Here is a 70,363-nt window from a genome sequence, read left to right as displayed (position 1 = left end):
TCTTCCAAGCGTCGATACCGCCTTAAATGGGCTGATAAGTCTGCCGGTCCTGCCCAGCGTCGATTCCGCCTTAAATGGCGCAGGGGCCCTCAGTGGTTGGACTCTGCCGAGTGCTGCTGCCGAGCGAAGTGTTGTAGATCAGACCGCTGTCGCTCGAAGGCTGAACTCAAACGCTGCTGCAACACGAATCATCACTGCGCAGGAAGTCGTTGTGCTACAGAAGCTCCGCCCAGCGGCTCGAAGGAGGCGTGAGGGACAGAGCGCGGCGCTAAACTGGGGTAAGTGACGTACGTTGAACAGATTCTACGTACAAATCGACATTTTACTCCAAACGAATCCATGAAGTTCTGTGTCTCTGTCTCCCGCTGCAAAGTATTAACCCTCGAGGCACCTTTAAAATTACCATACACTTTTTACCTTCGGGACCCCAAACGGGCCCTCTCATAAAAGTGAAATAAAAATGTGATATATCAATATTTTTTTTCACTTTCACCACATCAGATCTCTTCAACAGCTTCAGACCTATCCATATATATAAAGGTTTTTATTATTTTTGTATGTTTTTTAGGTTTTTATGCCCTTTTTGTCATGAGAACCCCCAAATTTTCAACAGGCAAAAACGCAAAACATGCAGTATTTACCAAAAATAAGATACAAAGTGAAATATTCCAAATGAGGGTATTAGAGCCTTGACTAAGTGAATATTTGATAACAACTTTGATTTTGATGCATTATTATTTTTGGAGCAATATGAGTTTATTCAAAAAACTTACACCTTTTAACTTCGGGACCCCAAACGGGCCCTCTCATAAAAGTGAAATAAAAATGTGATATATCAATATTTTTTTCACTTTCACCACATCAGATCTCTTCAACAGCTTCAGACCTATCCATATATATAAAGGTTTTTATTATTTTTGTATGTTTTTGAGGTTTTTATGCCCTTTTTGTCATGAGAACCCCCAATTTTTCAACAGGCAAAAACGCAAAACATGCAGTATTTACCAAAAATAAGATACAAAGTGAAATATTCCAAATGAGGGTATTAGAGCCTTGACTAAGTGAATATTTGATAACAACTTTGATTTTGATGCATTATTATTTTTGGAGCAATATGAGTTTATTCAAAAAACTTACACCTTTTAACTTCGGGACCCCAAACGGGCCCTCTCATAAAAGTGAAATAAAAATGTGATATATCAATATTTTTTTTCACTTTCACCACATCAGATCTCTTCAACAGCTTCAGACCTATCCATATATGTAAAGGTTTTTATTATTTTTATATGTTTTTTAGGTTTTTATGCCCTTTTTGTCATGAGAACCCCCGATTTTTCAACAGGCAAAAACACAAAACATGCAGTATTTACCAAAAATAAGATGCAAAGTGAAATATTCGGGATGAGGGTATTAGAGCCTTGACTAAGTGAATATTTGATAACAACTTTGATTTTGATGCATTATTATTTTTGCAGCAATAAGAGTTTATGTACAAAATTTAGACCTTTTATCTCCGGGTCCAAAATGGGCACTCTCATAAAACTGAAATAAAAGTGTTATTTAGAAATATTTTTTTTTCAGTTTTACCACATTAGATCTCTTCAACAGCTTCAGACTTATCCATATATATAAGGTTTTTATTATTTTTATATGTTTTTTTAGTGTTTTATCCCCTTTTTGTCATAAGCACAGGAGAGAAAAACTCCTATGCAATATTTACCAATTTGTTATTTTCTGTCAAAAGATGTTTTGTTTTGTCATGTGTGTCTGTGTGTTTGCAATGCATGTTGATGCATAAACCACAGATCCCTGTGAGGTGAATTTAGCATGCATGCACTCCACGTTTGGTGCACTGGTTCCACACCCTTCTGCACTGTGGGCACAACACCCACTGCTTCTGCTTTCTGGAGGTCCCTGGCTGTAGCTTCTCCTCCTTCTCTTCTTTCTCCACATGACCATGGTCCTGGCCCTGGGCTTGTCGGACCAGTCTGTCTGCAGACAGTCCTCTGTGCAAATGCCTCCTCTTTGCCATGGCTGGGGCAATGAGAGCTCTGTCAACCGACTCTAAGAAGAGATGCCAGCTGCAGCACTTCGTGCTGTTCCAGCGTGGGTCCACAGAAGTGAGCAGGACATAGGCATTGTAACATGACATGTCCATCATGTCATATTCCTAGATATACTTGAAACCTGCATGCATATGAGGTCTGCATGCAGGCAGACAACATCTTCAGCCCATAATATCTTCAGACAACCTCTTCAACCCATAATTTCCAGGTTTGGAGGGCACATACTCTCAAATGCAGTCTCAGGGCCGCTGATCCTGACAAATGCAAAGTATAAGTCCATCCTGGGGTCAAGATGGGAGGGTGAAAGAATGTCAGGGGCTCTTCATGTGTGGCAGACCAAAGGATTTCCCCATTTTCTGATCTCTATTGAGATATTACCACTTTCTCTTCCTCCTCCTCCGAGTTGCAGGTCCCCTAGTTGCCTAGCAGGAGTTCCACCTGACTCTCGGTTGACTTTTCACTGCTGGTAACTTGCTCCTCACTCTCCTCAGAGGACTGCAAGTCTGCAGCAGGGGCCTCGCCTAGTTTCATTCTTCCCCTGATGGCTGTCTTCAGGACATATGACCAGCCAGACAAGGCTGCAAACTATTCTCCCTGCATGTTTATGCAGGTGCATGTCTGTGTTTACTACACATCCAAAAGGAGAGACGAGGCTCTCTCTTGATAAGCCCAATTGGCCTTTGATGACACACACACACACACACACTCACACACACACACACACACACAAACACACACACACACACACAAAATGTATTCTCAATCACTTTCACTCTGTTTTATAAACTTAGCCAATTGGGCCTTTGATGACTGAAATTTCACATGCGGACACACTAACTCTCTCTCACACACACACTCACACACACTCACACACATAAAAAATACATTTTCACTCACATTCACACTACTCTTTTACATCAGTCCTACACACCAAGACCATTTTTGTGGTGCTCAGATTTCTTATTGCCATGCATTTTGGTAACGTAAGAGAACCAGTCCTCGATCGAAACCTTATGTGATAAAACCCTGCTGACCCTGGTGGTTTTGGGGGGGTCATGAACCGTAAAACCTTTTTTCCCTGTATTTTGAAGGTAGAGGCTTAGATTTATTTGGTATTAATGGGAAAAGAATGATAATAGGTCAGGATTACAGTATATCAAAAATATGTCATTATAATGGAAGTCAATGGGACCAAAACGGGTCCCGAGGGTAAAGAGTGTATGCATTTTGCATATCTCCTATTCTATACACCTTGTAATAGAGGGGAATTGGAATTTTAAAATTTAGAATAAAAGAAAAATCCTGGGGAAATTTTATACAGATAGCCTTTGAATTGACTGAGATATTGAAAAATGAAAAACCAAAATCAGCAGAATGTACACGTTTGGTACCCCAAGGTGCCTCGAGGGTTAAAGAAACACAGGTAAAACATTTGTTCTGATTGTGATCGTGATCTAAACGAGAGTTACAGCTCAGTTAACACGTCTATGAATTATGAATTATTAATTTAAAATATGTTTTAAGGCCCAAAACAACACGACAAGTGATGAAAAAACATTCAGTGAGTTTTACAGGAATACATAGTTCAACCATAGCAGATTAATATTTTACTGTGACAAATTTAAATTACTCACTACTACTGTGTTTGAACTATAATACATACATGAAATGATTCAGTAACTTAGAGACAACAACATAGAGCAACGGAGGTTGTAGTAATGACAAGAGTTTAAATCTCTTCCAGGCAGGTTTGGCTGGTCATCTTTTAAAAACAGCATTTATACAAATTTGATTATCTAAATTACTTAAGTGTGACAATAATGCTGCGCTAACTTCTTGTTTAAATTACCTTCACTTATGTTTGGCTTTTTTTTCCAGAATTTAGTTAATCGCATTAAAATATATTTTGTAAGTTCAGTGGCTTTGATGGCTCCTAATGATTACTGTGTTTTTGTCTGTCACGTGTTGTCTGTTATTCTCAGTCTGTCTTTTCGTTGTATCTAATCTTAATGTGTGTATGTTTTTCAGAGCCCTTTCATTTCGCTGCAACAGAAGGAAAGGTTCGGCATCTTCACATTTGAATTTTCATGTGTCTCAACTTTACTGTTTGTGTTCACATTATAAAAAATACTCAATAAAGTGCAGTTAAAAAAGCTCAAATCCAGACTTTTCCTTCAGTGTGTTGGTGTTTGACACTGTTTGTAACAATAATATACAATAATCCAAGTTAAAATAAGTAAATAAATCCTGTGAATACTAGCACTAAACAATAAATACAGTGTAACACTACTATCTCTCTAACCATTATGACTATTCCTGTTATTAGGAATATTAGTAATAGTATTTATAGTACAGAATCTATCTATATATATATTCATAAGTGTTTGCTGTAAACTGAATATTTAAGATCCAAAGATGATCAGAACTTTTATTTGATGCTGTGCATGTAAAACAACACAGAACACAAATGTTTAGAGTGTGTACCGACTTCACTCCACTGCGTACTCTATTAAGAAAGTGTTTTCTTTGTGTATCACATCAGCAGAGTTACTGATGAATGTTATAAATGTATACGTGTATTAATTTGAACATTATTGAACTTATATATTTATTTTACATGTTCCTCATCAATACGGTTTCTGGAGAGATCCAAGATGTCCCGGTAGTTTTCTTCATGTGCAGATTAGAGGATCGGACCATCTCATAAACTGGACATAAACATGACCCTTCAGTTAGAAAGAAAATGTTGGGCACTACTAAACCTTTGTGCTGTAAATTGTAAACAAACTGCAAGTTGAACATTTTGACCAAAACAAATATCCAGTAATTCATTTACTATTAGCTACTATGGAGATTTGTGAGTCAAAAGTCCTGAGGCAATTTTTATTCGCTCTCCAGCTGAGAGGAACTACAACTTATTTAGGCTGTATCATAGAATAAATTTGGCATCTTCAAAAGTTATTTATTAAAAGTCATTATTATTATTAGTATTATAATAAACAATGTGTTCTTAATTCAACAAAGTACACCATCGCAACCACCACGTCTCTCATAAAGCGTTTAATTGGCTGTGAAGTAATTAGAAATATCCAAATGTATACAAATATACAAATATATAGACATATATTACTTGTTAAATTAACAAAGTTAGAAGTCATGTGGAGAGAGGACTGTTTATGCATGAAAAATGTACCTAAATGAACCCAGAAATAAGTGAAGATACTTCACCAAAATCAACAAGTCAACAACAGCCTAACAACGGCCAAAGTCAATACTAGTGATTTCCTAAATGATGTTTATCTGGTGCCACTGTTTGTCAATGTAAATGTCTAGATTAAAATTCTGCCAGTGATTCATCGTCCACCTCTGCCTCAGTCTGAACACTCATCTTTTTACAACAGTAATATCTAAATGTTGAGTGCTTGCAGCAAACCAGCGTGTGTCATGTTGCTTCAGTCAACTTGTAAAATGTGTTCTTAGTCAAACAGCCTCAGTCCAGAGTCAGTTCACTGTTTACTGTGTATAAATGACTGTTTATTCAGAGGACATGTTACTTTCTTCAAGAACTTTGGAGGTAAAGTAAAGCATCATAGCGACCTGCCTGCAGAGTGGACTGCAGACCTGCTGCTGACATGGTTTCCCCCAAATTCACCCTGCTGACCCGTGAGTAATCTAATCTGTTGATTAACAACACAAACTGTCTGTTCATACAAATAATAAGTTTCCAGAATTACATGATAAAACCAGGTAAAAACTTTACATTCAGAACTATGAAAAAGAACTTATAACATTAAAATATTTTGAGGAATATAGTTAATGTGTGACCGAACATAAGGACAAAATGTGAACTTCTAGATCATTTCTCCTAACATGGACAGTTTGACCATCTCACAATTAAAGGTAAAAATATACTTTTGTAATTTTTTAATGGTGCAACTAGTGGTTATTTTCATTACTGTTTACTTCACTATAATAATTTTCTTCTTTATTTCATTTTATGGTTATAAAATCTGCAATGATTAGTCAATTGATTAATTAATAGATGAACAGAAAATTACTAGATTATTTTAGTCATTGTCAAAGCAAATACCAAATATTTTCTATTTCCTAAAAATTAAGATTTTTTTTGTCATACATGATAATTAACTGAATATCTTGATGTCGAATATTTACCTGTGTGAAATTTAACTAGTTTCTTATATTTTCAATATTTTATAGAAAAAGCTAATAAACAATTAACCAATAAAATTGCAGATTAATCCACAATAAATAATTGTTACTCACAGTCTTGATGACTTACGGTACAACTTTTACCGAAAGACCTTCTGAACAAAAACATTAAAGGTTTAATAAAAACACACAGGCTTCTGCACCTGCTGTCGTCTTTAAGGGCTGTAACTGTTATCACCCTCCAGATGTCGCTGTACCATCTCTCCTCTGGAAAATGCTTAGATTAGAGAAGCTTCAACCAGTTGTGTTTTGTTTAAATTAATTAATTTTTTTAAATGTTTAACTAATCAATGAATGGATCAATTGTGATGGACTAATATTTGTCAATTCATGGTTAATTAAGAGAAAAAACTATCTCCTTTAAGCTGATTTTGTTATTGTCCATTATTAAAATGTATCTGTGTGTGTTTCAGTTCTAGTCATTGGATTCATTACTTCTGGTAAGAACAATATGTATGCACGGCTCATTGATATGGGCAATCTTCAATCTGTATTTCAAAAGATAATTTGTTACTACTAAAACCCACTGGACACAAAATCTAATCCTTTTACACACCTCAACCTCACAATGGTTAAATACACACCAGAGTTTGACTGATGCTGCAATTCCTCAATTTGACTGTTACTTTATGCTGTTTAGTTGCACCTCACTCTTCATCGTCATCAGAAGAATCAGAAGAAAGAGGTGGACATGGAAAACACAAACCCACAGGAAAAGACTGGGATCACAACAAGGAGAGTGAGGAGAAAGACAGCAAAGAGAGGTAAGAGGATGTTTAGAGCTGTGCAGTCTCCTTTTTTATCAGGTTATTTTTATTTTCAACATTTCTTTCTCTGCATCGCTTCTTCATATATTTCTGTCACAGATTTTAGGAAAGCTCTGTGCAGGCAAAGACATCTATAAATGTGTGATCTGTGGTTTTATCATCATCATTACCTAGCACTACATCTTGATGCAGTCAAAACATTACAATATTATACTTACCGTATTTTCCACACTATAAGGCGCACCGCATTATAAGGCGCATAGAATAGACGCTACAGTAGAGGCTGGGGTTACATTATGCAACATTAGATGGAGCTGCGCTAAAGGGAATGTCAACATTACAGTCAGAGTGTCAGGAGTTAGTAGGACCAATAATAAGGCCGAAGCAATCTATTCAGTTCAGTGCGTTTATTGAAGCACACAAACAAAACTACAGAGCAAGCATCAGCTGAGCAGTCTTTTCTTTAGAAAAACACAAAAGGAATCAATATTAATACCTGGTGAAATCAAAGTCCTTGAAACATAGATAATCCAAACCCGTAACTCCAATAGGAAATCCAAAATAATCCAACGAAAACAACCGGCATTCAACAAAACACAAACCATACTCCGAAGCAATAATCCATGTAGCAGAATCCTCTGCCATCGACTACTTTATGTCCTCCACACTAGTTTGTCATGAGAAGCAAAAGTAGTGTCTTTGTCTTGCCTCTAATTCAACAAACGATCTAGCAACAGGTCTGTGGAACACTGCAGGTAAAAAGCCCTCTGGTGCACAACAGGTGCAATCAATCGGCTTAACGAATGTGAAGCTGCTGCATGAACACCATTCCGCCCAGAAACGGGACCTTCAAAATAAGAGGTCAGCCTGAAAGGTAGTCGGCGGATCCTCACACAGAGAGGTCGGTCAAACTTTATTAATAGATTGCCATCATGCCTTTCAGTTCAAGTGATAAATAATAGATAAACTGGACTCCATATTAACTTAAAAGACTTTAACTGTTATACTGGACTGCTGCCTACACAGCATGTAATCACCCATATGAGGATGGGTTCCCTGTTGAGTCTGGTTCCTCTCAAGGTTTCTTCCTGTTGCCTTCTCAGGGAGTTTTTCCTTGCCACTGTCGCCCTCGGCTTGCTCATCAGGGACAATCACATTATTATGATTCATACACATACACTGTTCATGTACTGTTCTTTGGTTGTGTAAAGCTGCTTTGTGACAATGTCAATTGTAAAAAGCGCTCTACAAATAAAATTGAATTGAATTGAATTGAATAAATGAATAACAATAAGTTGTGACAAAGGCAGCTAAAAAGTATTATAGTATTGTTCTTAAAAATTTGTCAGAGTGAGAGTTGTGTATTTTAGTTGATCTTTGTTAAGATAATTAGTTGCAGAGTGAGCGCTCTTTCCACTCTCTGTTCAATAGTACAGCTTCGACGGATTTTCTCTGTCAGTAAATTAAACTAGTTTAGTTTCCACAGTAAAACGAACTGGTTCATGTTTATGCTGAGTGTGCTTTATACGTTTGTGTCTTGGAAAGCATTTGTCTTTGTAAGTATTAACATGTTTACTGTCATTAGAAGTATTTTAGTTGTTACATGTGTCAAATTACATGTGCGTGTTGTAATTAGCTTCATTCAAGTCAAGCTAGCGTGTGCGAGTGTAACATACCAAATGTGTAACGATGTGTATTATTTGTTAATTTAGTTTCTTTCAGTTATATAAACAAAAGATAGGAGTTTGTCCTCCAACTGTAGCCATCTCGTTTTGTTCCCTCGGAAACTCTGTTTAGTCTTCTTAGCCATCTTGTTGCTGCCTCCACTTCCGCACCATTGATTCGTTAATATTAAACGTCTATTCCCGTGTTCTACTGCGTGACTGACTCAATATTGATCCTTATATAAGGCGCACCGGATTATAAGGCGCACTGTCGGCTTTTGAGAAAATTGAAGGCTTTTAGGTGGCCTTATAGTGCGGAAAATACGGTACATTACTGATCTCTTTTGTTAATATATATTTCAACAAAAGCCCCTTTGGAAGAAATTATACCTAATCTGATGGAAACAAACATTCAGAAGAGAGTATTAATGAAAACTGGAACAATATTTTACAGTTTACAATATTTATAAATTATTTCACGGATCAACCAAACTACTGTGTAAGTGGAAAAAAGAACATTGTCATCCATCAAATACTTCTCAGAACACATTTAATAATGAAAGACGCCTACTACTTTCATCAAAACACAAGAAACAGAATGTTAATAGCCATTCTACAGTGACATGTAAGTGACATGTGGCATTATTTGTGCAATTAATACAAATTGAAGGATCAAATAAAGAACCTGTTCTCTCTGTCTCTGTTTTCAGTGTTAAAAAAGTACAGAGTCCTACTATGTGCTTCAAAGTCCCTCCCTCTCAGCCTGTACTACCTGTAAAATCTAAATCACATGGACAAACTGAAGCACCAGTTAAATCCATAAACAGACCTATAAGTACAAGTAAGAGTGAACCTAAACATCCTGGTAAAACTGAACATCATGGTAAAACTGAACATCCTGGTAAACAAGAATATCCTGGCAAACACAGCAATCATGGCAAACACAAACATCACAGAGGACACAACCATCAAGGAGGACACAACCATCAAGGCAAACACATCCATCACAGAGGACACGACCATCAAGGAGGAAAACACAAACATTCCAATGAACCCAAACACAGAGAACATCCAAAAAAACATAAATATCCCAATGAATCTGAAGATCTTAAACAACAAGGCCATGTCAGAAAATCTGAACATCCAGGAAAAAGTGAACATCTTGGCAAACCTACTGGAAAATTTGACAATACCAAGAAACATCCTGGAAAACATGAGCACTTCGAAAAAGAACAATATCCTGGCAAACTTCAATATCCAGACAACCCTGATCATCATGACAATCATGGACTTTACGGTGTACCGGAACTTCCTAACAAACCCAAACAGTATGATGAACCTGAACATCCAGGAAAACTTGAAAATACAGAAAAACACCCTGAAAAACACGAGCACTTTGGAAAAGATAAATATCCTGACAAACTCCAATATCCAGACAGCCCTGAACATCGACATTACAGTGTACCTGAACATCCCAACAAACTTGAACATCCTGACAATCCCGAACACCCTGATAAACCTGAATATCCCAGCAGACCTAAACAATTCAGAAAGCATCGTCATCCCCTTAAACGCTCTGATGGATCTACATTGGCTACCACCTACTCGGAGATAGACAAAGATAGAAGTAAATGTCGAGACACAACTAAATGTTTCTCAAAAAAACAAGATAAGGAGACCATACAAGTGGGTAAAGACTGTGGCAAATCTAAATGTCCTTGCAAAGGTAAACAGTACTGTAAAGGAAAACATTGCTACAAAGGAAAACCTTGTGCTACAAAATCTCCAGGTCATTATTCATCTGTCATCAGTGAAGGACAGAGTGAGGTGCTAAATTGTAAGTTACCAGTTCCTTCAAACACTCTACATCACGTTTCAATGTATGCATGAATATATCTTATTACTTAACACATATGCTTTTTGTTTGATTTACTGCAGCTAAGGGATCAGCAACTGAGGTGCCATTAGTCAAACCTAAATGTCCTTGCAACGGTAAACATCACTGCAAAGGAAAGTGTTCAGCTACAAAAGCTCCACCTCATTACTCCACAGTGATCTGTGAGGGACAGAGCGAAGCACTGCGCTGTCGTAAGTTATTGCACACACTGTACATCATGTACCAAAATGCACAAGAATGTGTGTCATTATTTATCGATGTGTACATACTGTATATCTATATGTTGTGCTCTGTGGTATAACCTTTGGCAGCTAATGGGAAAACAATTAAGGTGCAAGGAGCCACTTATGGTCGCCAAAGTAAAACTGTTTGTTGGACAAGCAATATGGAAGATGAAAATGAAAGCCTGACCTGTGCAAACGATGTCACCAGCATAATAGCCCAAATGTAAGACCATAAATAAATTGTCAGGTAAACAAATAAGAGGAAAACTGCAGCAGACAAATATCCCAGATTGATTAAAGTTGTATTCTTTTCTTCTAGATGTGACTACAAGTCAGAATGTACAGTTCAGTCATCCAACACATTGGCTGGAGACCTGTGTTTAGGCACTCATAAATACCTGTCTGCAAGCTACCAGTGTGTCTAAGAGGTATGAAACAAATGCATACATATAGTAGACACATAGTAAAACCAATAATGGTAATTCTATTATTTATAATGCTATATATTGTTATTTTAGTTTGTTTTATTTTATTTGTTATTACTTCAAAAAGTGTCATGCCTTGAATCTGAATCTTAACACACTTTACACTATTGCTTTGCATCGTGTTGGTAACGTTTGCAGTGCATCACTCATGTTTGATCTCCTGCATATTGTTTTAATTTTGTAGTTACAGTAACTCTTTTTAATTTTTTTTTACTTTCAGAGTTGCTATTTTGGCTTTTTAAGATTCACATATTGTCACATATTATGTTCAGTTTGATCTTATTTTTCACAGTGTACCAAAAAAGTTACTCCTATGTGGATTAGTAAAGTAATCAGGTCTACTTTACCCTAATTCATTGTAGTCTAATCTAATTTAATTTAATTTTAATCTAATCTTCACTGTTCTGTGTGTTTACAGAAACCATTTGTGTTGCTGCAAGAGGAGGAAATGTTTCTACAAATCTCATTCACGTGTGTCCCAACTTCACACCAATGATTAATGAAAATTGTTTTGAAAATTTACTTTGGAAAAAGAGCAGTTTAAAAATCTATGTTGCAGAATAAAATCACAGACATTTTGAGTGTGGTGTTGTAGGTGGTGGGTTAGTGCTGGTGTGGTGTAGTTTTCTAAAAATGCAACAGTCAACAGAAAGAGAGGAGCTGGTTGAGACAAAATTAAAACTAAATAACTATGGTACACTGGCTCTCGCATAACAACAAAACAAACCACCCAATCAATTTTATTAAATCTCACTAGGAATATCAAGTAATAATTCGACATGGAGTTCCAGACATTCATTTCTATTTTTATAGTTTTACATTTTGAAATTGGTGTAACAACAGACAAAAAACAATGCAATTAGAACAGATCCACAAGGATCTCAGAGCTTTTAATGATTATTATTTCTGTCATTATTGGGACTATTGCTATTGTAATTATAAATCTTTTTAGAAGTACTAGTACTGAACTGTTTTTCTTTCATGCTGATGTGTAGAATAGCTGTGTATTGGGTTCTTTAGTTCTATTGTCATCGACTCTACCTGTAATAAGAAAAATAAACCATCCCACTGCATCTGTGCTGTGTCTATGTAAAATAAAATAAACTCTACAGAGACGCAAATCTAGTGCTATGTTAGCAGGTAGCTGATGATAATGATGCCAGTTGAGCAACAGGAGGTAGCAAAGATTAGCAAGAGTGAAGTGAGGAGGACATTGAAGGGGATGAAGAGCGGAAAGGCAGCTGGTCCTGATGACATACCTGTGCAGGTATGGAAGTGTCTAGGAGAGGAGGCAGTAGAGTTTCTGATATGTTTAAAAAGATCTTGAAGAGTGAGTGGATGCCCAAAGAATGGAGGAGATGTGTACTGATGCCAATTTTTAAGAAGAAGGGAGATGTGCAGAGCTGTGGCAACTACAGAGAAATGAAGCTGATGAGCTAAACAATGACGTTGTGGGAAAGAGTAGTGGAGGCTAGGCTGAGGTCTAGGCTAGGTTCAGAGCAACGGAGAGTGTGGAAAAGAGAGGACGAGGCGTGTGCAAGGAGGATGAAAAGTGAAAGAGAAGAGTGGCAGGAGTATAATATATATGTATATATATATAATATATTGTAATATATTGTGTGATAAAAGAGGATCAGTGAGAATGAAAGGAGACCATGCTGAGAGCAGTGACACTGAAGAAAAGACAGGAGGCAGAGAGGTCAGAGGTCAGATTAAAGTGGTTTGTACACGTTCAGAAGGGAGACTGGGAACCTATCGGTAAACGGATGCACGGATAAACGGATAAATGCAGGTACACATAGTTAGCCGAGTCTATTTTTTAAACGTGTTGGTTTTTATGATTAAGATTTACACGCTGTGCTTTAACTGATCTCAGCACATTGAATTCTACACAATAAACAACGCTGTACAAATGTTTACAGGTATGGCTCAGGGCCTCGGGTGAAAAACAAAACTAAATGGTATCTTCTATGCTAAAAAACAAACAAAAATCATTTGTTCCTGGTTATGTTTTATTCAACAAACAACAATGTTCAAATATTTAATGTTTGCCCTTTGTAGCTCCCAGATATCGCCTCTGGGATCAGTTTGTTTATTTGTAATTTTCCTAAAACAAGTGCTGCACCAATAACTCTCTAAATAGGTTACTTATTTGACTAATTGCACAAAAAACAGAAAACTGAATATGCAACTAAAATATTAAGTTCAAAAATATAGTTGTGGAAAACTACCACTATGTAGATAAATGTAATGTGTAAAAGCCACTAACATTGCAGCTGGTGAAGGTGGATCTGAGTTCACTTCATGTTCCTACCTACAGCTGATTAATCCACAAAAATACATCTTTAGTTTGTTTTGAATTAAAAATCTAAATCTGCAAACTTGCATCTTGGAACAAATACTGACAAGTATTATACTTAGTTACTTTCAACCACTGATGATGACATGTATAATTTATAAATTAATTTTAGGATTCAGTTAAGTCTATAAACCAATAATATTTATTCAAACTCATTCATGTGCTCAGTGCTGCACACTGATAAACTAAAGGTCCTGTTACTGTCAGTTTTTATTATGAATGCCATAAAGCATATTTATATCTTAATTTCAGCTTCTCTGCAGCTAGTAGATAAATACTGTCCAGTCCTCGTGGCCCCTGCAGTCGTAGGATTTAGTCAAACAGCTCAGTTCCTGTCATGTTGTGTCATGTTTGATTCAATAATCACGTTACACACTGAAGACAAACAATCAGTCGAGGCAGCTGAAGGAAACACAGCACCTCAAGACGCGAGATGAACAACATCTAAAACCAGGAATTAAACTACAGACTGGAGATGGTTCTTCTGAAGCTGACCCTGCTGGCCTGTAAGTACTTAGATTAAAATTTCCCTGGACACGTTCAAGTCATTTTCCAAAATCCAGTTTCTCCGGCTTATATTGAACAGATTCTCTGAACCTTGTTCTCTCACTGTTTAAAATCCAGATGACAGAATATTTGAGTTTATATAAATTCAGTTAATATTGTCCAGTCAGAGTAATGCATTTACAGTAGAGAGTTGTCCAATTTTCTATCTACTTTAAGTTTACAGGACTAGGCACAAAAAAGTGAAATAGCTCATCTGTATTTTTAGTAACGTATCCGTTATCTACTCTATAAACAAAACTGAAACCTTTTTTTTGAGTAATGTTGCAATAAAGAGGTTTTATTTGCATTTGGACTTATATATATTTATATTAATATAGAAAGCGCAATAATTCTTTACAATGTTTTGGAGGGTGGGTAGACAGAAACGTATTGGAAGTTTCATAGAAATCATTTATTGTGAAGTATTCCTTAGTATTTTTCACTCCTTGGTTGACTTTCAGTACAATTCCTATTCTGAGATGTAATAGGAAATATTTTGTTAGAATTACTGATATGTGAACACTCCATCCTTTCAGTTCTGGCTGTTGGACTCATCCTACCTTCAGTAAGTGGTGGGTACTGAGATTGTTATGTGTTAAATAACTACCTGTTCTTATCTGGAAAATAAATGCTGATGAAGAAATCTCTTATTCATGTACATTGAAGATAAAGTCAGTTCTGAATCATCATCTTCATCGGTTGAGGAGGAGAGAAGATGGTAAGAAAATGTTCTTTTCACGGCTAATGTTGGAATTCTTTTGGGCAGATAACACCTAGCTGTACCTGTAAATCTCCTAGTCCTAGTTTTTGTTTCTTATTCTAATCTTCGTTGTTCTTATTGAGTTTGTTGTTTAGATGTTATATGATATTTGAGTATGTGTGGATTTTTCCTGGTTGTGGTTCTTTTCTTCCCTTTTGAACTCAAACAACACTTTCCTTAAATTTTTATAACATTCTTCCACAGTTCTGGAAAAACTCCATGCAATGGAAAAGAAGTGGGAATCGAAGACAGTAGTGAAGAGACTGTGGACAAAGAGAGGTCAGTAACGTCACCTGGGCCTGATTTTATACTTTTTTTTTTTTACAAAATTAACCCAGAAATCCAAAGATGTCTTTACCAAAGCATAATCTGGACATACGGGAAAAATAAAGCTACTGGGTGCAATGTGCCTGCTATGTTCTCTGATGAACAATTTAATTAACTGTTCGTTGGTACATTTAACAGCACTATTGAACAAGACGTTGTTAAAATAAAAAGGCGTACTGCGCTCATTATTAAACTGAAGATTATTTAAATATCCTTCACATCAACTGTGCTCTGTTTTACTCTGGACTGGTTTTTAACATTCTTTAGGTCATGATTTTAACTACCTTGTTTTCTTATGATAATGTTTGAAGGTGATGTGATGTCACAGTGAATTTCTTAAGCTTTTAGCTTTTACAAACATATTAAATCACACAGTTTTTGTGTTTTAGCTGAAATTCCTTCTTTACACAGATTTAACATTACTATCTTATCTCAACTTCTATAACTGTGCTACTGAGCAGCTCTGGCTCCAATGCTGCCAGTTGTTTTTTAATGGAAAGTACAAAAATGTTAAAGCAGTTAAAATTCCATTTAATTTGACTCAAACATCTTAATAACCTTTGATTAGGTACAATTGTGTTCAAGATTCTAATCACATCAATATGCACCAAATTTACTTCTATTTAGATTGTTAGATATTTCGTTTTTTAATTAGATTGTACATAGGGAGATATCATGAATAATGAAGAATTACTCAGATCACGTTTGACTTCAACAAAAGACAAAGACATAGGTTTAAGGTTTAATGACAACTAAATAAACATGGGTCGGTATGGCCCAATTACAGCTCATTCACAATTCTCTCTGGCAGCTGATTGGTCAACTGAACATGCAGCTTCCCTTGACTACTCCATACACCTGGTTGTGTTTAGTCTAATCTAGTGACACAGATGGAACTAGAACTAGAACATGGTGCTATCCAGCTGGAAGGAATCAAGTAGCCTCAAAAGACAGGAGTGTCTCTATGTCTCTATGTTAGATATAAAGAAAAGTGCTTTTGGCATCAAAAATGTTACTGTTAAATGTTTACTTAATGTAAATGTACATTTAAAGAATACAGCAATCAAATCTGAATGAACAAACCATTCCCTCAGGTGGAATGGGCATGATGCCTATGTTGATGTTCGGTGTAAGAAAGGTTCTGAGATGTTCAATTAACAGAGAGACAATGTATGTTAATTGTGTGATGTAAATATTCTTTACTTTGCACAAATTATTTTTGTCCTTTAGATCTCACTGTTGTGATTCTGCTTTCAGTAAGTGATGATAATATTGCTACAGATTAATTAATAACTTAATTACCTGTTACTTGACTCAGTATTGTGGAAATTTAAGATAACTAATGTGTGCTTAAATGTCCAGACAGCGCTGAATCATCGTCATCTTCCTCATCTTCATCATCAGAGGAGGACAAAGAAAGCAACAGGTAAGAAAATTGCTGCTTCTCTGTGCTTTTTCAGACACTGCTGATCTATCATTATGCTTCCTGATTAATCATGTCACTATATATCATTTTATCACTTTATGCAGCACTCAGCTGTACTGTGAATCTGATTAATCAGCAATTAAACATACTTAATTAAATCTACACCTAAAAAGTGAAGGTGTCTAATTTGGTTGTAGTCTGAATGACATAAAACAGTATATTTTCAGAAACTTGATCACTTATGCTTTTTACACTCATCTTTAAGTTGCTCTTTCACACAACAGGAGACTGTCCATGTCTATATAATGTCCAGGCCAACTGACTCAGATATTTGCTTTCTACAGCTTCTCTGGGTAATGTCTAGTAAAGTTCTGGGTTCCAGCATGTCTGAAAATCACTTAAGAGGATTGCACCCAACTTGTCGGATTGCTATTCTAAGCAGAGCAAAGCTTTTTTGGTGTCAAACTGTGATTAAAGAGTCCAAAACAAGATAAAGATAAAGATAAACTTTATTGTCATTGCAACATCGTACAACGAGATTAAGGTCGTTAACCATGACTTATAAAGGGAAACTTGTGTGAAGTATTGTGTACATGCATTTTTACACAGGAGTAGAGTCTAAAACTGTAAAATGTAAAATATGTATATATACTTTTTCACTCAACAGTGGAGAAACCAAACCAGCAGCTCCTGGTAACAGACAACTGACAGTTCCCGTGAGTGACCAGCCAAAGTGTCCATTCGGCTGCAGACCCCAGTGCGCCTGTTGCTTTCCTCCAGGATTTCCTTTCTTCCTTACACCAGGTTTTCCTCAGCACATACTTCCCTCTAATTTTGAGGGAGTGATCTGTGGTGGAAAACAAGGCCAGTTCAGATGCCGTAAGTCTCCTACACATCCATAATGTTTTGTTTCCGTCTTGCTTTGTGTAATAAATACATGCTTCTGTATCACTCTATAGTCAATGAGAAGACAATCAGGATAGTATCAGCTGTCTACGGCCGTCAGGAGCAAAATGTGTGCTGGAGCTTTATGCAGCTTGGAACAAAACAAAGTACCAACTGCAGGCGTGATGTCACCGTGACCCTGCAACATATGTAAGGCACCACAAACAGAACGGACTCCTTTTTCACATAAGCACTTTGGACAATGTCTGGAGAATCAGGTTGTCACATTATACAGAGTTGTGTATTCACACATGCAGCACAGAGCAGGAGAAAGTCTGAGTAATATACATTCTCACTCTGGGAAATAGTTTGTTTGGTTTTTGGGTTGGGGCTGGTTCCTCTGTAGAGCATGCAGAAGGCTTGATGAGACACAAAACGTACACCACGGAAACCAATGTGATTTGTTTACAGTGCATCAGTAGAACAAGTTAGAAATTAATGATATGAAATTATGTGAAGGAAATAAGCATGTTCTAACAACAGTAAACTGTTTTTTAACTCCTAATGGCCTGTGACTGTGAACCAGGGGGCTCTCAGGATAAAGTCAGGGTAATCTAGGAACTGAATAACTCAAGATGATTGAGTTCTCACATGAGGCGCTCAGATACAGTCTGGAGAAGTTCAGGGTTCCAGTGCATGTGTTAAAGCAGCTTTACAGTCAAAAGGTATGCCCACTGTATCAGGTTATACTGTACTTTACTTTCACGAATACATTTTTCCACTTCAGGAATCTGTATGGAAAGTACAGAACATGCTGCATGAGTCAAAAGACGTTGCAAAGCCAAAGTGTGTTAACCTAAAGTTGACGCTGCTGTTTGACTGAAGACAGCAAACAAGATGATTTACCTAAATATAGAAGGTATTCAATGTAAGATATAGCTGATTACCAGCAATTGTCATCTTTTACAGGTGTAAATATAAGACAACATGTTACATCCGTGTAAACAATGCAACAATGGGAGGAGACCCCTGTCCAGGCACCTACAAATACCTGTCTGTTACAGCACAATGTGTCTAACAGGTAGGACATACACCACTATTGTTTCTGTATTTCTGAGTCTCTATAGTTCATTAGGTACAATAGTCACAAACTGGAAGTTTTCAATAGGTTTTTCTTCATGTGTATAACTGTGTAGTTTTCCATAGTCAACACAAATACTTGTGACTGAAAGTTAAGGAATACTAAAATACTGAAGGTGCATCTGATACTATACAATAGAATACGACTTTGTTACTAGATCACACTGTATTCCATTGTGCATCTACAGGCAGCTCTGTCCAAACAAACAGCACAAATATGACACAACACCATTCAACAATCATACAAGACACCTCTAATACCCATACCAATCATACAGAGTGTTTCTGATTCCTAAATATTTCTGCATTTTATTAAATGTGAGACTGTTTAGTCTTGTCTTAACATCTGTTCTATCTAACGTAAAGCATTTTGTATTATGAGGTGACTGAACACTGAACACATCACAGGTCGCTGACTTCCCACTTTTAATTTTTATCTTTTCAATAAATGTTTTATACCCCTGCAGCACATTTTTGTATGAAATAAAGGAGCTACTCATTTTATGTCTTTGTGTTATCAGACTGCACATTTTCATAACAAGGATCTTTACACACAACCTCACTGCATTTAAATACTTAACACTAACATATAGAGTTATGTGCAGTGTTGTGTAGTATTTAGTTTTGTACAATGGTCATTTACATTTATGGCAGTAATAATGTCAATTCATATGTTTGTGTGTTTTTACAGGGTACAGCCGTAGTCAGGAGGAGACATTTTTACCTCCAACATTAAGATGTCATAAAATCAATTGGTGTTTTGTTTCAATTGATCTTTGATTCAAAGATAATATTCCACTCCTGTGGACAATAAAATGTTTTATTCTGTTCCATAAATAAATATGTGTAAGTCTGTAAAAATGGCCATTGGTGTCAGTGGGGGTAGGTTTCATTTAGCAGAAGTTAGAAGGTACAAATCTCATGAGGTTTTTTTTTTTTACACATTACATACAATACATTTACATTTGTAATTTATACTCCACTACATTTAGAGACAGCTTTAGTTACTAGTTACTTTACAATATGCAATGTTTTCAAACAAAACATACAAACTGCTCAAAAATATGATGTTTTTTTTAATATAGATTCAATTATCAAACAGTATATGCAAGTGAAAGTGAAACATGTAATTCATTTAATCTTTCTTCTCACAAAACTACTACACATTTCATGGACCCAGCTTATTATAAATGTACTATAAGATACTTTATATTGACCTTATTTTACTAAATTCAATTTAAAAAAATAGCTGCACATTAACAAACAATCATAAAATGCTGCTCACAAAATAATGCATGAGTAGTAATAATTTAATACATTACATTTACATTTAGTCATTTGGCAGGAACTTTTATCCAAAGCATCTTACAAGTGAGGTATAAGGCAAGAAAAAAAATCTAAATACATAAAACTGTGCATAAAAATTATTTCTTTACTCTTTGAGTACATATCATCTTTAAAGTACATTTTCTTGATTGTAATCACATACTTTTGAACAGTAGAAAACTTATTGAATTCTTCATCCAATCCTGTCGTCTATGATGTTTGTAGCATTTAGTTTGACTGTTAAGTAGAAATAATGTATGAATTAGTTCCCTTGTGTAAACTGTTGCTTTAATAAGTGGACACAGACGATTAGCGTCAAGGCTAACTGCTAACCAAAACTGAGACAAATGTAATGGTATCCAATCTCAAACGTGGCGCTGGACCACAGCTAAATATACACATGTGAGGTGTTGTGTGGATTATATATATGTTGTGTTGTGTTTATACAATTTTACTTCATCCAATACATATTTATGCTGGTAAGCTAACCCATTTACAACATACACTAAATGTAACAATGATAAAGGAAAATTTATTGTGTTACAGGACTGTTGTTTTAGATGACATTTGTCATTTTTGCTTTAGCATCGTGTAGCTAACATATACACCCTCTAACATCCAGCTGTTAAACAATTTGAACAGTAGTGATATAGCTTTCATTATTCTGGCTCTGTACGCCACCACAGTGAAAGACACAAGAAGTACAGTAAAGGACCTACATCTATTTTTATACCATAGACCCACATGGGTATTTGGACAAACTAGACTTGAAAAGACACAGCAGCACTCAGTGTGTGTCCTAAATGATCCACATCTGAGGACTGAGTATCTGGGATCACATTGGAACACGCAGTCTGCATTAACCAAGGCTGTAATATGAACTTGTAATGCTACAGGTGCAAAAGAAAATATACAGTTATACATTACAAACTACAACAGTAAAATTAAAAGAACACAGTAAGATGCATCTTGAACTTTAACTACATTAAAACAAACCAAAATCTGAACTATTCACATGGAAGTCCAGGTTGTCTCTGTCATTTATTAAAGCAAAAACATACTTTAACAAATATAAAAATAGCACATCTGTGTGTTTGTCATTACAGTTAGTTGTTACATTAGAAACTAATGTACAGTTAAAACGTTACGTTAGAAACTAATGTACAGTTAAAACGTTACATTAGAAACTAATGTACAGTTAAAACGTTACGTTAGAAACTAATGTACAGTTAAAACGTTACGTTAGAAACTAATGTACAGTTAAAACGTTACGTTAGAAACTAATGTACAGTTAAAACGTTACGTTAGAAACTAATGTGATCTCAAACGTGGCGTTGAGCCACAACTAAATATATATATATATATATATATATATATATATACAACAATGACAAAAAAAAATCCAGAAAAATGCGTTTCAAAAAGAGTTATAAATTAATTTGCATTTCCACGAAGGAAAGAAGTATTTGATCCCTTCGAAAAACGTGCTTTAGTACTTGGTGGCAAAACCTTTGTTGGCAATCACAGAGGTCAGCCGTTTCTTGTAGTTGGCCACAAGGTTTGCACACATCTCAGGGGGGATTTTGGCCCACTCCTCTTTGCAGATCCTCTCCAATGTTTGGCAACTCGAACCTTCAGCTCCCTCCACAGATTTTCTATGGGATTAAGGTCTGGAGACTGACTAGGCCACTCCATGACCTTAATATGCTTCTTCTTGAGCCAGTGATTTGTTGCCTTAGCCGTGTGTTTTGGATCATTGTCATGCTGGAGTACCCAACCACGACCCTTTTCAATGCCCTGACTGAGGGAAAGAGGTTCTCACCCAACATTTGACGGTACATGGCCCCATCCATCCTCCCTTTGATGCGGTGCAATTGTCCTGTCCCCTTGGCAGAAAAACACCCCCAAAGCATAATGTTTCCACCTCCATATTTGACAGTGGGGATGGTGTTTTTGGAGTCATAGGCAGCCTTCCTCCTCCTCCAAACACAGCGAGTTGAGTTGATGCCAAAGAGCTCGATTTTGGTCTTATCTGACCAAAACACTTTCACCCAGTCTTCCTCTGAATCAGTCAGATGTTCAGTGGCAAACTTCAAACGGGCCTGTAGATGGGCTTTCTTGAGCAGGGGGACCTTGCGGGCACAGCAGGATTTCAGTCCTTCACGGCGTAGTGTGTTACCAACTGTTTTTTTGGTGACTATGGTCCCAGCTGCCTTGAGATCATTGACAAGTTCCTCCCCAGTGGTTCTTGGCTGATTCCTCACCGTTCTCATTATCATTGAAACTCCACGAGGTGAGATCTTGCATGGAGCTCCAGACCAAGGGAGATTGGCAGTTAATTTATGTTTCTTCCATTTGCGAATAATTGCACCAACTGTTGTCACCTTCTCACCCAGCTGCTTGGCGATGGTCTTGTAGCCCATTCCAGCCTTGTGTAGGTCCACAATCTTGTCCCTGACATCCTTGGAAAGCTCTTTGGTCTTGGCCATGGTGAAGAGTTTGGAATCTGGATTGATTGATTGCTTCTGTGGACAGGTCTCTTTTATACAGGTAACGAGCTGAGAGGGCTGCCAATGTCAGCTCGTTACCTGTATAAGATCCACCTGGGAGCTCGAGATCTTGCTGACGGATAGGGGATCAAATACTTATTTCCTTCATGGAAATGCAAATTAATTTATAACTCTTTTTGAAACGCATTTTTCTGGATTTTTTTTGTCATTGTTGTGTCTCACTGTTCAAATAAACCTACCATTGAAATTATAGCCTGATCATTTCTTTGTTAGTGGGCAAACTTACAAAATCAGCTGGGGTTCAAATAATTTTTTCCCTCACTGTATATATATAGAACAGAAACTGTTCTATATATATATATATACATATAATATATATATATATATATATATTATATATAATCTAGCCATAGGGGTTGCAAGCCAGTGACTTCTGTGCCGGTCCCAAGCCCGGATAAATAGAGAGGGTTGCGTCAGGAAGGGCATCCGGCGTAGAAATTGCCAAAATAACCATGCGAATCATTCACAAGACTTTCATACCGGATCGGTCGAGGCCCGGGTTAACAACGACCGCCACCGATGCTGTTAACCTACAGGGTGCCGGTGGAAATTTGACTACTGTTGGTCGAAGAAAGAGGGGAGGCAGAAGGGTTCGTGGTCAGAGAGAGAAGGGAAAAGGCAGGAACATAGGTTTGAGAATAGGGACTCTTAACGTTGGTACGATGACAGGGAAAGGCAGAGAGCTGGCAGACATGATGGAGAGAAGAAAGGTAGATGTTCTGTGTGTGCAGGAGACAAGGTGGAAGGGCAGCAAGGCACGTAGTATCGGAGGAGGATACAAACTGTTCTACCATGGTGTTGATAGGAAGAGAAACGGGGTAGGAGTGATCTTGAAGGGGGAGTTTGTGAACAATGTTCTAGAGGTGAAAAGAGTCTCAGACAGGGTGATGAGCATAAAGCTAGAAATTGAAGGGGTGATGATGAATGTAGTCAGTGGGTATGCGCCACAGGTTGGCTGTGAGTTAGAAGAGAAGGAGAGATTCTGGAGTGAGTTTGATGAGGTCATAGAGAGTATCCCCAGAGGAGAGAGAGTTGTTGTTGGAGCAGACTTCAATGGGCATGTTGGTGAGGGCAACAGAGGTGATGAGGAGGTGATGGGCAGGTTTGGTGTGAAGGAAAGGAATCTGGAAGGACAGATGGTGGTGGACTTTGCTAAGAGGATGGAAATGGCTGTAGTCAACACTTACTTCCAGAAGCGAGAGGAACATAGAGTGACATACAGAAGTGGAGGTAGGAGTACGCAGGTGGACTACATCCTATGTAGACGAGGTCATTTGAGAGAGGTCAGTGACTGCAAAGTGGTGGTAGGAGAGAGTGTAGCCAGACAGCACCGCATGGTGGTGTGACCTGGAGGTCAGGAAGAAGAAAAGAGGGAAGTCAGAGAAGAAGACCAAGTGGTGGAAGCTAAAGAATGAAGAAACTTGTGAGGAATTCAGGCAGAAGTTGAGACAGGTTCTGGGTGGTCAGGATGAGCTTCCAGATGACTGGGAAACCACAGCAGAAGTTATCAGGGAAACAGGTAGGAAGGTGCTAGGTGTGTCATCTGGAAAGAGGAAAGAAGGTAAAGACACTTGGTGGTGGAATGAGGAAGTACAGGAATGCGTCCAGAGGAAGAAGTTAGCTAGAAGGAAGTGGGATGTAGAAAGGACTGAGGAAAGTAGACAGGAGTACAAGGAAGCACAGCGTAGAGTGAAGAGGGAGGTGGCAAAGGCCAAACAGAAAGCTTACGATGAGCTGTATGACAGGTTAGACACAAAGGAAGGAGAGAAGGACTTGTACAGGCTAGCCAGACAGAGAGATAGAGATGGGATGGATGTGCAACAGGTAAGGGTGATTAAGGACAGAGATGGAAAGGTGCTAACAACCCAGGAGAGTGTGCAGAAAAGATGGAAGGAGTATTTTGAGGATCTGATGAATGAGGAAAATGACAGGGAAAGAAGAGAGGAAGATGTGGATGTTGTGGAGCAGGAAATAGAAGAGATTGGAAAGGATGAGGTGAGGAAGGCTCTGAAAAGGATGAAGAGTGGAAAGGCTGTTGGTCCTGATGACGTACCTGTGGAGGTGTGGAAGTGCTTAGGAGAGACAGCAGTGGAGTTTCTAATCAGTTTGTTCAATAGGATTCTAGAGAGTGAGAAGATGCCTGAGGAATGGAGGAGAAGTGTTCTGGTTCCGATCTTTAAGAACAAGGGTGACACGCAGAACTGCAGCAACTATAGAGGAATAAAGTTGATGAGCCACACAATGAAGCTGTGGGAAAGAGTAGTGGAAGCCAGGCTTAGGAAGAAGGTGGAGATTTGTGAGCAGCAGTATGGTTTCATGCCCCGTAAGAGCACCACTGATGCCATTTTTGCTTTGAGAATGTTGATGGAAAAGTACAGAGATGGTCAGAAGGAGCTGCATTGTGTCTTTGTAGATTTAGAGAAGGCGTATGACAGGGTGCCGAGGGAGGAGCTGTGGTACTGTATGAGGTCGTCGGGAGTGGCAGAGAAGTACGTCAGACTAGTTCAGGACATGTATGAGAGAAGTATGACGGTGGTGAGATGTGCTGTAGGTCAGACAGAGGAGTTCAAGGTGGAGGTGGGACTACACCAAGGATCAGCTTTGAGTCCCTTCTTGTTTGCTATGCTGATGGACAGGCTGACAGATGAGGTCAGACAGGAATCTCCCTGGACAATGATGTTTGCGGATGACATTGTGATTTGCAGTGAGAGTATAGAGCAGGTAGAGGAACAGCTAGAGAGGTGGAGGTTTGCTCTGGAAAGAAGAGGCATGAAGGTCAGTCGTAGTAAGACAGAATACATGTGTCTGAACGAGAGGGATCCAGGTAGAAGCGTTAGGTTACAGGGGGCTGAGGTGAAGAAGGTGCAGGAGTTTAAGTACTTGGAGTCAACAGTTCAGTGTGATGGAAAAGAGGTGAAGAGGCGAGTGCAGGCAGGTTGGAGCGGGTGGAGGAAGGTGTCAGGAGTGTTGTGTGACAAAAGAGTGTCAGCAAGACTCAAAGGAAAGGTGTACAAGACAGTGGTGAGACCAGCTCTGCTCTATGGGTTAGAGACGGTAGCAGTGAGAAAGAGACAAGAGGCTGAGATGGAGGTAGCAGAGATGAAGATGTTGAGGTTCTCCTTAGGAGTGACCAGGTTAGACAGAATAAGGAACGAGTACATCAGAGGGACAGCTCACGTTGTCCTGTAGTTAGAAACAAAGTCAGAGAGGCCAGACTGAGATGGTTTGGACATGTTCAGAGGAGGGATAGTGAGTATATTGGTAGAAGGATGTTGGAGATGGAGCTGCCAGGCAGGAGGACAAGAGGACGACCAAGAAGGAGATATATGGATGTCTTAACAGAGGACATGAGGTTGGCTAGTGTTAGGGTAGAAGATGTTCATGATAGAGTTAGGTGGAGAAGGATGATTCGCTGTGGCGACCACTGATGGGAAAAGCCGAAAGAGAAGGAGGATATATATATTATATATATATATATATATATATATATATATAATATATATATATATATATAGAACAGAAACTGTTCTGTTACAGTGTATATATTATATATTATATATATATATATATATATATATATATATATATATATATATATATATATATATATATATATATATATATACACACTGTAACAGAACAGTTTCTGTTCTATATATATATATATATATATAATATATACACTGTAACAGAACAGTTTTCTATTCTGTTGTCTTTTGGTTAGCAGTTAGCCTTGACGCTAGTGTTAAAACGAATAGAGCATAACATTACTAACCTGAGCTGCTGACATGTAGATGGATGATGGATTACATTTCTACTCTTTTATAGCCGGTTGTAAAAGTCCAGAAAGATCAAAACAGCAGCCGGGAGTTTTTTTTTTTGTGTGTCCACATATTGTAGCTAAACAGCACAAAGCTACAGCACTACATGCTAACAGTTAGCATGTTGGTGTTCTGTTAGCGTCCTCGTTCTGACCCTCCCCCGTGACATGATTGGTCAGTTCCAGGATGAATTCTATTGGCTTCTGGTTTTTGATAGGGCTGTCACTCAGTTGGTTCTTAGAAATTAGAAACATTGTGAGAACAAATGTTCTGAGGGCGAAGAGAAGCACAGACACAGACACAGACACAGACACAGACACAGACACAGACACAGACACAGACACAGACACAGACACAGACACAGATACAGACACAGATACAGACACAGACACAGATACAGATACAGACACAGATACAGACACAGATACAGATACAGACACAGATACAGACACAGACACAGATACAGACACAGATACAGACACAGATACAGACACAGACACAGATACAGACACAGACACAGATACAGACACAGACACAGATACAGACACAGATACAGACACAGATACAGACACAGACACAGACACAGACACAGACACAGATACAGACACAGACACAGACACAGACACAGACACAGACACAGACACAGACACAGATACAGACACAGACACAGACACAGACACAGACACAGATACAGACACAGATACAGATACAGACACAGACACAGACACAGACACAGATACAGACACAGATACAGACACAAAGGTCTCTGGTTCGAAACCTGGTGGAAACACGTTTTCTGCCACTTTAAATGTTTCTATAAAGAAGTGGAGTCACTGACTTGTTAACTTGATGGACCTCTTTGAATTTTTGTTCTACCCACAGGTGTCCATCAAGACATGTGACGTACCTTTACGCTCGCATCATTTGTTTCTACAATTCTGACATTTCATTATTTCAACATGTATCTATTCCTATAAGTTCTCTGAGTCTGTGGTTCCAGTGTCATCTCCTATGCTGTGGTCTGCTGGGGCCACAACATGAAGGTGTCAGACACTAACAGACTAAACAAACTGATTAGGAGGGCTGGCTCTGTTCTAGGGGTGGAGATGGACCCTCTACATGTTGTAGCTGAGAGGAGGATGCTGTCTAAACTCCTCTCAATCCAGGACAATCCCTCCCACCCCCTGAGTGTGTTGAACAGAGGAGCATGTTCAGCCAGAGACCGTTTAACATCAAGTTCTCCACAGAGAACCACAGGAGATTCAATTCAATTCAATTTTATTTGTATAGGGCCAATTTACAACAGTTACTCAAAACTCAACAGGACTCAAAAGTTATCTCAAGGCACAAAAAATTATAGAGAAAACCCAACAATCCCATTTGAGCAAGCTTTAGGCAACAGTGGAGAGGAAAAACTCCCTTTAGAGGAAGAAACCTCCAGCAGAACCAGGCTCATAGTGGACGGCCATCTGCCTCGACCGGTTGGGGTGAGTGGAAAGAGAAGAGAGAAAAGAACAGCAGGCAATAAAGACAACAACAAGCATCAAGAACATTGGGCAGATGAACTGGATTCTGGAGATGTACAGCTCCAGGCCGAGGATACCTGCAGAAAAGTACAGAGAGAGGGAGACAGAGAGGAGGAAACACAACTACAGGAGAGAGAAGACACAAAGTTAATGACATGCAATGGGGGCATTTGCATTGATACAGGAGAAAGGAGAGAGGAGAGGAGCTCAGTTTATCAGTAGAGGTCCCCCAGCAGATTAACCTATATCAGCATAACTAAGAGATGGTTCAGAGTCACCCGATCCATCTCTAACTATAAGATTTATAAAAAAGAAAGTTTTAAGTCTAGTCTTAAATCCTTTCTACCTGTGGCCATCAAACTGTACAATTCCTCCCCCTCTGTAAGGGGTGGGGAACTGACAATTTCTGTCTTAATTACTGTCATTGCACCCTAGAGTATAATTATTGAGCCATTTTCTTGCTCACTTCTTCTGTATATATATATATATATATATATATATATATATATATATATATATATATATATTGAGTTTTGTTTATAGATGTTATTCTGTATTTATGTTGGTGTGGTTCTTTTCCTTTCTTTCTGTGTTGAGACCAACTGTAACGAGGCAAAACAATTTCCACCTGTGATTAATAATTAAAATATAAATATTGAACTCTCCTGAAATAATTAAAGTTTAGCCTCCCCGTCGGGGAATCGAACCCCGGTCTCCTGACAGGCGGGGATACTCCACTATACTAACGAGGAGAACCGTAACACCTCGACCTGCAGTACCCTTTTTGACCTCTGCATGGGAGAATATGGGACAGTGGATTAAAACCTTTTAGTGCATTAATAAAAACAGACACACATTTAGTAGAGTCATTTTGTCACACTGACCTAACGAACCCTGACCTCCAGCAGCGAGAATCTTCTTTAAAGCTTATTTTTCTATGATGCTTCAAAGGTGATGACTCCCAACAGCGCCAAGCGGTCATAGAGATCAATGTAGTGGTCAACGAGAGTATTACATCCGTACTGATAAGAACTGCCATAGGAAATGAATGGAGACATGAGAGTTTAAATCAAAATCAAGTGTTTACTATTGTGGAATTGATGCCGCAGCGACCATATGTTTAAAATATCAAAAGTATCTACACAATTGTAACCTTTAACCTGTAAACAACAACAACACAGAAAGAATAGACGCGTTTTCAAAAGCTGTTTCCGCCCGGTTTCGAACCGGGGACCTTTCGCGTGTGAGGCGAACGTGATAACCACTACACTACGGAAACCTGTGACCGGGCCTGGTGCAGGGACTTTTAAACGGATGTTATCATTAGTCAGTCAGCAGTGCAGTTGGTAAAGGTTTCCTATCACGGACACGGCGCGATTTAGCACACTACAGAGTACTACTACTACTACTACTACTACTACTACTACTACTACGACACTGGCTTCTCTCTTGTACTTGGGTTCGGATACTTTACTGCCCACCACTGAAGTGACTGTTAGATCACTCAAAAACTTGTTCCTCTTTTCCTTTAGGAAAGTTTTATTCCAGCATTCCTTATTCCAATCATATTCTCATTTATGTGCTTTTATGTGTGTGTGTGTGTGGTTTCTGAAAGAAATACACAATACAAAATCAATACTAAGTAGAACAGTTATACCTAATTATCAAGACGTTTTCCCAAAACTTTAAACATGACTGAGTTTACCGACCACATGTTACTCAGATCGCTGCCACGAGATGGAGCTCTGACTTAACAACGATTCTTTCAATTGATTTTCTTAGTTAAAGAAAATACAAGTCTGCTAAACCAGTAAATCAATCATATTAATAACAAATGGTACTTAGCATTAGACAACTCAACGACAAATACAGAATATATGAATCAAATTAAAGCGCTGCAAAATAGTCTTGAAACGTGCAGGTTGTCAATTACCCTTAATTGGTCACATGTAGCAGAAACAGCGAGCTAACTACGAAAAGCCATAATATCGGTAACAGAAATATAAATATACATAAAAGCCATAATAACGGACTTACAGTTCAATGGACGCACACACTGCATAAACAATAACAGTTGAAATGAACTTAATGAACTTAATGAACTTGCAGGAACTCAGAAACTGTCCTCGCTCCGTGACCTCGGAGCTGGTCCGAGCGGAACATACCATTTCCAGAGGGGGGGCAGAATAGTCCAAGTGGCATTGGTTCGTGAACCAGTGCCTGGTTCCAGTGAATAAGACGCCACGTCCCAGAGTCCTCAATGACTTCAGACCAGTGGCTCTGACCTCACATATCATGAAGGCTTTTGAGAGGCTGATCCTGGAGTCCCTCCAACCTCTGGTCAAACCCTCACTTGACCCCCTCCAGTTTGCCTATCAACCCCATATTGGAGTGGATGACGGCATCATACATCTGCTCCATCACACCTACACCTGGACAAGCCTGGGGGCTGAGTGAGGATCATGTTTTTTGATTTCTCCAGTGCATTCAACACCATCTGCTGGGAGAGAAATTAAAAAACATGCAGGTCAACACTCCCCTGATTTCCTGGATCATGGACTACCTCACCAACCGCCCACAGTACGTCCGCCTGCAGAACTGTGTGTCTGACACTGTGATCTGTAGCACAGGTGCTCCACAGGGGACAGTTCTGTCTCCATTCTTCTTCACCCTGTACACCTCAGACTTCAGGTACAACTCAGAGTCCTGTCATCTTCAGAAGTTCTCTGATGACTCTGCAGTTGTAGGATGTATTAAGGGTGGAGATGTCACGGAGTACTGTGGAGTGGTGGACAGTTTTGTTGACTGGTGTGGACTCAACCATCTGCAAATGAACATCAACAAAACAAAGGAGCTGGTGATGGACTTCAGGAAATCTGGGAGTCCTGTCATCCCTCTCTCTATACAGGGAGGGGGTGTTATGAGTCTGTGGTTCCAGTGTCATCTTCTATGCTGTGGTCTGCTGTGGCGGCAACATGAAGGTGGAGACACTAACAGACTAAACAAACCGATCAGGAGGGCTGGCTCTGTTCTGGGGGTGGAGCTGGACCCTCTACATGTTGTAGCTGAAAGGAGGATGCTGTCCAAACTCCTCTTAATCTTGGACAACCCCTCCCACCCACTGCACAGTGTGTTGGACAGAGGAGCACGTTCAGCCAAAGACTTATTAACATTAAATGTTCCACAGAGAACCACAGGAGATCCTTTCTACCTGTGACCATCAATCTGTACAATTCCTCCCCCCTCTGTAAGGGATGGGGGAAGTGAAACTGTCATAAACTTGCTGTGAATATATCGACCCAATTTCATTTATCTATTTTACATATTCTGTTTATATATTGAGTTTTTCTGTATTGATTTTATTGTGTATTTATGTTGGTGTTGGATCTTTCCTGGTTGTGGTTCCTTTTCTTTCTTTCTGTTTTGAGAACAACTGTAAAGAGGCAAAATAATTTATTTTGAGTTTTTTGAATCTTGAATTGACCTTTTTAACAACTACTACTGATACTAATAATGGTAATACTGATATTATTTAAATACCTTATGATGCCCTCGGTTACAGGTTTCCGTAGTGTAGTGGTTATCACGTTCGCCTAACACGCGAAAGGTCCCCGGTTCGAAACCGGGCGGAAACAGCTTTCTGCCACTTGACGCTGTTTTTCTTCTTCTTCTTATTATTTTATAACGTTCTTTGTTCGGTCGGTTCTTTGTTCCGTCGGTTCGTTGTTCGGTCGGTTCGTTGTTCGGTCGGTTCTTTGTTCTTTGTTTTCAGTTCTTATCACTAACGTTATTCTCCGCTTTGCGGAAAAAAAGCTAAAGCTGTTTCCGCCCGGTTTCGAACCGGGGACCTTTCGCGTGTGAGGCGAACGTGATAACCACTACACTACGGAAACTTGCATGCGAAGGTCGCCACGGTCCAGAAGAACAAGTTTCGTACTGTACCTGACTGTGTACATTCAGCGAACAGGCGCTTTTCGTTCGCCAGGTTCACCGAGCGAACAGCTACGAGCGAACACTCGAAGTGAACGTTACGGATGCTCACTAGCGACTGATGTTCGCCTCACACAGCCTCAGCAGAACTTTTCTTTGACTTGGACATTTGATTCTCGACACAAACATAAAGTGTGAACATGAAGCGCTCACCTTTAGTAGGTCAACGTGCCCTCTCCTGTTCGCCTGTGGTTCTTTGGCCTTCAGGTAAATTCACGATTTAAAAAACGTCTCAAACATCCACAGAAACTTCGGCTGCGGTTCGCCCTCTGCAGCTCCTCTGTTTTTGTAACATAACGAAGCGACAAACGCGGTTTTTGCATCTTTCCTCCAGTCGTGACGTCGAGTTCGCCAGGTGAGAGCACTCTACTTCACTCTACTTCACTCTACTTCACTCTACTTCAAACTACTTCACACTACTTCACACTACTTCACTCTACTTCAAACTACTTCACACTACTTCACACTACTTCACTCTACTTCACTCTACTTCACACTACTTCACTCTACTTCACACTACTTCACTCTACTTCACTCTACTTCACTCTACTTCACTCTACTTCACTCTACTTCACTCTACTTCACTCTACTTCACTCTACTTCACTCTACTTCACACTACTTCACTCTACTTCACTCTACTTCACTCTACTTCACACTACTTCACACTACTTCACACTACTTCACTCTACTTCACTCTACTTCACTCTACTTCAAACTACTTCACTCTACTTCACTCTGCTTCACTCTACTTCACTCTACTTCATTCTACTTCAAACTACTTCACTCTACTTCACACTACTTCACTCTACTTCACTCTACTTCACTCTACTTCACTCTACTTCACACTACTTCACTCTACTTCACACTACTTCACTCTACTTCACTCTACTTCACTCTACTTCAAACTACTTCACACTACTTCACTCTACTTCACTCTACTTCACTCTACTTCAAACTACTTCACACTACTTCACTCTACTTCACACTACTTCACTCTACTTCATTCTACTCCATTCTCACTTCACTCTACTTCACTCTACTTCACTCTACTTCACTCTACTTCACTCTACTTCACTCTACTTCACTCTACTTCACTCTACTTCACTCTACTTCACTCTACTTCACTCTACTTCACTCTACTTCACTCTACTTCACACTACTTCACTCTACTTCACTCTACTTCACTCTACTTCACTCTACTTCACTCTACTTCACTCTACTTCACTCTACTTCACTCTACTTATAATTACATTAACCACCTGACTGCTTGTGTTCATGTCTTTCTCACCTGTCCGTGTGTTGATGTGAATCTTCTTTGTTATGTTCTTATGTACTTTTACTTCTTCTGCTGTACACATAGTATCACTGTACAGACACAGAGCAGTACCTGTTACTTCTTGTTTAGCGCTGTGTGATGATAAAACGTGTTATTTCGTTTATTATGTCATTTTAATATTTGCCTTGTGTCTGAACTCTGACACGAAGTGAAACTATCACGACTTTGATTTTAGATGTTTTCACGTTTTTCTGCTCAAATACTTGTACGCACGCGCGCACGCGCACACGCACACGCACGCACGTACTCCCGTCCGACCCGCCGTTCCCGTCCGTTCAGACACAGAGTGTCTGGGCGTCCCACCAACAGGAAGATCCTTATATGGGCGTCAGGACTTCCGCTGCAGCGACAGGAAACTCCATATTTGGGCGGAAGCAGCACTTTTCCTGCAGAGTGCTGAACGAGGCTGAGAAGCAAAGTCTGAACCGATTGGCTGTTTAACACACACACACACACACACACACACACACACACACACACACAAACACACACACAGGATTTACTGCTGACATAAATACCAGATAAAAAGGGAGTGTGTGTGAGTGTGTGTGTGTGTGTGTGTGTAAACTGCCGTTCTCTAATCTGCAGGATGCATCTTTACAATCTGATTTCGACAGTCAACTTTCAACTTTGACCTGAATCGTTGTTGCAGTTGAATTCTGTTTGTCTGTTTGTGATCGTTTCATCAGGACTTTACACTTTCTGCTGAACACGTTTTAAGTTGTGCTCTGTCTTTATTTATTAATACTTTGTTGTTGTTTATGTTGCTTTTATTTTTTATCTTCTCATGTTTGTTTCCATCTAATTTTACTCAGTTTGTATTGATTCATTTATTTTCTGGTCTTTTTATTTATTTGCATCAGTTTTACTAATTTCGTCACTTTAATATATATTGTATAAAAACACATAACAGACATTAAATAGACCTGAACCACTTTCATTTACTTTTGATTTTCGACCTCTGAACTAAACTCTTACTCTCTTGTTCTGGATCTTTCTGTTTATGTGTTTGCTTCTGTCACAGTGTGAAATAAAAAAGCACCAACATGTTTTTAACATTTTATTCTTGAAACTCTCTGTTTTAAAGAGGAAACACGTCCAGTATAAAATTCAAACACTGACCTGTATGTAAATGCACAAACTAGAACCTACTCAGTAGGTAAAAATATCCGTATATCTGCACTAATACTAGATGTAAACACTATGTACACGTTTCACTTACAAAATATTTACATTTGTTTATACATTCAACTCTTTCTTAATTCAACAGTTTCTTCAATGAAGTTTGGTCCTGAGAGTTTTTTAAACTCCGCCACTGTTCACTCCAACCTGCTGCTTTTTAACCTGACATCCAACACATGCTGCACAAACTGACCTTTGACCTCGTCGCTATTGGACAACATAAAAATAAAGTTTCTCATCAGGCGTTTCAGTGTGAGGTCAAAGGTCAAGACAGAACCTGTGGACTGTCAGCAGATGTTGGAGCTGTGGGGAGAGGGGAGCTCCGACTGAGGACTCCCCATTGGAGAGGAGCAGGAGGAGGAGAAGAGGGGGGGGGGCGATGAGGAGGTGTAGACATGCGACAGTGAAGGAGAGGAGGTGAAGCAGGGCGAGGCGGCCTGCATAGTCAGGGAGGAGGGGGAGAACAGCGAGGGGGAGGGGGAGCTGTGAGCAGGGGAGGAGTAAGAGGAGCAGGGGGAGGAGGTGGAGGACTGGGTGATGGGGAGCTGAGCAGACGCGGCGGGGCTCCTCTCCGTCCTGCGGTCCCGCTGCCTCTGGTGGATCTTGGCGTGCCTCTTGCGCTCGTCGCTGCGGGCGAACTTGCGTCCGCACTCGGGGCAGGCGAACGGCTTCTCCCCGGTGTGCGTGCGGATGTGCGTGGTCAGGTGGTCGCTGCGGCTGAAGCTGCGCATGCAGATGCGGCACTGGAACGGCTTCTGGCCCGTGTGCACACGCACGTGCCGCGTCAGCTCGTCGGAGCGGGAGAAGCGGCGGTCGCAGCCGTCCGCAGGGCAGACGTACGGCCGCTCGTGGGGCGGCGTCTTGCACTGGCGGCCTGCGGGGGGCTTCCTGCTCCGGCTGGGCTTGGTGAGCTGGGCCTGGGAGGTGGAGCCCTGAGGCTGGGTCTGGATCTGCGAGGAGAAGGCTTTGATGGTGGAGAGGGGTGTGAGGGGGGGCTGCTGCGGTGGAGGCAGGTTCAGAGGTTTCTGGTCCTGATCCAGATCCAGCTCAGCATCCTGCTGCTGCGGCAGCAGGTAATCAGGGATCATCGGCACCACCAGGGAGGACGGCTGGAGGCCGAGCCTGGAGGTGGAGGCGGGGTAGGCGGGAGGGGGGCCTTGTGGCTGAAAGGCCTGCGGGGTCGTCTGGGAATCTGCAGGGGGGAGGAGGAGGTCCGAGCTGGTGGTGGGGGTGTACGTTGCCGTGGCAGAGAAGACTGAGGCCACGTCAGCGGAGCTGATCTGGACAGAACTAAAACTGTGTGACGATGATGATGATGAGGATGAAGAGGAGGAGAGGCTGCAGGCCGGGGGGGCTGGAGCCGCCATGTTGACCAAACCCGTGAACAGGCTGAGGAAGGGCTCCGCCCACAGGCCCGCGGCTCCGGAGCTGCTGGAGACCGAGGCCGACGGCTCGAGAGTGAAGCGTCCGCTGTAGGCCAGAGGGGGGAGGCGAGGGGTGAGAGGGGGGAGGCTTTGCAGGTCTGAGAGCTCGGACAGAGCATCTGGGAGAGAGAGAAGAAGAAGAACGGGTCAGGACACAGATGTTCAACCACACCTGGACACACCTGAAGGTGGACCTTTGATTTAAATCTTCAAGCTGCAGCTTTGAGTCCAGAACCGAACTGAACCAGCAGAGTGTGTGTGGATCTGCTGGTTAACAGAATTATTAACATGTGTAATTCATTCATTCATTCATTCATTACTGCTGGTGTCTCTCAGCAGGTTAAAGGTGAAGAATGTTTTTACAGTTTTATTGTATTTACTGAGCTTCATTAACCTGTTGTTTAATCATTAATCATTAATTAGCAGCTTGTCTTTTAATCAACACTCAGACTCACTTACATCAACTGTTACTGCAGCTTTTCAACATTTACCTGTTGATGCACATTACTCGGGTTTTGCTGAACACACTTCTAACATCCTGCAAGTTCAGACCCCCCCCCCCCCCCCCCCCCCCCCACCCCCCACACCACCCCGTCCTTTCAGCACTGCCCGCTCCTCACCTGCATACTCCCCCGGCTCTCCGCTCAGCAGTCCCGCTCCCTCCGCTGCGGACGCGGCCAGCAGCGATCCTCCGGCCGCGGCGTTCTGCAGCAGCATCTGTAGCTCCTCCAGCTTCGGGTATCCGTCCAGCGGGGAGAGAGGCGGCAGGAAGCCGGCCAGCGGATCTGAGATCTGCAGGGTGGACAGGAGCAGCTCCGCTTTGGTGGCTGCCATCTCTCTGCAGGAGGAAGAGTCAGAAGCGGCGGCGGTCGGTGTTGAGTTCAAACGCTCCTGGGTACCGGGCTGTTCCTGCGCGGGGTCCGACCCGACCTCCGCTACTGTACCCGCCGGAGAGGCGCTCTGTCCGGGCTGCTGCTGCTGCTGCTGGGGGCTGTTATGCTCGGAGGAAGCCAACGCTGGAGGGTCGACAGCGGCGGGTTCCGGGTGCAGAAGATGCGTTAAATGACTGTTTGTGAACGAAGTGAAGCAGCTGCGTCATCAGGGACAGTAAACAGCTGTGTTTGTTTCCGGTTCGTGTTTCCACGTGTGTGTGCTGAACTTGAACTTGAGCTCTGTCAGGTTCGTTCTGGGAGGATTCCCGGCTTTATAAAGACTCCTGTGTGACGTAGATTTCCAAATATGGCACGGAGGAAGCCCATGTTTGGTCAGAGCGGTGAACGTGCAGACCGGGCTGTTCACGGACGACCCGCTGCTCTTTAGCTCTTTGTGCTGCGGTTTTTGGAGCGTGAACGATCCGGAGCGGCCTCGACCCGAGTCCGGATCGACGGCTGCGGGCTGTCAGCCGGGCTGCAGCCAGTACAACGCGGACAGGGAGCACCGGCTGCCGCCATGGCCGGAAACCCCGACGACTCGTCACAGGCTTTACGTCACATGGAGAGCTTCCAGCTGCGTCATCACTTCCTCCCGCCATATTTGGGTGTTTTCCTGTCGGACTGCTCGTCCCGCCCTGCAGCTCAACAGAATTAACGACATGCAGCTGCAGGTTTAACTGAGCACGCAGAAATACTGCAAGTACCAAAAGTGACAGTACCTTTCAGCTACTTCATCAGTATCTGTATCTTATTTTAAAAGTACAGTAACTAAAGCCATAATACTGCAGTAAAACGTTTAGTGTTCAGGAGGTATAAAGTAAAAGTACTTGAACAGGAGTGTTTATGCTCTGAGAAACAATTGCAAATGTACATTTGTATGTACGCTTTTCTACTGTGTGTCGGCCTACTCCGAGTACCAAAGGTAGAATTACTTTACAAAAGAGTCGTTATCTGGTATTTTATGTATTTCATGTACTAATGGGTGTAATCTGCAAAATGAAAAAATCTGATCCATGTCGTTTTGGTAAACTATTAAAATGTACTGAATGCATTTAAGTATAAAGTATTAAATGAAGTAAAACTTCCTCTGCATGATCATTTATGCATTGTCAAGTAAGTATCAAGCTATTTATACTGTATATACTCCAGGGGAAGAAGTACTCAGATCTTCTTAAGGTAAATAGCAGTACCACGCTGTAGACATACTCAGTGACAAGTCCCACATTCAATGAGCAACAAAAAATATAAATAAATACACTGAAAGTACAAGTACTCGAAGTGCAGAACAGCACAGCACTATTTAGAATAGTCTTTCTATTTTTATTTTGCCATTATTTATAAGTACTGCAGTATAAATGGCAATTCTTTTCTTAAAGTTGAGCATTATATAGTAAACGTAGGTTACTTATCTATTTAGAAGTAGACTCAATTAGGGTTTGTCAAGATTAGACTTTAGTATACTTGAGTACCACCAGTGAATTAAAATAATACTATACACTGTGCACACTGAGTACTGAGTCAATTTAGATAATACCTCTGTACTTTTACTTACTGTAGGCAAACCATGAAGTACTGAAAATGAAGTAAACTTGTTGTTTGTGTTCTGCACAAAAATAATAATCAGCATATAAAAGGGATTAAAACAACTGTAACACGTCGTCACCCAAATTGTTAACTCCTGTTATATTACAAGATAAATTTATTTTATTATAAATAAAATTAGTAGATATGTTTTGGACTGAGCAACAGACATAAAAACAACTACTAATAAATATATGTATTGACTGGTGAAATTCCATATCTGTGCACTAGCTTCAGACATTAAACCTGTTGCTGAACATGCTGACACATGCTGTCGTGGACAAACTAGTCTTGGTGTTGAACAAAGACTGAACTACATTCTACTTTTTCATGTCTACATATAATAAGTGTTTTCTAAATAAACAAAAACATTTAAAACAAGTTCTATGGAATTTAATCCCAGTGGTAGATTATATATCAGTTTTAAAATGATTGTTTTTAATAAAATTTAAAATTTAAGGAAATGTCATTTACTATATCATCCAACTACTGATGTATTTTAGTGATGGATGCAGTAAGTAAGCGAACTTACTACTGTTCTAAATAAAAACACTAACAAAAGTTCTGCATTCAAAGTGTTACTTGTTTATAATATGTGACTTAGTATTATTTACTCACATTGACTAATATGTAATAAGTATTTTTTTTAATATTATTATTATTATAACAAGTAGCAGTCAGTTTACTTTAACATATTATCAAGTCATTTATATGTATATGACACAGCCGCATATTTAAAAGTAAAAAAAAACAATAACAAACAATAAATAAACCTAATGAAAATCCAAAAGCAGAAACAAGAGGACCGTTGTGTTCTATAATAAAGAACTGTGGAGGATGCGGGCATCGATCCCGCTACCTCTCGCATGCTAAGCGAGCGCTCTACCATTTGAGCTAATCCCCCGTTGAACACCAGCGGAAATGTTTGTCATTAAAGGTAAACATGAAAGCAAGTGTTTGTCATTCAAAAGACCTGGACAGACGTCACACAGACGTCACATTAACATTAAAACAACACTCACAAACCACACGGTGGATTTTAAGATGCGTCTAAATCGCCGCCATATTGGTTCAGGTCACAGAGCGGAGGGACTTTTAGCGAAATCACAGCTGACAAGTGATTGGCTAAGTGAAAAGTCTAGGGCGAATATGATTGGCCGGAGACGATTAGAGGGCGGGAGCAGTGGGAAGTAAAAATAGACGCTCCGGAAACGTGGAGCCTCCAGTGACGTCATTTATTCTTATTTTTAACATGAGTTCAGCAACAGGACGATAAATGTGTGTATGAAAACAAAAAAACAGACTTTACACGTGGTTATGAGAAGAAACGTTTCAGTGTGTTTGATGGTTTCACTTTGAATCTGTTGTTGTGGACACACTTCTATATATTACTATTAATGAGATGTCCTAATTACAATACATTATAAAGAGTACACTACAAAATTAACAGTATAATAGATATACATCTCTATATATAATACAGTATCTAACTGTGATAGGAGATTATAACTGTGTTTTTTTGTATTTCACCTTCCTGATCTACTCTACTGATGATCTACTGCATCCATCTACTGTAAAACCAGTTTTATCATCCACCACCTCTGCTTCTGGTAACTTTGGAGGATCGTAAATAAACCATTAAAACCACCATAAATCAGATGTGTTTTTGTAATAATGTTGGATTTCATTCCATGGACCATCAGTTGTGGTAAAATAGCCAACGTATTTAGTAAAACTTCTTACTGATAAATATCGTAGAGATGTAAATAAAAGAAAGAAAAACAGGAAAATTAATGTGGTTTCATTTTTGTAAAGTGACTCACAATGTGTGTTCATCTGCTTTTTAAAGACCATGATAGGGTCGTGCAGCAGAAATAGAAACAAAGCCGAGCTGTGTCGGCATGTGGCAGCAGGCTGCAGGAATACCAGCTTCTCTGTATTTAGACCGTGAACTCATACTCACACTAATACACAGAAGAATGCTGCTGGAAGTTTCCTGCAGGGTGTGTGTGTATATAAAGAGCAGAGGGACAGGACACCAGACAGACACACAGACACACAGACTCTGGACTGAAGCTGCTGATCTAAAATCGCTGTCAGGATGTTGTGTTCCAGCGTCTTCCAGCCATCCCCTGTCACCATGAGGCCTTTCCTGCACTGGCCGGTCCGCAGCCTGTGGCCCGAGACCCGGCCTCTCTTCTACCACATCGAGCAGGAGATGATCCGCCACATGCAGGAGATGAGGCAGAGCATTGAGTACATGGAGAGGCTGCACCAGAAGATCTTCGATGAGATCGACCAAACCTCCTCCTCCTCCGTGGGGGTTTTCAAGCCCATCACCTTCCAGGAGCTTGGGAAGGACAGCAACTTTGCCCTCAGCCTCGACACTAAGGAGTTCTGCCCGGAGGAGCTGTCGGTCAAACAGGTGGGCAGGAAGCTGAGGGTGAGCGGCAAGACGGAGAAGAAGCTGGACGATGGGAAGGGCTCCTACTCCTACAGGTGTCAGGAGTTCAGGCAGGAGTTTGACCTGCCGGACGGCGTCGACCCAGAGTCGGTCACCTGCTCGCTGGTAGACGGCCGGCTGCAGATCCAGGCGCCTCGGGAGAGAGCGGTGGACGATGGAAAGGAGAGGGTGGTCCCCATCAGCATTACTTCAGCCCCAGCCATCACCTCTCCCTCCTCCCCCTCCAGCGAGGGGCCACAGGCCAGCAGCACCTCCTCATCAGAGGTCGGCCCTGCAGAAAAGAAGCTGAACTGATAACACACAGCACCTGATCAAGTAACTGTTTTGAGGCGTCCGAGTAGTTTTACTGAATCTGACGGACGAAGGGAACATGAAGCTGGTATTCTTTAGTTGCACTTTTAACATTTAACTGTTTAGAATAAACTCACAATATTTTCATCTATTGTGTAAATGAATTCAGGATCATTTATAAAAGTACATTTCTGCAGCGTCTTGAGAAACGTTTTCATTATTGTGTGATGATGAATTATGTTCATGGAAAAGTCTGTTCCTCTGTTCTGATGCTGAGAACATGTTCATTATTTGCACTTTGAGTTTTGGAACTAACTGTTTGTAATAAACTAATTGTTTAATGTAATGATTCAAGTTTGATTTATTTGTTCTCTGGTCACTGGCAACTGTACTTCATTATACTAACAGGTGTATCTATTATTTTGTCCACCACATAGATATCAGTGAGGCTACAGTAAAGAAAAGAAACACCCTGTACAACGCAGTTATAGTGTATTTACTCATCTTGTACTTTTCTCATGACCTTACTCTCTTATTTTGAATTATTCTCTTAAAGGTCAGCTTTATAATACTGGGACTATCTCTTAAATGCAGACTTGATGAGTGACGTTAATAAGCACAGGACACCAGTTTTCCCCTTTCTTTGTAAAATAATTCTCAATAAACTTAATTTATTCACAAACTGTTGTTCAAATTGCAATGTTATCAGTTTTTTTAAATCACATACAATAAAAAACATTTCTAAAAGACAAGAGATGTCCGACTCTCTTAACTAACTTTGTACACGACTGCTCTCCTCCGTCCTGAAGTTTATTTGATCTTTTCCAAACACGATGTGTTCATCGCCGACACGTCGCCGCGCTCAGACATCAGATTAGAAATATTAAGAAAGAACAGCAGAAAATAATGAACAGACTAAAAGTTTAACAGCTACAGTACACGTTTCCTTTTCTTCTCCGTTAACGTTTTTCTTTTTTAATGTTTTGATTTACAGAATAATAGAATATGTTCAGTTAAGGCTTATGCTGAGTGTTATGGACTGATCAACAGAAACCAAACAACAAACCAGGAGGGCGGGGAGGGTGTGTGTGTGTGTGTGTGTGTGTTTTTTACAAATTATTTAAATGTATTTTTTCATTTAAATGTATTTTTTCATTTAGCAAATTTGGCAAATTGTCCCTTTATGTTTTTTGAATTTGTAGCAGCACATGAGACTAACAGGCTAGCTTATATATAAATTTAACATCAAAAGGAGGACACTACTTTAGCAAACGGTCTTATCTCCATTCTCTCACAGTGAGATGTTCAGCTGGATATCATTCTCAAGAGGGTTCTGAGCTGGACCTTTGGCAAGTTAGCCTAGCTTAGCATAAAGACTGGAGCAACAGATCACTATTTCGCACATTAGATCCTCATTTGTTTAATATGAACACAGACAGGCTATGTGTACTTAGACACTGGGTGCTAACATTAGCATGCTAACACAACAACAGCAACATTAACATGCTAATGTTGAGCAGATATAACACTGAAATATTTTCAAATTACTAATCAGCAAAACACAACTGAGGAATGTCCGTTTTGAAGAAGCGTGTCAGGGTTCACTTGTTGTGAAAACACGAGTCTTGATGCTAAGCTAGGCTAGGCTAGGCCAACAACCACATCCTGACATGAGACTAGTATTGATGTGAACATTTCACTTTGGAGATATAAAAATTAGTATTTCAGTTTAACTGTCCCATCACGAATGCTAAATTAGAACCAGCTGGATATTTTTCAGTTTTAAAATACAAAAACATTTTAACCCCAGCAAGGTAAAACATGAAAACTGGTATTTGACAAAAAAAGCAAAACAAAGTATTTTGTTCTCAGTAATTAAATATAACGAGTTTTAAAACCCCAGCCTGTTAAAATGAAAACAATTTCATTTTTTAAAAAAAGTTAAAAAAAATACCTGAAACTTTAACAAGAACAGTGCTTCCACGATCAAAAGATAACGAATCAATGATAATCCATCACAGTCAACATTCACACATCGTTATCTTCTGGCTCAAACGTATTCTTGAAAGTTTGGCTCCTGCTTTAGCATTTAGAGATATTCTTACATCTGAGCCTTGTAAAATGTATTCTGTGAATTTGTACATTACAGGACAGAGTGTGTACATTTAGAGGACCATTATATTGATAAGTTACACTGTTAGTATCATGCACAGTGTGTACTGTGTATTTATGTTGTTTATATTGTTCCTATTTATGTGATTTTCTCACGGATTTGAGATTCTTTGCTCTTTCTGCAACTGACCCTAAACTCTTGGATGTTTAGACTAAGGTTTTACTTTCTATTCACCTGTATCACCGAGTGACAGTGATGTAACATCTCTGACAAATCAAGTCTTTGAAATATTGACTGTGATGGATTATTTTACTGCATGTTGCTTTTCACTGAAACTAAATGACTGACCAGTATGAAATAACCAACAGGAATGCGAATGGTTCTCAGTACAAAAATGTAAATATATAACAGGTCATGTGGTCCTTTATGCATCAGTTCAGCATGGAGAACATTTTATGAAGGGGTTTCAAGAGGAAACTGGAGTAAATGTATCACATTACAAATCCTGCAGCTGTTTTTCATCAACTTTACCAACAACAGTCACACCTGTTTTTTAGGAGCACCCAGACTGTGCATAAATGCACCAAAAGCATATTTAAACTTGATTTAAACACGTGTCAATGACTTAATGTTAGCATTGAATGTGTTTAAATTCATAATCTTCATTTGTTCTTCAATCTGATTTTGCCAGTTTTTCACCGACACCAAAATACTTTTTTCCCTGTAGAAAACATTTATACATTATTCAAAATACCATCTGCACCTGCTCGTATCAGCACTAGTACATAAACTAACCAGAGATGCACCATGCCAGGCAGACGCCGTACAGACCAAGAAATCTGGCTGGGAACTTGAGTTGTGTGTGAGACTGAAGCCTTCCTGAAACAGAAATGTAAGATTTCCATCATGTTTTACAGCACGTGATTGTTTCCTGGAGCTGTTTCAATAACATCTTGCTGTGACCTCTTCTAACTCTGCCAAACTGCACAATCAGCCTTATCTGCTGTTTATAACGGTAGTAGATGGACAAGTGCAATAATTCACATTTATTCTGCAGATTTTCAGTTGTGCTAAAATCGGATGAAAACTGAAGTGGTTTAAAAAAGAAGATTAAAGTGTGCAGTGTGAAACAACACGTAAAAAACATACAGTGTATGTTCAGCTATAGACGGTCAGCTGTCAGTGTGGATAAGTCGTATCGAGGTCAAGATGCGCGCATCACTCACTCACTCACTCACTCACTCACTCACTCACTCACTCACTCACTCACTCACTCACTCACTCACTCACTCACTCACTCACTCACTCACTCACTCTCTCACACACTCACTCTCTCACACACACACACACACAAACAGTTTGTAGTGTTTTCCATTGACATGTGCGTGACAGGAATGTGTGAGGTGAACAACAGCATCAGTGGCTACCTGCCCTCAGTGAAGTCTGATGGGACGATGACAAAAAGCACCAGCAAACCTGAACGCATCATCACGCCAAGGTCACATGACTGACCTCAGTGTTATTGCAGGTGTGTGTGTCAGTGTGTTTCCACCTTTAAACCTCTTAGTGTTTCTTGTTTTTTGATGACTCTGGACTATTTATTGTTATAAATAAACGTATGAAAATGAAAGATTATCGATTCTGGTCAAAGGTACTGACATTATCATGCTAAATATTAGAGAAACTCATATAACATTAACATGTTAGGACATTTTACTCAGATGGAATCCCAATACTCTCTAATCCTTTAAGAGATTTATTTCATAGGGGGGGTAGGGTTTATCTCTACACACTTTATGACCAACACTAGTGCTGGGTAAGAGAACCTTCTAGAAACCAGTTTGCTTTTCCACGGCTACAGAGCTACGATATAACATCACTATAAAAGTCTGCAATACGTCTTGCCTTCCAGCAAAGCTAATGCTAAGCACAACAAGTACTATAATGTCTCTGTAGAAGCCTTGCTTCTGACTTTACGAGTCCACACTGGCATCAAAACACTACTGATCCAACACACTCGCACTGCTCCGTGTGATCACTGTAAACGTATAAAGTTCTGATTGTTAAAAGTGGACGTAGGATCTTAATGTTAGCCTTTGGTAGCTTTAGCCATCACACTCCAGTTAAATATATCTAATAAAAATTACACTGATTTCCAACAACTAACAAATAAACAAAAACAATTTCCAACTTTCTTTACAACAAAGTTTTAGCTGATCCTATGGGTCATGATGCCCCCCAGTGCATGTGGTTCTTGGCTGCAGCCTAAAGCAGGAACCTGGACCTTGGTTGGTGGAAAAAGGGTATCTAATAAAACATTATTATATTTAAGACATTACCCATTTAGTAATTTTGCCTTAAAGCACTGATCAAGAAAAAACACCAATGCTACAAAAAAGGAGCCGAATGATCCATTAAACACATCACACAGATTATTAACTGATTCAAACGTGTGACTGTTTTTAACCCACACGTACAAATGTGTCTACCTTCGACATCAGCCGTTAAAATTCTGACTTCTGCTTCACGCTGCTAGTTACAGTTACAGTTATGAAGAAAAACATCCCGAAGAACACAACCAGTACTGTGGAGAGAGTGGAGTCCGACTGAAGCAGAGAAGCGTGCACTGTGTCAAAAGACAGGAAACCACTAATCTAATCTAATCAGCACGACGAATGCAAGACAGAACCAAGCAAGTGAAAACAAGCAGACCTGAAAGTGTCCACTTACCACATGAACTTAATACCAGTAAGCAAAGTGAAAATGACCGATTCAAGCGCCTACACATCTCACTTAGGAGTAAAAAGGAAGCTTCCAGCTCTGAGTGATTTAACACAGCGAGATATCAATAGACTGATATGATAACATTATCGTAATAGAAATCTTTCCATATCACCCTGCCCCAAGTCTGGTGTTTCAGTTAGTGCACTGAGGAGAACTATGTGACGGGCGTGGTGACAGCGTTCCAGGTTGGTGTTGCAGTGTGGCAAGAGCCTCATCAGACTGTAGTGTGTTACCAAGACTCAGCAGCTGTGTGTTTGAAGACACCTGGATGCTAATGGACACCTGGACAGCCTGAGTCCAGTCACAGAAGTAGGAAAACTTTGCATCTGGACTCCAGATACCAGAACAAGTTCAGGTTTTAACTGGGAATGCGGACGAGGCAGGGACTATGTTTGTAGAGGTAACTGAAGGTCAGATGCAGCAGTGATTCCCCTGTGAAACACTGTGGAGGACAAAGTGTGCAGGCTGGGATTCAGAGTGTCCAGGTTTCCTCTCATCACAGGCGACCAGTTACCCTCAGAGATCCTCACTTTAAAAACAAACCGCAGAGAGATGTTAGAGAGCAGCCAGGAGGTTTCCAAGTGAAGCCACAACACTGAGTCTCGAACGGTGGTAGTCACATCATCACTGTTGTCGTCAATCAGCTTTGTTTACCCCAGCTCATCAAACGAGAGAAGGTGTTGTTCCTGAGAGCCTTGCTGATTGGTGGCAAGGAGGCGGGAGTGTTGTGGTCCAGAAAGAGGGGAGGGTTTCAGATCAATTCAAATGAAAACAAATTAAAAACAGAAACAGAGAACAGCCTTCCATTTACAAATATGTCAGTTTTCTTCTATTAAGTTCAAGTCGAGTTCTGTACAATCCCTCTCAAACACCGCCTGCTGTGCCGCCTCACGCTCATCAGCTTCCTCCTCCCTGTCGTCATCATCATCATCATCATCATCGTCGTCGTCCTCTTGGCACTCCTCGTCGCTCTCGCTTAGTGGTCCGATGCTGGTCCTGCCCAGACACTCGGCTGGCGAGCAGGAGCCGCGGAAGTCGCCCATGAAGGACTCCATGCCCATGCAGATGTCACCGCCGCAGGCCAGCCTGCCTCCGCCGCGCTCCAGACACTGCGGGTCGATGCTGCGGGTCTGCAGGGACGGGAAGAGGGTCATGAAGCACTCAAGCACAGTGGGTGTCACATTCTGGTTCTTAAGGGTTAATGTTTACACGTCTTTTCTTCAGCTTTTACTAGTTAACTTTTTGCACGTTGCTGTTGTGTTTTTATCTTTTTTTAAATCACAGATATTTAAATCTTACATCATTTTACATCTATTCTCTCATTTAAGTTGTTTTTATTTCATCTTTCCTGTCCCTGATCAACATCCTATTTTGAACGTGCTGTATGAATAAACCTTTCCTGCGGTACCTGAGTCATCTTGGTGAAGTCGAGGATGGGTCGAGCGCAGGGTCTGTCGGGGTCACGTCGTCTCTTCAGACCTGGTTTGAGCAGCAGCAGGTCGCAGGGCTGCGAGTGGCAGCGCGGCAGCTGTGGCGGGAGACTGCGTCGCAGAGAAGATGGTGTGCTGCAGGCTGAGGAGGGCGAAGCGGGTACGGGGCCCCCTCCAGTCGCTCCAGACCCAGTAGAGCAGCCTGGTGGAGGCGCTGTCGCTTGGCTTGGCACGGGAGGCGGTGGCAGGAAGGTGGAGGCGGCCGAGTCTCTAATGAGCACTGGGGAGAGGGAGAAACGCCTCTGAGGAGGGGGAGGTGGGTGGAGGGGAGAGGGAGAGGAGGAGCAAGATGAGGGCGAGGGGAAGAAGCAGCAGCAGGCGCCTCCACCCGCCGCTGCCTCACTGGGGTCCCAGGGGAAGCTCCACGGGAGGGGGGAGTCCGGAGACAGCGCCAGGCTGAAAAAGGTGGGGCTGGATGAGGAGTGCAGCGACGAGTTCAGGGAGGAGCTGGGAGCACGAAGAGGACAAGCTCCTCCCCCCGCCGCTCCTGCCCCTATACCCGCACCTCCCACACCCGCTCCCCCACCTGTAACTCCACCCCCCACTGCCCCATGACACTGCTGACGACTGACGGGAGTCCAGACGCGCGAGGCGCTCGGCCGCCAGGTGTAGCGACAGCGCGACAGGTCCTCAGGCACCGACAGAGAGCGACAGTGACGCTTGGGGGGCGGGGGAGGAGGTGGAGGGGGTCCGGGGCCGGGAGGGGCCACCGCTCCGGGGAGGGACAGCTCGGAGGCTGAGGTGCTGGGCGCCAGAGGCCGGTGCTGCTGTGGCTGAGAGGGGGCACCGTCCAGGGGGTCGCCCGCCTCCTGCAGGTGAGCATCTGGGGGCACTGGGGGCACCAGGGGCACAGGGCCAGGAGGGAAACTAGAGCTCAGTAACCCCCCCTGCAGGCTGGACTTGGAGGGAGGGCAGAGCTGCCAGTAACTGCTCTCTGAGGACACACAAGGTTTTAATGTTTCATGATGTCGTCATGAAGACACAATAGAAACAAAATAAAGTTTCATACAGTTTTTATTTTCACACTCACCAGGCATCAAGCCATCTGGGGGCCAGCACTCTGCGAGGGTTTTAGGGTCCAGCAGGGACTGAAAGACAGAACAAAGTCAAACACAGCTCATGGCTTAAACTTGATTTATGACTTTGAGACGTGCCGCTTCATTTTACGTCTACAAATCCTTTGGCACCTTTTGTACAAACTCAGCTGTAATTGTATTGGTTTAACAACTAGAAGTAAAGTAAAGTAAAATGACACAGACGACAGTAAAAACATACACATCTTTAGTGATCATTCTAATATAATAATAAAAATCTTCTTCTTTCGGCTTTTCCCATCAGGGGTCGCCACAGCGAATCATCCTTTTCCACCTAAATCTATCATGAACATCTTCTACCCTAACACTAGCCAACCTCATGTCCTCTGTTATAACATCCATATATCTCCTCCTTGGTCGTCCTCTTGTCCTCCTGCCTGGCAGCTCCATCTCCAACATCCTTCTACCAATATATTCACTATCCCTCCTCTGAACATGTCCAAACCACCTCAGTCTGGCCTCTCTGACTTTGTCGCTAACTCAGACAACGTGAGCCGTCCCTCTGATGTACTCGTTCCTTATTCTGTCTAACCTGGTCACTCCTAAGGAGAACCTCAACATCTTCATCTCTGCTACCTCCATCTCAGCCTCTTGTCTCTTTCTCACTGCTACCGTCTCTAACCCATAGAGCAGAGCTGGTCTCACCACTGTCTTGTAGACCTTTCCTTTGAATAATAATAAAAATAATAATTATTATTATTATTCTAAAATTATACAGCACCTTAAGGTTGTAAAAATATTTTACTGTTCTGTTCATGCACATACAACACTAGAAAATGTAAGAAATAAAGCTTTAATAAAGTCTGAATTGATTAATCTTTTTTAATTATGTCTTTCATGTGTTTTACTACAAAAGCAAAATACTGCTTGAAAGTGATACATTTGCATCTTAAGCTCATTTCTAAATGGCTTATAAATAAAGTTATGGTAATATTAATATGCCTCAGGGTAAAACCCGACCAGTGCTGTAGCAGTAACTCTGTTTACCTGCTGAGGGTTTTACTGGAGCATCATCTAGGGGACATTTGACAGAACTGCAGCTTCAGCTCTGACTAACAGAACCTACTGCAGTATTTAGATTACTTATAATTACAATGAACTAAAACTAAAAAGATTCAGTTGGATTCAGATTCAGTTTAAAACCTGTATTTGCATGGGCTCATGAAAACATCTCAGAACCACTGTCATTGAACATAGTTTGTTGTTGCATCAACAAATACAGGTTCAAACTCTACCATGCAAAGAAAAACAAACAGACAAACAAGATCCAGAAACTCATTAAAGATGTACTAAGGTGTGGCAGAAACCTGCCAGACCACATTCAGCACGTACACCAGCATGGCTTAGTAGTAAAGAGTCCAGATGCTAAACTGACCTGCCTACACTCCAGATCTGTCACTAATGGACTATTATGAAGTGTAAAATATGACAAACGAGGCCACAAGCGAGAATGGGAATAACTTCACTTTAAAAACTAAATCAGTGGGTCTGACGGCTCAACACGCCCCTCACTCAACTTTTAAAACATGTACAAATCAAAATTACAAAATATTTAAGTTTTCTAGGTGTTTTTGTACTATTGTTAATCGAATATAGGTTTTCAATGTGTTCCAAATCATTATATTCTGTTTTTATTTACATTTCACACAACATCCCAGTGTTTTTTGGACTTTTTTGGACATCCACAGCATGATAATGTAAACTTCAGGAGACGCTGTGACCCTCGTTCTTTCCCTTTCATAATCCCATGATGTGTGACAGTGATGCTGCAGATGGAGGTGAGGCTCACCTGGTAGGAGTCCCCTGGCCGAGCAGGGTTGCCTTCCAGAGTCTGCTTCCTCAGGCTCTCCACCAGCAGCGTGACCACAGCATGGTGGCAGGGGACAGGGGGGCCGGGGAGGGAGACGGGGGACTGAGGTGGGGAGGATATGGGGAGAGAAGGGGAAGAGGAGGAAGAGAAGGAGGAAGAGGAGGCGGAGGGGGAGAGCCACGCCCGTCTGTATGTCTGTCCGTTTGGTCTGTTGCAGGAGAAGGAGACAGGTGGGGAGGGGTGGGCTGAGGGTGAGACTCCTCCTCCTTACCACCTTAGGGCCAGGTAGCCCCACCCACTCTCACAATGGCATTGTCTGGAAGCCGTCGCCCCCGGCAACAAACCTGAAGAGGAGGCGGTCAAAGGTAAGAGTCACTTTAATTAAACTGACTCAGTGTTCACGAAATTAAATTTAAGAACTTCAACATTTAACATTAAATGGATTTAATAACTTAATACGTGGATGAATAGTGGGGATGTAAAACAAGTTCAGAGACTGAAAATAAAAAATAAAAAATGTAGAAAGGAATGAAAAACAAGTGTAAAGGGATGCAAAACGACCATAGGACAAAATGAGAACAGACTTAAAATCAGTATGACAAGATGCAAAATAACCACAAAGACATTAAAAAGAACACAAACAGATGTAATACAAGTAGAAAGAGATGAAATAACCACACGAGGAAGCAAAATAAGCACAGAATGGAGCAAAATTTGTGCGATAAGTTCAGGTCAAAAGACAAATATGAACAGATGTAACACAACCAAGAAAGGATGGAGAAAGAAAACAATAGAAAAGGGAATAAACCGACACAAAGAGAAACAAAACAAGTACAAAGGGAAGAAAATGATCATAAACAGATGTAGGGTTAGGGTAACCCTAACCCAAAACCAGAAATGAGAAACCACAGAAACCTTAACGAGGTCGCCAAAGGTAAACTGACGCAAAACAAGAGGAAAAGGACATAAAACAAGTATCAGAGGGTGTAAATAATCAAACAAAAAGCAAAATAACCAAAAATAGACGCTAAATCAGTATAGACACTTAAAATAAAGGGATGTTAATACTTAAAAAAAAAAAAAAAGTTCAACTCACTATATTACAGCTGGCGTTGGATGTAAGAGGGATTAAACAGATTATCTTTGTTTTTTAAAACTAACCAATTATTTTAGCTCTAATCATACAGACTGCTTTATTTAACCGTTAACATGGAAACAAATACCTGCAGACACTACTCACGGCTGAAAAAGACAAACAATAATTTATCTGAACTATAAAAGAAGTTTAAAGTCAGGTTTTAAGTTTTGCGGTAGGAAAAGCAAGCAAAACTAAGAAACTCTGTTTCTTAGTTTTACATCAGATCCATCTAATCTGTACTGTCTGTATGTACCTGTATATGTAATATTCAGTGTACATTTACTTATGTCGACATCCCTCCACCTCACTGTCTAACTTGTATCAGAGTAAAGTACTGGCATTATACTGTGAGTATTAGGCTTCACACTTTATTCAGTCCATTTACTTTTAAATATGATTTAGCTTTAATAAATCAAATGTCCAGTTCTTCTGGGACTGACGAGGTACTACGGTAAACTGAGTATCTTCGGGGTTCTGGACAGTTGTTTGGTTAAAACAAGAAAGTTTAGGGTCTGAGAGTATTTAACTATTCTACTGAACATTTTACAGACTAAAATAACAATAGAGACAATAATGGGCATATTAATTGATAAAAAGAATTATTTGTTAGCTGTAGCTATAGTTAAACAGTCGAACGTGTCATGAGACATGAGGCCTCTGTTCAGTTTGGTTTTAGGGAAAAACTAGACATTTTCACTTCTTCTGATGTTTAAAATGCTGAATTATCAATTGACTATCAAAGAAAATCAACTGTCAGATGTGCTCATAATGAAAACTAATTGTGGCTGCAGCCGTACAGTTCTCTAAATAGTACAAAAGTACAAGTACTCCACTAATAAAAGTGATTTTTCTGGGCATCAATCCAACTGTGTTACTGGATAACAAAGTACTTTAAACACTACTGAATTTGATAACTTGAAGGTCCCAGATTTGTTCCACATTGGCTTCATAAATAAGCTCATTATTCAATAATAATAATAATAATAATTCATTTATCTTTTATTATGTTTTAGCCTGAATCTGCAAAGCAACTAAACCTGTTAGATACATGAAAATCCCAACACTTTCCTCTGAGATCTAGTGAATGTTAAACAAAAAAGAAATATTCAAGTGAAGTACAAGTACCTCCAAATTGTACTGAAGCACAGTATTTATAAGTAATAAGTAAATGTACTTAGTTACTCTGCACCCAGAGACCCTGGCTGCTCTCCCAGGGATAAAACTGTCTTATTTAGATGTTAGCAGCCGTGTTAATGAGGCTCCAGTGAAACACGTGGCTGCTGGTGGTTAAATAATGGCTCTCGGGGGTTGCAGGTGACAGCCTGTCCCCGGCAGCGGAGGCCTCTGTGCAGCCTGAGCCGCGGCTCTGAAGCCGGACTCTCTGAGGCCGCTGGGCATCTCCGGCTGCTGCTAGCTACAGGCTAACACATCCCATTGTTTTCAATGAGGGATGCTAACACGCTTAGATAGCGGTTTACCCGGTTGATTGGAGAATAGATGCGGGGATGTCATTAAGAGATGTCGGCATAAATCCAATGTAGAAAACTAAAATATTCAGATTTACCGTGATTAATCAGGCAGCAGGTGAAAACACCGAGCTAGTTAGCGGTGCCAGGGCAGCTAGCTTATAGCTGTAAATAATATGTCATTTCATTATTACTTTCAAGGTCGGCACAATAAATTCAGCCATTTTGCTCGTTGAAACACAATTGTTGGCTGAATAACGAGTCTCCTTCACCGCCTCACAGACTCCGTGGGCCGGGGCCGATCTGCTCCGTGGGTCTGCGAGGCTAACGCGGAGCTACACCGGCCGCCTGGCTGCATCCAGGGGCAGCAGCAGCGAGCTAACGGCGGCTAACGGACCTGCTAGCCGCGTTAGCCGCAAACAAACCAGCGGTTATCAACAGGAGATTCTCTCCGTTATCATCGCTCCTCCAGACGAGTGCTGACAGAAGTGATTTCTGATTAAAGCCGAATGTCACACAGGTGAATTCACCGGCAGAACCAGCGGCGGCTGGTGGTCAGAGCAGCGGCGGTGACGGTAACGTCTGGCCGGCCTGTGAGCGCTCTGAGCAGCGTGTGAGGAGGAAAACACGGCGGGATGCTGCGGATGGAGCAGCCCGACAGGTCGGCTCCCACCGCCGGTATGCAAACGCAAAGCAATCGCTGTTTCTCCGCCGGCTGACACGCTTACCTTGACGGGTAGTTCCTCCGGGTGAAGCGGCTCCGGCGGGTCCAGACAGCGGCGGAGCTCGGTGTATTGACCCAGTATTATTAAAGAGCTCCGCTCCGCCTGTCACCACCAAACCCACCACAATGAATTAAAATGTGGGTTTAACCGCATCCAGCGGCCGCTGCAAGGTCCGGGACGAGGCTCAGCATCGGCTGCAATCAGCGTCCGGTGTCCTGTAATTATTACAACATAATAATAATAAAGAAAAAGCGTGCACACGCCCGTGAGCGGGAGGGATTCCTAAATAACATTTACGGTGCCAGGCGGGAGGAGGAGGGGCGCTGCTCCACCTCATCAGCACCAACACCTGCCGACGACTTAGATTTCATCAGATGTTCAGTGCAACTAACAGCTGGTTATTATCAGAATACAAATCTAACAGAAAGAAATACGGTTCTGTAACAGGGAGAATAAGAGCTCACATGCTAAAGGATGATGGGAGTTGTAGTTTGGAGGCTGTTCACAGCAGCTTGTTTACAGCAGCAGGTCTGCGGTCATTTCTGCTCTCATTTCATTTGCAGACGTTTAAGAGGTGAAAGTGTGTGATCAGTGAAGTAAAAAAGGACAAATACACAGATTATTGACCGTGAGATCAGACTGATGCTGCAGCAGCACCGTGTGGATGGAGGAGACACCTTCATCCTCTGCAGACACAGGACCAGTGGTACAAAATGCACCAGATGAACTGCACCAGGGGCAAGTTTCCATCTGAAGGTCACAGCACGAATAAACACATGACACAGTTGACACGTTAAAATATTTGAATGCAGAGTGAAACCAAGAAAAAGCATATTCACTGTTTACAGAGCAGATTTCTGTTTTTAAATCAAACCTACATAATAGTGGAGAAAACAGTAATTACCATTAATCTGACACCAGAAACATTTATTCTAGGACCACTTTTGTTCTCCAAACATCTCATCTGCTGGTTATTAAAGCTTATTTCCATAAAAGAAAAAAATACAATTAAAATGAAACAATAATAAAAAAAAAGAAACAATAAAAAAAAAATAAAAAAGGACTTATACTAAATCTTTCTATTCAAAAATTTTCCCCTTTTATCTAAGAATTGTGATTAAATTCTGCCTATTCAGCCAACTCTTTACTCATTTCATATTTTTGAAGCAAATTTGCAATTTGAGCCTCAAAAAAAAAAAAAAAAAAAAAAACATTTTAATAAAGTGACATAATAAAATTCAACTAGTTGAGCCTTTTCGTCCTCTCCGCTCCCTACTTTGAAGAAAACAGGCCAGTGTCTGAATTTAACACTTTATTTACTTCTTTATTAATCACATATTTAAGTTTCGCTCTTGATTTTCAAGCAGCACAAAATGACAAATTGAGAAACAAAGACAGTAAAAGAAAACGCACAACACAAAAAGACAGCCTTTTCCCCTCCAGTAATGAAGACGGTTGTTTTTTAGAAAAAACACGGCCGTACAGAGGTGGAGCTCGATCCAGACAGCAGAGCATGAAGGTGCAGGTGGACTGAAGACGACAACCACCGCCCTCAGAGAGGCAATAAAGTGATAAATTACACACAAATAAGTGACTGAAAGTACAAAAAACAGCTTTTCCAACAGTGCAGGACGTTTAAAACTAAAACATGATGCTAGTGAGAAGTGCGCCATCGGATACAGTTGAACATAAAACGTTTTAAAGTGCAAATTATAGTAACATGCCCAGGTCAAAGTGTCCAGCTGTCCGACCCGAGGACACGTTCAAGAGCAGCTGGGAATTAAACCCTTTCAGGGCTGAGGGAGAGGAGGAGGAAGACGGGTCCTCCTGGTTCTCTTCAGGTTGCAGCCCTCCGCTCCCACCTCAGAAGAGATCGTGGAGGGGCGGATGTAACTCAGATCAAGGACTAATCACATCCCTGCTGTCGTAGTAAATCTTCAGTTATCTTAAAAAGACCAACGTTCTGGATACTAGAAACTACACAAACGTCACTCCAACACATCAAGAACCAGCAGATTTCAAGGTCCAGACAGTGACGGTGAGTTTACTTGAGGACTGGGGCTGTGGAGACAGATGATCAGTACGGATTCCACAAGAGCTGGTCAGAAAACACAGGAACCTGCTGGTCGTCGGAGCTGAAATCTACGAGAAGACAGGAACAGGGACAGATTGGTGTGATTCAGGTGTTCTGAGCGGACCATGTGACCCGTACCTGACCTCACCTTGAGCATGGTCAGCCTCCAGTAGGAGGCGGAGCCAGTCGTTCATGTTGTCGTTGTCCAGCTGACTCCTGAAGGAGTAACTCAGGCCGGGAGGAGAGCGAAGAGGCCGGTGGCTCGTCTCAGCCTCCTGCCAGGAAATAAAACTGTTTCAAGTGGGCTGTAGCTGTGGCTCATAACAATAATTACTGTTTAAAGCTACAATGTGCAGCTGATCAACGGAGCTGCAGCGGGACCTGCAATCAGCCGACCCAACCTGACGCTGTCAAAACACCCAGTCACTCTCTCTCTTCAGTATTAGTGACTTTAGTGGAGTTACCGGTGACAGTGGTATGGTCCAGGGTCCGGGCAGCACCTGAGATGTCCCAGCCGACGGAGGAGACACTGAGGAGGCTTTAGAAGCTGCTGGAGTGTCCTTCTCTCTCAGCTTCTCTCCTCCGTCCTCACACAGGTCAGAGGTCATCCTCGCCAGCTGGCTCTGCCTGCAGAAAGGCAGAACCTCCAGAAGATCAGGACCATTAATGAAGTACAAGTATCTGAAGCAGGCAGAATAAAATGTATGTGGTAATGAATCAAACATCTCTGGATGTTGAAGTTAAGTCGATCTGAGGACCTGAACCTGGAGCGAACGGCTACTCAACATCTTCTTCTTTCGGCTTTTCCCATCAGGGGTCGCCACAGCGAATCATCCTTTTCCACCTCACTCTATCATGAACATCTTCTACCCTAACACTAGCCAACCTCATGTCCTCTGTTAAGACATCCATATATCTCCTCTTTGGTCGTCCTCTTGCCCTCCTGCCTGGCAGCTCCATCTCCAACATCCTTCTACCAATATACTCACTATCCCTCCTCTGAACATGTCCAAACCATCTCAGTCTGGCCTCTCTGACTTGTCGCTAACACAGACAACGTGAGCCGTCCCTCTGATGTACTCGTTCCTTATTCTGTCTAACCTGGTCACTCCTAAGGAGAACCTCAACATCTTCATCTCTGCTACCTCCATCTCAGCCTCTTGTCTCTGTCTCACTGCTACCGTCTCTAACCCATAGAGCAGAGCTGGTCTCACCACTGTCTTGTAGACCTTTCCTTTGAGTCTTGCTGACACTCTTCTGTCACACAACACTCCTGACACTTTCCTCCACCCGCTCCAACCTGCCTGCACTCTCCTCTTCACCTCTTTTCCACACTCTCCATCACACTGAACTGTTGACCCCAAGTACTTAAACTCTTGCACCTTCTTCACCTCAGCCCCCTGTAACCTAACATTTCTACCTTGATCCGTCTCGTTCAGACACATGTATTCTGTCTTACTACGACTGACCTTCATGCCTCTTCTTTCCAGAGCAAACCTCCACCTTTCCAGCTGTTCCTCCACCTGCTCTCTACTCTCACTGCAAATCACAATGTCATCCGCAAACATCATTGTCCAGGGAGATTCCTGTCTGACCTCATCTGTCAGCCTGTCCATCAACATAGCAAACAAGAAGGGACTCAAAGCTGATCCTTGGTGTAGTCCCACCTCCACCTTGAACTCCTCTGTCTGACCTACAGCACATCTCACCACCGTCATACTTCTCTCATACATGTCCTGAACTAGTCTGACGTACTTCTCTGCCACTCCAGACGACCTCATACAGTACCACAGCTCCTCGAACGGCTACTCAACATGTTGAGGATTAAAGAAACCCGCAACAGTAACATACAGACTGGTCTCCACCTACAGTTGCTCCACTGGGTCCTGTGTGTCGGCGACGTCCGGCTGGTTGTCGGTCGGAGGGTCCCACAGGTGCAGCGCTCGCCTCCACAGACGCACCTGCATGTCCCAGGAGCGCCGGCTGTACTTCCTGTACTTGTTGGGTGTGGACGGGTGGAGCTTAGGGTCCCTCAGGTGCCTGAGGAGCAGGAGAGAGTTTAAAGAGCAGACGAGCGATTCTCTTAAATGTTCAAATTACTGAATCACGATGTCATTAACAAGTCCTCTTATCACGGCCGTGTTCTCACTTGGGAACTTGCTGCAGGTAGTTTTGGTAGCCGCTGGTGTTTTTGCCGTACTGGATCTGTTTCTGCCGCCGCTTCAGAACTGCAGCGTTGGTCTCGGTGTTAGCTGGGTCCGGGAGTCGAGGGTAGCAGCGACCGATCGGGTGCCTGAAGATCAAAGAGTTTTAGATTCTCAGCTCATAATTTAGCAAAGGTTTCAGAAAATGTCTTTTATTCAAAGAGAAAACATCTGTAGTGTTCAAAGTTAATGAGCAGCAGTTTTGACAATTCTGTTTAAAATTAAGAAGAAACTTTGGGTTCTGGATACTTGTGAGGACTTTTCTTACATTTAAGAACAAAGAAAATAAAATCAGCAAATTAATTGGTAATAAAAGTTAGCTGCAGTTATTTCTATCACACTGAACTTGAGTTCAACCTCTTGTCCAGATCGTCTGTGCCCACGGCCACGCTGCTTGTCGACACCTTGAGGATACAGCGCTCCAGGATGGACGGCCTGAAGAAGAAACAAAGCATTGTTTGTTCTCTCCAGGTTCACATGCAGCATTTCTAAACCTTGCACCTGAAACGACTTGTTTTAGTGTTTCTGTTTCTAGATCAACAGTGAGAACTACTAAACTACATCTGTATTGTTAGTGTCTCAGCTCTGATGGAAGATTAAAATAACCTGCGGAGTTTGTTGCTCGCAGCTCGCTCTCTTCCTCGCAAGCCGCTCGCAGGAGGAGGAGACGGGATCGGAGAGACATTACTGTGCAGAGGAGAAAGAATCCATTCATCAGTAAAACCGCTTTTCTCTTTACCCTCGTCTTTCCATACATTCACCCCGTTTTTTTTTTTTTCCCCGTTCTTCTCATCTCTCCATTTTCTCCATCCTGGCATTATTGTTTTTTCATGTTGTTGTAAAGCAGCTTCTTTCAAGCAACACAAACCTTAAATTCTTCATTTTTAAAATCAAGTTTGGTTCTGAGCTCCGATGACATGAACATGATGAAATACTGAAAGTAAAAGAAGCCTTACTTTCTGTTCACCTTCTGTCCATCAGCCTCAGAGTTTATTTCAGTTTGAGAAACATTAATACTCAGTATCCCTTATCAGTTTACCCTTATCACGCTTTTGACACAGAAGGCCACTCCTGGGCCACACTCAAGGGCTTTTAACCCTGAGGGTTCCTGGGAAATAAAAGTACCAGGAACTCGAGACTGGATATCGGTCCACTAGGACAAATGATGGTACAACTCCAGGTCCAGTGCTGTTTAACAGGTGTGTTCCTCACCTGACCAGGCTGTCGTAGACGGAGCTGCAGCCGGGGAGGAGCCACGGCTCAGGGGCAGAACATCCGGAGGAGGTGGAGGCCAACAGCGGGTCAGGGAGGCCGTTCAACATGGCGGTCGACCATCCCTTCACACAAACACACGACCAAGGACTGAAACAGAAACTGAGGATAAAATCAAACCACATTAACATCACGTCAGAGTCGTTTAAAGTTCACATCCACAGTATTATCAGTCTGTAGTGTTTTTAGTACTTTTAGTACTAAACCCCCGCCCCTACCCCCCCACAAGGCCCCCCAACTCCAGCTTTTTCTTTTGTGCCAATGAATTTATTGTTGCTCGGTTTGTCTTCTGAGCTCATATGGAGCAGATGTGTGACCGGTGATGGGACATGACGGGCTCTTCGTGGTCCTGAGGGGCCTCTTGTCATTATGTGTCTCTTAATATATCTGTTGACACATCGTTAGCTCAGTTTACTGAAGAGTTTCTATCCTCACTTTGTCAGAATTACACATTACTAATCCTAATTACAAGAACCCACTGTTAGAAATCCAGACTCTTGTTTTTAGGTTTTCCTCAGGGTTACAGTGATCCAGTGACAGGTGTCTGAACATGGACAGGTGCTGGAACAGGAGCTGCTTTCAGACAATTCAGCAAAATTAATTTTCCAAATGTCAACAAATAAACGTTAAAACACGGAGCTCAATGGTAGAGTACAGGGATCTGACAGCTGCTGAGCTTCCCATCGGTTTCTTTAATTGAAGCCTTTGTGATTTTAAAAACAACTTTGTAGAAAATAAACAAAACTGCTGAGAGAAGAAAAAACGTAGCACTGATTTTTGCGGGCTTTAGGCTCCGTTCTGTCAGATCTGGCAACACGCAGGGACGCTGGTTAAGATTCGTCTTTTTTACCTTTTACCTACCAACCAACTGTTGTTTTACACATTTTATTAAAACTGTAAAAACCTGACGGACAGACCTCGGATTTGTACATTTTGAATTCACAGACAGTTCTCAGACTACCGGCTGGATTATACCGAATGGACGTGTTGCCATTTGAAATAAAACGTAGCTGTGGTTGTTACCGACCTGGAGCAGCGCAGCGGGCTCTGAGCTGCTGTTTCCACTCTGCTGCTTGACATTTTTGCAGGCAGGTTAAGTTTGGCGCCTTCACTTTCTAACGGACAGACGCCATTGTTCCGCTTTTTCAGCTTTTTAATGAGCAGCACCTGAGGGGGGCGGGGCCTGTCAAAGTCCCCTGACTCACCTGGGCTGCATGAGTCGGTCCGCAGGGACTTAAAATGTCTAGATGCTGGAATGTAACTGTGCATTTAATACATTTCCAGGTATCCACTGAAGTATTTCACTTTACTTTGTTGTTACTGCAACAAACGTCACCTGGATTTAATGTCTATCAAATATCTCTCAACCAGGGCTGGAGAGTAACTAGGTACTTTTACTCTTGTACTGTGGATTACTTAAGTCGGTCAATGTGTTGACGCTTACATTTCCATCCTTTTACTGAAGTAAACTGTTGCAGTGCTGTTACTTAACACTAAACTGTTGCATTAGATACTTTTACTTTAAAAAATGTATTCAGGTGTGAAGGCTTTCAGTGACAGTAGAAACAAGCTGCATTTCAAAGTTTATTGTTATTATTTTAAAACTCTAATACAAAATATAATAAATAATTATGTTATTGGTAACTGCCAATAAAAATAACAACATTGTAATAAATGGCTGAAATTAGTCATCATTGATAACCTTTTGGTACTTTTAAGATATTTCATGCTGTTTTTGTATCTTTATTGTAGTAAAGTGTTTCATGCAGGGTTGTTTTGAGTATTTCTACACTGCTGCCTCTATACCTTTACTGGTAAAGGTATAGGTTTCACAAAGGCTGCTTCCTTTTGTGGAACCTGTCGTCCTAATGGTCCTGTTTTTTTTACTTTTCGTTGAAGATAAATGTATTTATCTTACTATAAACTACTTTATTCTACTGAGCAGCTGTGACTATTTCAACTGTTTTTACGCTGAACACCTGGTGGCGCTGCGTCGCTTTCGCGTCGGTTTATAGTCGCTATTAAAGGAAGAAGAAGAGTTTTGCGACAGCCGTATTCTGTAACTAGGTAAACAAAATGGCGTCTGGCAGCGGGGTGAGTTACTGATCTGAACTTCTGTTTTGTGTTAAAATCTAAGGTCAGTTGATTGTAATGTGATTTTATTTGACCAATATATAAATATATTTATATTAGAGATCAGAACGGGTCAGCATGATTTTGTTTAAAGTGTTTAAAAACAGTTTTAAGAGGTCGCATCCGGTGCAGCTGCTAACAGCTAACGGTAGCTGGCCTGCTAACAGAAAACAATGTAAAGGTTTAGAGTTTTATTTTACATGATGCTGCGTTTTCCTAACATTGTTTCACGGTTACAATACACCTCAACGCACGTGTCGATTTATTTGAATCTGTTGTGCTGATGAAAGAGAACAAAGGCTATTTTAAGTGTTAGCATAAGCTCTGCTAGCAGCAGCAGCAACAACAAAAGGCTTTCCGGTCAGACCCCTTCAAAATAAATCTACCGTCCACTATCATGTACTTTAAGACTCGAGTAATTGTTTACGTATGTGTTCAAGCAACGTAAACGGAACTCTCCATTCCTGTTACTTAAACCTATTTTGTTACATCATCTACAGTACCAGTCGAGGTTTTGAATGTCTCCTCATTCAGTCGCTTTAATTAGTTGCATACTGAACATCTCTAAGTTGTGGTATCATGCTAATTCTACATTCTTCAAATTAGCCAGTGTTCAGGAAACAGATGTGTAAAACTTAAACTGTGTATGAACAAAGACAGAGTATTCAGTGTATTCTTGTGGTCAGATTTATAAAGAGGCATGTACACCTGGCTCTGCTTCATAAATCTCAGTCATTGTGGAGTTAAGCGTACATGCACAGAGGCTCAGGGATTCTCACAATTCTCCATAAATGACAGTAGAAACACCTTCAACATCAGCTTAATAGCATCTTATTAGATCTGTTCCAATGAAGGACAGACTGGAAAAAAGGCAGAAGCAGTTTACTGAGAACCATAGAGGTTGTGATCACAACTGACAGCTGTGGGCATCGGCTTCTTCCCAATAACAATTTATCCCATGTAACTGTAAGTCACCAGAGCTTTCATTACTCTTCCTAATTCTTAAATGCCTGACTCTTCACTTTCTCCATCTTCTGTTCCAGTCCAGTAAAAACGACTTCCGTCGGAAGTGGGACAAGGACGAGTATGAGAACCTCGCTCAGAAACGCCTGGCGGAGGAGAGAGAGAAAGATAGGCGAGATGGTGAGAAGATTCAAATACATCTCTTTAAAAAAAAGAGGTTGACCCCTTTTAGACGGGTTTGGTTATTTAGCTGCATTTTAACCAGATAAAGCAACAATAAGCTGCTAACTCCATGTTTCTATATCAGCCCTCAATAATAAAAAATAAACTAGAGACATAAAAAAATGACTGTGAACCATATTAACATATATACAGCTTGTATGTAATTCTGTTTATTTCTGTCTCCTCCAACTGAATCCACACAAACTGTGGTGGATGAAGCCTGTTGGCTCCACCTGAGCTGGACTCATAACAGATATTGATGATAATGAATAATTTTCCCACTGACTGACAAATTATCTTCATCTCTTCTCACTCAGGGAAAACGGCTCCGCCAGTTAAGCGGGACCTCCTGCGACACAGAGACTATAAGGTGGACCTGGAGTCCAAGCTGGGGAAGACCATCGTCATCACTAAGACCACTCCTCAGGCTGAAATGGGCGGGTATGTTCAGTTTGAAACATCTTCTGTTTTGTCATCTGGAAGTGACAGTGTCTTTGGGAGCTTTTTTATAAAAAAATGTAAAAGTTTAAATCATCACATAAAATTTAAAGGAAGTCAGAAACATACAAAAAAGAATAAAAACAGATTCTTCTTCTGTTTCAGTTATTACTGTAATGTCTGTGACTGTGTGGTGAAAGACTCCATCAACTTTCTGGATCACATCAACGGCAAAAAACGTGAGTTCACGTCAGAGACATGATTCTGATGATAAATGGGTTCGTTGTCAGTTTCCATAGTAACTGTGTGTGTTGTGCAGACCAGAGGAACCTGGGCATGTCGATGCGGGTGGAGCGCTCGTCTCTGGATCAGGTGAAGAAACGTTTTGAGGTGAACAAGAAGAAAATGGAAGAGAAGCAAAAGGAGTACGACTTTGAGGAGCGCATGAAGGAGCTGCGGGAGGAGGTGAGGAGGGGAGATTTATAATGTTGTACAATCTGAGACGAAGCACATGTCCAGGTGATAGACTCGGGGGAAATCTGTTCTCCTCAGCTGTTTTATTGTTTTGTAGATTTAATTTTAAATGGATCAAACTGCAGTTTTCTACACACAATAATCCACCTGTGGAAAAATGAACGAATGACGGACATAATTTCGAAAGACACACAGCTTGAGGGTCAAAGGTCAAGTAGACCTCTAAAGTAACAGTTTGTGTCAAGACTCCGATCAGAACCAGGGTCTAAAAACATTTCTAAAGCTCTAGTGGCCTAGTGGCCTCAGTAATTGTTAGGGTTGTCATGATTTGGGAAGAGAGAGCTGTGGCACGAGCCCTCCCTCCCCACCCATGACTCTCATGGTGGAGTCTCACATTAATAAATTCCTGGCGCCTGCAAATTTGAGACAGTGACCCAGACATCTGGCGTTATTTGCTGCTAGACGACCAATCATTGAATCGTAACATTACGTTATTACTGTGTGTTAGTGCTGTGTTCAGGGGCCGTACAGAGTGTAGGTCATCATTGTTTCTGCACAGTAGAAAAAAACACAGAGCTGCTGTTATCACCTGTGTTGTTGTTGTCAGGAGGAGAAGGCAAAGGCCTACAAGAAGGAGAAACAGAAGGAGAGGAAGCGACGAGCGGAAGAAGACGTGGACTTTGAGGAGGATGACGAGATGGCAGCAGTGATGGGTTTCTCGGGCTTTGGCTCATCCAAGAAGAGTCACTGATGACGACCTCACAGCAGGATGGGGATCTGGTTTCTGCTCCAGCCTCTTCGGTCAGGTGGAGTTTCAGACCAGAATCAGACTCTAAACACGAGACGGAGGAATCCTGCTGCAGGATGTGGTCATTACTCCACGGCCCCTTTCAGTGTCCTGGATCAGATGTTTTATTTAGAACCAGGCTCTTATTTTGGTAGTTTTCTTCATCCTGTCAGTTCTGATCACTTTGAATCCAGAAGCTTACTGTCAGAGATAAAATGATGTTTGTTCAGTAAACACATCAGGTCAAAGGTGAATTTGAAAGGTTTCAGCTGAAGCTGTTGAATGAAACATTGTCAGAACTGAGAGAAACGATGGACAGACACAGAAATGAGACCAAAAAATAAAACTGCAGAACTTTCCTTTAAGTTGCTAAAAAACTAAAACAAAAAAACCTTCAGTTCTTTGAGCTTTTCATCTTCTTTCCAGCATAAACACAAAAATTTTACAAGTTAAACAAGTTTGGACACAAAGATTCCCAATAAGATCATTTTAATTTGTAAAGTTTAAAATTTGTGTCAAACGTAAATAAAGAGGGAATAACGCACACCAACTGAATTTAGATGTGTTGATTTTGACATCAAGAAGAAAGAAAAGCTCAAAAAGCTGCAGTTTTTGTTTTGATTTTCCACGTCTGTTGCACGTTATGATTTTAATAAACAGTTTTTTTGTTTTTGGTTTGTAACTCTTTGTTTTCTGATCTATGAGCTGCTACGTTGCTACAGGCCGGAGCTCGACTTTTAACCTCCAGGAAGGTGTCAGGATTTTCCTCCTTTCTAGTCTTCAGTATTTGTCTGCAACCAGGTTCTGTATTTACTGGTTTGCACAGTAAATAATTCAGTTATTTTAACATGTATCAGTTTTATACAGAATTTTGAAAAAGCTTTTATAAGAACCTTAAGAAAATGATATGACATCATGATAACAAAAAAATAATCCTTCATATTTATTGCAGCTGTTCAACAGTCAACACTTGAGTTGAGAAGTTGAATGATAAACGATGTGTAGATATGAATTATACAGAACTGAACCTAAATTTAACCTGATTATTAAAACAGTGAAAGATGAAGACGTTCAGATTCTGGCAGAACATGAATAAAATTTGAATTTACTTTGGAAATAATTCTGAACAGTCTGAGGTAGTGACGAACATTCAAACATAATTCTATAAATAAACATATGCGTCAGTAATTTATTAATGCTGAGAGCAGATGTCATTAAAAGAGGAAACAATGGTTTGTGACTCATCTGTGAAGCCTTCAGACTGAATTAACACGACAAACTGCAGACGTCAGATTCTGTGCTTCATTAAACACTGATGCAGCGAAGCTCCCCTCTCACCATCAGACACGATTATTAGTTGATTATTTGAAGGTTTAAACACTCAGGTTGGGAGGTTTTTGCTTTTCTGACAGCTGAGGGAGGACAACAGTAGAAGTTTGGTCATTATAGGACAGTCACAGCACAGTGATGCAGAATAATGTGTGTATGATAAAAGACAGTGTGACAACATACATCAAACACAAAGACGTCCTACAGGCCGTACATCAATGCTGTGCAGAAACGCCGCGTTACAGCATTGTCTTTCAGGAAACTTGGGCTCCTCCGTACCAAAAACCATTCAGACAACAGTGTCTCTAGTATTTTTGCAAAAATAAGGTTTCCCAAATTAAAATGATTATTTTGTTGTAAATTTAATTTAATTCTGGAACTTGGACACATCACCAGCATGTTGTGCAGAGGCCGAGAAGGAAGTGATAACAGCTGCAGCAAAGAGCAGACGGATCAGGAACCAGTTTGTTTTGAAGCTGCTCATTCTTCACACCTTGAGGTGGCATCATAATCAACAAATACAGAGTTTATCTGTTTCGCATTGTTTTTGGGGGAAAATTGATCCTTTTACTAAACTAAAAATAACTTTTAGAACCATCGAGTCATCAGATAAACTCTGATACTCTGAGTTATTTCCTGCAGTGGAGAAATTCATTCAGTAAAAGTACAAACACCACAATGTGGAAATACTCCACAACAAGTAAAAGTCAGAAGAGGTAAATGTTTAAAAGTAAAATCTACTGTAATATTATCACTCGTGTATTAAGCAGTACTTCCCTTATTTACCTACTGATTAATTACAAATTAATACGCTGATTATTTTCTCAATGTTTCATAAATTGTCCAGTTTGTCACCGTGACGCCAAACCTCAATTTTTAAAGTCAAAACTGTTGAGAGCAAAAGCCACAGATCCAGGAACCGTGAAACATCTGGTGTTTTTGCATAAATAAGAAAGAAAAACTTCACCACCTGGATTTCACAGAGTATTTGGCTTCTTCTTATTTTATAAACTCTTCGTATGAATCATTGATTTGTAAGATAAACGTAGCAGAGCAAAAACTACATCCCATCATTACATGGCCTGAAGAAAACGCTGTCACCCGAAGTACCTTAAATACAAAGATCTTCTGCACAGGAAGATGCTCTACTGTGTAACACCGCTGTGCAATGTTTACAGAGATCTAATAAATCCGACAGAGTGAACATCTGCTCATGAAGAATAATGACTGAATGTGTCAGATACATATTTAATCAACCTTTAGGTAAATGAAAGGAGCTGATCAGCAGATAATTGCTAATAATAGGTCTAAGTTATTAGTTGCTGGTTGATGTTGAGAAATAAATGACCGTTATCTCTGCAGTGACGTCATCACAGAACAGAAAAGAGCAGAAACTTTACAGACAAGTGAAGTCTCAACGTTAATATCATAAAGTCAGAGTCAAAGCTTTAAAAAGAATCTGTTTGTCTTTAAACCTTCATGTTTTCAGTTCCAGCTGCTTGTTTCTGACTGTGCACGACAGCTGTGGGATGATGAAACAGGAAAATATCTCAAAAAGTGTTTCTGTGCTTTAAGTTTTCAGATGTGGACACATGATGTAGGTCACTTCAACAAAAATTTCCATTACAACATGTCACATTGTGGTTTATTTACTGCCGCTGACTAATCTTTATCAGTGTTAACCACAAATGATTCTGCAGATAAGTTAATCTGTAAAACATCTTCAGTGCGTTTTCACGCTAACACAAAGCAGCAAATAATCCAATAGTTTTGGGATATTTTTGCTTGTAAAATGACTCAAAATGAAGTTAATTGCTAATTAATAATATTTCTATAGCGTAACGTTGCAGCTGTGTTGTCTTTGTGAGGATCCTGTCAAACTGTGTTTTAAAACTGCTGAACTGGGAAAATTACAGGGGACATTTTTTGGGGATGTTGAGAGTTTTAGTTTCTCTCGGTTGTGAGTGAAGTTGTGTTGAGTGTTTCTTTTTTTGATGCAGCAGTGAGAGACCCAGTTTGATCAACAGGAAGTAGAAGAGGAAGTTTGCTTTCTTCTCTCGCAACACTTTGCTGATTAATGACCAGACCGAGGCGCCTCACAAACAGCAGCACTAATCTCGTCCATCATGTTTTCCTATTTCTGAACAGACACATTCACAGTCACTCAGATCCAAAAGTAGTTGGAGAGAATAGTAGTTTTAGCTTTGATATATATTGTATGTTTCCATTTTCATTCATATATTTCTTGCTTTACTTTACTTTGACATCACACATTAATAAACATCATTGCAAATGTGCCAGAGTTAGTGTCACGCTTATAAAAAATCAAACAGAAGATCAGACACATTATTAAAAGTCGTCTCCAAAATATAAACAAAAACTGTACAAGACTAAAGACATAAAAGAATAAATACATAGAATACCAATAATAATAATAAGAATAAAACACTGACACTGGAGTACTGGTCTCAATATAATAAAAATGCTTTAAGAAAATAACAAATGACAAACAACAAACTCTCAGGGATACTGAACGTAGTTTTAGCTCATTCATAAGTCGTCAGAGGTGATTTCACATGTTTAGAATCACCAAAAGAAATCCATCACAGAGATCAGGAACATTATAAGTTATTAAATCGACTAGTTGGTAAATTCTTAACAGAGAAAACAACCATGATGGAAAAACCTTTGACAGCTGTCACAGCACAGCTGAATCTTTGTTAGGTTTAGTCTTAGGTTTAATTCATGATTTTTGATTTTTGAAGTCTAATCAATATTCAATGTTTGATTAATGCTTAATATACTAAATTAACTCCATATGTGCTGGACATCCTGTTATCCGTTATCATCTTGTAACTTGTTTCTATGTGTTTTTTTTTTTTATTATTATCTGACTGTTTTGTTGCTAATATGTTTATAAAAATAATTTCTTGTGTTTTTGTAGAGGAATGATTATCAATGCGTTGTACAGCTGCTCCGGATCATCTGCAATGGTTCAAACTCACTGTTGAGACTAGTTAGTTTTAGAATATGGAGGAAAAACAAGACATATTAATTATGTTCTGTGTTATAATGTGTTTTTCCTCTTCTCCTGAACTATTTTAATATTTATGATGAATGGAAGATGCATGTGAGAGGGCCCGAAGAGCTGGAGTGACAGTTTCTAATTAGCATTTTCATGCTGCAGTGGCACTGTTACGATCATCTGCCACCGCTGCTTCTGCATGTGGGCATTTATTTTTATAAAGCATGCACCTTGTTCATATGTCTCTGAATCACCAGGATGAGTTTCTGAAGAACCCACTGTGAACGACGGAGGAGGAAGGAGATGAGGGGTTTTCCTATGACGCTCTTAGAAACAGATGAGTTAAATAACTGTGGGGCAGGAGCTGATACTGAAAACCAAAGTGAAGCAGATGAAGTTGGAAAGTTCGAATCTCAGCACAGCCCCATTCAGGCAGGATGATCACAGGGGGAGGTGGGACTGAAGCCTTCGCTGAGCCCAGATCTGGTCTGATCAGACCCAACAGAGTCACAACCCAGTTAAACATAAAGACATGAAAAGACACACTGAGATGATTCAGTGTTAGTTCCACTTCCTGAGAAGGAGGACGTCCATCCATCTAGAATAAACCTTTTTTAAGGCACATGGTTAAAAAACAAAACCAAACAAAACAGAGGCTGCAGAACCGGCCTGAGAGTTGTCCCGTTTTCCTCAGTGTCCCAGTGATCCGGTGGTGAAAATGCTTTTCAAGTGATGATGTGTCACCTTAGGGATCATCACGAAGTCAGTAAATGTTTTAAGATCCAATTTAATATGTCAAGTTCTCAAGTCTTCAAGATCTGAATCACAAATCACACCTCAGTTGTCATTAACGCAAAAATGCAATAATTAAATGAAACAGCTACATTTAATTAGTCATTTTCACAAATTATAAAGAAAAGTGAGTTGATTTGGTGCTTCGTTAGCATGTTAGCTAGCATAAAGCTAACATAAACACTATGACACATACGTTAATGAAAGTAACAGTAAAAGTTAGGAACTGGAATAGTTTTTAGAGGCTTCTAGCTAACACTAGCTAACTGACTGCTGGGTTTTTTAATTAAAGATACTTTAATGGCCACTGTTTCTGAACAGCTGCACCGTATCCAGACTTTTTAACACATCCGTGAATTTGAGGCCCAGAGTTACAACAATTTCAATTTTGTCTCATTGTGACCACTGGACAGTTTTATTCTCTGTTTCTCTGGTAGAGTTTTAACTTGTGTTTGTTGACGCAGCACAACAAACCATTTAGATTTAGTCATTTGGCAGACGCTCTTATCCAGAGCCACTTACATGTTAGAACCATGTTCACCGACAGCGATTTTCTCTTTCTGCTCATTCAGAATGTGCATTAACGTTTAAAAAGAAACGAAATATTACAGTTTACGGTGTCCAAGCTTATTTGGAAACGTGGATGAATGTTTCCATGTAAATACCAGATACTTGTCAGATGTAGATATTGTGCAGTAGAAAGTACAATATCTCTCTCTGTAAGGTACAAATACATCAACTGTGTACTTAGTTACTTCCCACCACTGATCAAGCTTCATTCAAGTTGCAGTTTTCATGCAAATGATCATT

General features: G+C 40.8%; 6 protein-coding genes, 1 long non-coding RNA gene and 4 other non-coding genes across 13 annotated transcripts; 4 read left to right on the top strand and 7 right to left on the bottom strand.

Moving 5' to 3' along the window:
- Window positions 1-11,009: 11,009 nt before the first annotated feature.
- Window positions 11,010-18,714, top strand: LOC113160974 (L-rhamnose-binding lectin CSL3-like). Its single transcript, XM_026358444.1, has 6 exons — window positions 11,010-11,071; window positions 11,168-11,263; window positions 15,203-15,277; window positions 16,556-16,581; window positions 16,688-16,751; window positions 18,606-18,714. The coding sequence occupies exons 1-6, from the start codon at window positions 11,010-11,012 to the stop codon at window positions 18,712-18,714; spliced, it is 432 nt and encodes a 143-aa protein (XP_026214229.1).
- A 9,939-nt stretch (window positions 18,715-28,653) lies between these two features.
- Window positions 28,654-32,370, bottom strand: LOC113160395. The gene is made up of 3 exons (XR_003298688.1): window positions 32,163-32,370; window positions 28,904-29,051; window positions 28,654-28,810 (listed from the first exon to the last, which is right to left on the bottom strand). It is a non-coding gene; the product is annotated as an uncharacterized LOC113160395 (long non-coding RNA).
- On the bottom strand, window positions 29,226-29,298 carry trnav-cac. The gene has a single exon. It is a non-coding gene; the product is annotated as a tRNA-Val (tRNA).
- On the top strand, window positions 31,582-31,654 carry trnav-aac. Its single transcript has one exon. It is a non-coding gene; the product is annotated as a tRNA-Val (tRNA).
- Window positions 31,840-31,912, bottom strand: trnav-cac. Its single transcript has one exon. It is a non-coding gene; the product is annotated as a tRNA-Val (tRNA).
- A 2,023-nt stretch (window positions 32,371-34,393) lies between the features above and the next one.
- LOC113160305 (early growth response protein 1-like) lies at window positions 34,394-37,607 on the bottom strand. Its single transcript, XM_026357507.1, has 2 exons — window positions 36,573-37,607; window positions 34,394-36,071 (listed from the first exon to the last, which is right to left on the bottom strand). The coding sequence occupies exons 1-2, from the start codon at window positions 36,784-36,786 to the stop codon at window positions 34,816-34,818; spliced, it is 1,470 nt and encodes a 489-aa protein (XP_026213292.1). The 5' UTR covers window positions 36,787-37,607; the 3' UTR covers window positions 34,394-34,815.
- Window positions 37,608-39,296: 1,689 nt separating this feature from the next.
- Window positions 39,297-39,369, bottom strand: trnaa-agc. Its single transcript has one exon. It is a non-coding gene; the product is annotated as a tRNA-Ala (tRNA).
- A 1,159-nt stretch (window positions 39,370-40,528) lies between these two features.
- Window positions 40,529-44,425, top strand: LOC113160352 (heat shock protein beta-11-like). The gene has a single exon (XM_026357573.1). It carries the CDS (start codon window positions 40,567-40,569, stop codon window positions 41,221-41,223), a length of 657 nt encoding a protein of 218 aa, XP_026213358.1. The 5' UTR covers window positions 40,529-40,566; the 3' UTR covers window positions 41,224-44,425.
- A 104-nt stretch (window positions 44,426-44,529) lies between these two features.
- Window positions 44,530-54,205, bottom strand: fam53c (family with sequence similarity 53 member C). Of its 2 annotated transcripts, none has more exons than XM_026357517.1 (5): window positions 53,844-54,205; window positions 50,491-50,855; window positions 48,638-48,695; window positions 47,526-48,541; window positions 44,530-47,247 (listed from the first exon to the last, which is right to left on the bottom strand). In XM_026357517.1, exons 3-5 carry the CDS (start codon window positions 48,642-48,644, stop codon window positions 46,936-46,938), a joined length of 1,335 nt encoding a protein of 444 aa, XP_026213302.1. In that variant the 5' UTR covers window positions 48,645-48,695; window positions 50,491-50,855; window positions 53,844-54,205; the 3' UTR covers window positions 44,530-46,935. The 2 variants fall into 2 exon arrangements, with proteins under 2 accessions (XP_026213302.1, XP_026213303.1); XM_026357518.1 differs by lacking the exon at window positions 53,844-54,205 and adding an exon at window positions 53,214-53,737.
- Window positions 54,206-55,136: 931 nt separating this feature from the next.
- Window positions 55,137-60,508, bottom strand: slbp2 (stem-loop binding protein 2). Of its 2 annotated transcripts, none has more exons than XM_026357534.1 (9): window positions 60,418-60,508; window positions 59,331-59,492; window positions 58,725-58,805; window positions 58,476-58,553; window positions 58,064-58,207; window positions 57,784-57,954; window positions 56,379-56,541; window positions 56,063-56,189; window positions 55,137-55,982 (listed from the first exon to the last, which is right to left on the bottom strand). In XM_026357534.1, exons 1-9 carry the CDS (start codon window positions 60,468-60,470, stop codon window positions 55,918-55,920), a joined length of 1,044 nt encoding a protein of 347 aa, XP_026213319.1. In that variant the 5' UTR covers window positions 60,471-60,508; the 3' UTR covers window positions 55,137-55,917. The 2 variants fall into 2 exon arrangements, with proteins under 2 accessions (XP_026213319.1, XP_026213320.1); XM_026357535.1 differs by having other exon boundaries at window positions 59,331-59,480.
- Window positions 60,509-61,416: 908 nt separating this feature from the next.
- Window positions 61,417-65,089, top strand: zmat2 (zinc finger, matrin-type 2). Its single transcript, XM_026357575.1, has 6 exons — window positions 61,417-61,484; window positions 62,567-62,666; window positions 63,026-63,149; window positions 63,312-63,385; window positions 63,466-63,611; window positions 64,228-65,089. The coding sequence occupies exons 1-6, from the start codon at window positions 61,467-61,469 to the stop codon at window positions 64,369-64,371; spliced, it is 606 nt and encodes a 201-aa protein (XP_026213360.1). The 5' UTR covers window positions 61,417-61,466; the 3' UTR covers window positions 64,372-65,089.
- Window positions 65,090-70,363: the final 5,274 nt, after the last annotated feature.

The sequence above is a fragment of the Anabas testudineus genome, chromosome 10 (assembly GCF_900324465.2).
Source record: "Anabas testudineus chromosome 10, fAnaTes1.2, whole genome shotgun sequence".
NCBI lineage: Eukaryota > Metazoa > Chordata > Actinopteri > Anabantiformes > Anabantidae > Anabas > Anabas testudineus.
The sequence above is the reverse complement of the archived record's forward strand: the minus strand, read 5'-3'. Positions and strand labels throughout refer to the sequence as shown.

What these genes read in the sequence shown, in the direction of transcription:
- fam53c (XM_026357517.1), bottom strand. An exon ending in ACTTCACCAAGATGACTCAG is followed by an intron (nt 47,248 to 47,525) that starts GTACCGCAGGAA and finishes CCGTCCCTGCAG; the next exon opens with ACCCGCAGCATCGACCCGCA.
- LOC113160305 (XM_026357507.1), bottom strand. Translation starts at nt 36,786, where the DNA reads ATGGCAGCCACCAAAGCGGAGCTGCTCCTGTCCACCCTGCAGATCTCA. An exon ending in AGAGCCGGGGGAGTATGCAG is followed by an intron (nt 36,072 to 36,572) that starts GTGAGGAGCGGG and finishes TCTCTCTCCCAG; the next exon opens with ATGCTCTGTCCGAGCTCTCA.
- zmat2 (XM_026357575.1), top strand. An exon ending in AGAGAAAGATAGGCGAGATG is followed by an intron (nt 62,667 to 63,025) that starts GTGAGAAGATTC and finishes CTTCTCACTCAG; the next exon opens with GGAAAACGGCTCCGCCAGTT. An exon ending in TCACATCAACGGCAAAAAAC is followed by an intron (nt 63,386 to 63,465) that starts GTGAGTTCACGT and finishes TGTGTTGTGCAG; the next exon opens with ACCAGAGGAACCTGGGCATG.
- LOC113160974 (XM_026358444.1), top strand. Translation starts at nt 11,010, where the DNA reads ATGGAAGATGAAAATGAAAGCCTGACCTGTGCAAACGATGTCACCAGC. An exon ending in ACCAGCATAATAGCCCAAAT is followed by an intron (nt 11,072 to 11,167) that starts GTAAGACCATAA and finishes CTTTTCTTCTAG; the next exon opens with ATGTGACTACAAGTCAGAAT. An exon ending in TACCTGTCTGCAAGCTACCA is followed by an intron (nt 11,264 to 15,202) that starts GTGTGTCTAAGA and finishes ATTCTTCCACAG; the next exon opens with TTCTGGAAAAACTCCATGCA.
- slbp2 (XM_026357534.1), bottom strand. Translation starts at nt 60,470, where the DNA reads ATGTCAAGCAGCAGAGTGGAAACAGCAGCTCAGAGCCCGCTGCGCTGC. An exon ending in ACAGACGATCTGGACAAGAG is followed by an intron (nt 58,208 to 58,475) that starts GTTGAACTCAAG and finishes TTTGATCTTCAG; the next exon opens with GCACCCGATCGGTCGCTGCT. An exon ending in CAGGACCCAGTGGAGCAACT is followed by an intron (nt 56,542 to 57,783) that starts GTAGGTGGAGAC and finishes GCCTTTCTGCAG; the next exon opens with GCAGAGCCAGCTGGCGAGGA.
- LOC113160352 (XM_026357573.1), top strand. Translation starts at nt 40,567, where the DNA reads ATGTTGTGTTCCAGCGTCTTCCAGCCATCCCCTGTCACCATGAGGCCT.